This window comes from Xyrauchen texanus, chromosome 13 (assembly GCF_025860055.1).
Source record: "Xyrauchen texanus isolate HMW12.3.18 chromosome 13, RBS_HiC_50CHRs, whole genome shotgun sequence".
Lineage (NCBI taxonomy): Eukaryota > Metazoa > Chordata > Actinopteri > Cypriniformes > Catostomidae > Xyrauchen > Xyrauchen texanus.
In genome coordinates, this window is record NC_068288.1 from 23,929,236 (window position 1) to 24,001,324 (window position 72,089).

The 72,089-nt window shown below is 38.1% G+C and overlaps 2 protein-coding genes and 1 long non-coding RNA gene across 9 annotated transcripts in view; 2 read left to right on the forward strand and 1 right to left on the reverse strand.

Moving 5' to 3' along the window:
* Positions 1–21,267: 21,267 nt before the first annotated feature.
* LOC127654235 (uncharacterized) lies at positions 21,268–25,099 on the reverse strand. The gene is made up of 3 exons (XR_007971908.1): positions 24,983–25,099; positions 23,900–23,985; positions 21,268–23,759 (listed from the first exon to the last, which is right to left on the reverse strand). It is a non-coding gene; the product is annotated as an uncharacterized LOC127654235 (long non-coding RNA).
* A 1,312-nt stretch (positions 25,100–26,411) lies between these two features.
* LOC127654080 (prothymosin alpha-A-like) lies at positions 26,412–30,527 on the forward strand. The gene is made up of 5 exons (XM_052141058.1): positions 26,412–26,566; positions 28,849–28,917; positions 29,011–29,092; positions 29,274–29,359; positions 29,480–30,527. The coding sequence occupies exons 1-5, from the start codon at positions 26,522–26,524 to the stop codon at positions 29,516–29,518; spliced, it is 321 nt and encodes a 106-aa protein (XP_051997018.1). The 5' UTR covers positions 26,412–26,521; the 3' UTR covers positions 29,519–30,527.
* Positions 30,528–41,817: 11,290 nt separating this feature from the next.
* LOC127654412 (disks large homolog 1) overlaps positions 41,818–72,089 on the forward strand; it is a 217,157-nt gene continuing 186,885 nt past the window's right edge. For 3 of the 7 annotated variants that reach the window (XM_052141590.1, XM_052141588.1, XM_052141591.1), the window contains exons 1-3: positions 41,819–42,439; positions 42,559–42,690; positions 55,196–55,389. In XM_052141590.1, coding sequence (XP_051997550.1) covers positions 42,421–42,439; positions 42,559–42,690; positions 55,196–55,389 — 345 coding nt within the window. In that variant the 5' untranslated portion in view covers positions 41,819–42,420. Of the gene's footprint in view, positions 42,440–42,558; positions 42,691–55,195; positions 55,390–72,089 lie in introns of those variants that run through there. The other 4 variants (XM_052141586.1, XM_052141587.1, XM_052141593.1 and 1 more) reach the window with 3 other exon arrangements.

The window sequence follows — 72,089 nt, forward strand, 5'->3', positions numbered from 1 at the left end:
TTTCAAATTTAATTAATACACATTCTAACAGACAAAAGATTTTATTTTCAACTATGAATTTGACAATAAAGCCAAACTGTCATTATAATGTTGCTCGCTCTAAGGCGATCTGTGACAAATTCATGACATTTTTCCACGAGAAAATTAATACCATTTGCTCGTCTTTCACCAATACTCTATCAGGTATTGTTTTTAATTCGGTTACTGGTTCTGCTGTTTTCTCTGGTTTTCAGCATGTCTCTCTCTCTGATCTTAGTGGCCCACTACCTCTCCACATGATATTGTTCCATGTAATGTTTTAAAAAAGCTTTCGCAACTAATAATTAGAAATTCTTCCCTAGAAAATGGTATTGTCCCAGGATGTTTTAAACATGCAGCAGTGAAACCTCTACATAAGAAACCGGGCTTAGATCAAAATTGTTTAAATAACTATCGGCCTGTTTCCAAGCTGCCATTTCTGTCAAAGTTATTAGAGAAGGTGGTGCTATCCAAATTACTTCAATTTTTAAAGTCAACAGACATTTTTGAACCTCTACAATCAGGTTTTACAGTTTATCATAGCACAGAATCAGCTTTGCTGAAAGTATTTAATGATTTACTGTCTACGGTTGACTCTGGGAAAAGTGCTGTATTAATTCTGTTAGACCTTACTGCTGTTATGTCTGTTAGAAATAATTTTAGCTCAGGTGCAAGCGCCCTTACCGCTTCCTCTCCCGGACGGGCGCTTGACCACGCCCCCGCTGCCACATACCCCCACCGCCCAACTCAGGCAGGGGCGCCAACCGGCCTGCCTACCACTCCCCCCCCATTTCTGGAGAGGAAGTCAGTGACAGCCATCTGCACCCCCCGTCTGTGGACCACCTTGAATTTAAAGGGCTGGAGGGCCAGATACCAATGGGTGATCCGGGCGTTAGTATCCTTCATGTGGTGGAGCCAATGAAGTGGGGTGTGATCCGAGCAGAGAGTGAAGGCCCATCCCAGCAGGTAGTATCGGAGCGTGAGGACCGCCCACTTGATGGGCAGACACTCCTTCTCCACGGTGCTGTACTTCGTTTCCCTCAAGGAGAGCTTACGGCTGATGTACAGTACCGGGCGCTCCTCCCCCTCCACCACCTGCGAGAGTACGGCCGCCAGCCCTCTGTCTGAAGCGTCCGTCTGCAATAAGAAAGGCAGAGAGAAGTTAGGTGCATGTAAATGCGGCCCCCCACAAAGTGCGGCTTTAACCTGCGTAAACGCCTGTTGGCACTGCTCCGACCATTGGACCGGGTCTGGAGCCCCCTTTTTAGTGAGGTCAGTCAGCGGGCTGGTGACATCCGAATAATTAGGTACAAACCTCCTATAATAGCCAGCCAGCCCCAGGAACCGCCTCACCCCTTTTTTGTTCTTAGGTCTTGGGCAAGTCGCAATCGCCGCAGTCTTGTCAATTTGCGAATTCCCTGAGAACAGTAGGGACGGTAGCCCCACCCCTTCCCTCGTCATTCTGACTTGAAGCGGTCGAGGAAGGCCCCAGCTCCGCCTCCCCTGCAAAAGCATCGCACATCCCCTTATTTTAGTGCAGGACCCATCCGCGCAAATTCCCTCTAATACATTTATAAAACCCGGCCAATCGGTCCCCAAAATCAGCGGATGCGTGAGGCGGGAACTAACTGCTTCCTCCATTCTATGTTTTTCCCTGTGAAATTTGATCACCAAGGTCACCATAGGATACTTGTGAACATCCCCATGCACACACCTCACCCTCACCAGTTTAGCTGTGCCCAAAGCCTCGGGTTGAACCAAGTGTTGGTGGATGGTGGTCTGATTACAACCTGTATCCAGCAATGCTTGGTGAGTACCCCGGTATCCGGTATGCTCCGGCCCGATCGGGGGCAGCCTGCGGGATATCGGAGACCCGTACTTCCGTCCCCACCTCCATCAGTGGACACTGATTCCGGAAGTGGCCCGGATCTCTGCATCTCCAACATGCCGGCCCAGGCGCTACGCCCGTACCTGCGTCGGCGGGCGCCCCCACCTGAGGTAGAGAGTGGCTGAAGGTCGGGGAAGGGTAGTGTGTTGCTTCCCATGGCCGGGAAGCTGGACTCAGGAACCCTCCTCGCCTACGCGGGGCAGGAACAGGACCTGGAGCGAGAGTAGAGGGAGAAGGCAGAGGGGAAGGGGAGGGAACAGGGGAAGATACAGGGAGGGGGAAGAGAGAGAGAGAGAGAGAGAGAGAGCTCCTCCGCCCTCGGAATTGCCACCATGTGGTCCTCCGCGAGCCGGACGGCTGCCTCCAGCGACGCCGGGCGATGGCACTGGACCCACTCCGCCGTTCCTCTGGGCAAGCGTTGCACAAACTGCTCCAGCACCACCTGTCCCTCGATCAGTCCCTCGATGTTGCGGTCCCCCTCTAGCAGCCACCTCCGGCAGGCTTCCCGGAGCCGTTGGGCAAAGGCGAAACGTCAGTCGGACTTCTCAAACTTCATTCCCCGGAAGAGCTGGTGGTTCTCTTCTGGACTCCGACCAACCCGTTGCAAGATGGCTCTTTTCAAGTCCGCATAGGCCAGGAGGTTTGTCGCCGGCAGTTGTTGAGCCACGAGCTGGGCTTCCCCGGACAATAGAGGGACATGGTTCGACTCTTGGTTCGACTCTCTCTCTCTCGCTGGAGGTTATGTACCTGATTTTATGCCGCTCTCCCCATGCTCACTGAAATTAGAGACAGGTGTTAGACATAATTTTAGCTCAGGTGCAAGCGCCCTTACCGCTTCCTCTCCCGGACAGGCGCTTGACCACGCACCCGCTGCCACAGTGAGGCACTATCCACTGCCATTGTATTGACAAGACAGACCGAGATTTACTTTAAAACATCTTTTCTGTTCAGTGTAATACAGACAGTCTATCTGAGTAATTTATAACCTGATTTTCATACTGGAATCTAACTGACACTTTTAAAATAATTTGTTTTGCCTTACAAAATTACAGTATCTCTCCCTAGTGTTTCCCTTACATTAGTACATTATCCACTTATGGTGAGATACACATAACCATTCTTTGATGACTGCTTGGCTCTTACGCCACATCTGAAGTGCTTGTTTTATCTTGTAAATTACCTACTAGTGAGGGAACCACATAACCACAGTGTTATATGCTCCATTATGATTCATAAGCTTGGTGGATGATGTTTTTTCAGAAAATATCATCATCTCTGAGTAAATCCCAATGTTCCCAAGTCTTACCATAAAGTATGGAACTTAATGGACCATCGTAATCCTTAATATAAGCCTTAATACACTAAATGCTTCTCTATATCATCAAAATCAGTTCAGAAAGCCCCTTCTAGTGATGACCACTGCCAGTCTTCTAAGAACACTAATGCATTTGCTTGATTGATTTGATGTTAAATGACTATGGGAAATTGGTCCAACTTTAAATACTTTTAAGGACTAAGATTTGTATTGAACCTTGTGAAATGTCTTATTTTACACTGTTTAAGAGTGATGCAAGACATGAGAACACTAATACCTTTATAGAAATGATGATTCTGTGTTTCTAATCCCCTTACCCAAATGCAGACAGTAAAATGTTCTTTCTTCAAGTAATCCTAAATGCATTCCTTTTTCTTATTCTGTATATAAACTTGGATTTCTTATATATATATATATATATATATATATATTGTTTTTTATACTGTAATAAGTGGTTTCATGCAGTTGTTAAACTGCGATTTCTGTCTATTTTATTACTTTCGTTAATTTAACCTAATGCATATTTTTAGGCTACCTATTATAGTGTCGATTTGGCCAAAATGTGGAGCTTCAGCAACTGATCCCCGTTCATGAGAAGATGAGTAAGAATTCTTCAGATTCAGAAGAAGAATGTCTGGTATAAGGAAGTGCTCAAATAAGATAAACTCACTAGATGCTACCAAATTTACAGTCTGCACCACAGTGCAGGCATTCTTTGAGGTCTGAGCATCCCAAGAATTAACACAGAATTAACAATATAATGATTGCAATACGCTCCAAATAAGTGGAGACAGGTGCAATTAATAACTAATAACAATTTGACAGTTAAAATAACAAGGCAATGTGAAACAGGAGATGTTGAACAGGTGAGGCAATCGTGTCATAGTATATAAGGAGCAATTTGCAAACAGATGCTTCAGCAAATAATCCTGCATTTTGAGATCAATGTTTCCCAAAGACAAATTGGAAGGATTTGGCATTTCACCCTCTACAGTGCACAATATAGTTAAAAGATTCAAGGAATATGGTCAAATCTCGTGCATAAGATGAAAACCACTTCTGAATGCACGTGATCTCTGATCCCTCACACGTCTTGAAAACATCATTCATCTGCAGGGCTGGACTGGCAATCTGGCATACCGGGCATTTTCCCGGTGGATCGACGTACTTTGGGGCCAATAAGGGACAGACTGGCCAGCAGGAGAACCGAGCTGGCCAGTGGGTCGCCCGTGAAACGTGCCGAATGGGCCACGATAAGCAAAAATGAGCCGGCGCATTATGCAGAACGGAACACAAAATGGCACCGCGATATGCAGAAAAGGACAGCGAACCCAACCAATTTCATACTGTCACAACTTTTTCAGAACTGTGGTTGTAGAATTGTTTCAATTGGCCATTTTACAGTACATCTAATGTTTATTTATTTTGATTAAATTTTGTCCTGGTTCTTGGAAAATACTTTTTCCTCTTTCAAATGTGACTGTTAGGTCACATCCACAAAGGGCAGCTGAGTTTCTCTTTAAATGGGCAAATACTATAACAAAGAAACAATGTTCTAGTCATGTACCAGAGAGGAGGAAGTGAAGTAAACAAAGCACCTTTATCTGTTCCAAATGAGCAGCCCTCCCACTGAAACTGGCTCTAAGCTCACTGTGGTGCCTTACATCATCTGCGTGTGATGATGTCATATTGGATGCATGACCTCAGGCTAAAATGACTGACCTTTAAATCCACAGACACTAATACAGTCACAGATTCATATAATTCGTTTTCATTGTTAAATTTTATTAATTCAAAATTTAAAAGAGCAGACCATGATTTTTACATGCAAGATATTCTTTAGGAGTAGTTCACCTAAAAATAAAATTTATGTCATATATTACTCACACTCTTGTCGTTCCAACCAGTATGGCTTTCTTTCTTATGCAGAACCCAAAAGGAGATGTTTTAATTGATATCCTAATCCGTCTTTTCAATACACTGTCAGCTGATTATGACTTTAAAGAGGATCGAAAAGTACTTTCAAAAGAACCCAAAATCTTCAACATTGTCCATACTACTCATGCATCATATTTGAAGTCTTCTGAAGGCAGCTTTAGGTGTGGGGGGGTACCAGTATTTTAATTAAAACATTTACTTTTGTGCTGCACAGAGGAAAGAAAGTCATTTGGGTTTGGAACGGCATGAGAATCATCTAAAAATAACAACAGATACAGTAGCCTGTGTTGGTAAATACTAGTGTAACATTTACTTTGTTTATTATTAATTAGTAAATAATGTGTTCTATCTGTTTTGGTGTCACAGCTCTAACCTCATTTACTATACTGTAAGAAGTAAAGTATGCAGTGGGGTCCAAGCCTAGTTGGTGTGTGATTTAGGGGCACTGTATGAGTTTGAAACAACCTGTCAGTACGGCTGCAAACATAGTGATTTAGAGACTCCGTTGTCAGGCTGGAAATAAAATTTAACCATCTTGTTGTATGGCTCACAGGTGCTATATTTTTTCTACATAGAGAGCTCCAGCATTCTCACCTCTTATGCTTCTGTGTGTAGCAGTTGATATGCTGGAGTTTCATGTAATGTGTTGTGGATGAAGAGGATTATGGGCACTAAATTTTCCTCTGTCATGCCATTTTTAATTAATTTATTTATTTATTGTCAGAAATGTCTTTGGCTAATTCTGTCTTGCTTGAAATATGTCTAGGGGCCAGCAAGCTATGTTAGGAGCTATAGCTGCTGATATGGATAAGTTGTAATACAATCCACAGGCTTTAGCACTCCTATAGGGTCAGGTGCGAACCCCAACACCACAGATATTCATAGGCAGAGAACTGCCCTCTTATAACAGCACTGATGAGGTAACGGAGGATAAATTTAGAGCTGCATGAACTGCTGGGTGGAAGCTAAAGAGATGAGAGAAGATGTGTCTTTTGCCATGCCAGATGTGGTATGATAACCTAAATACACATTATACATCATATTGTTTATACATAAGTGATAACCAGTAGCTCAAAATAGACAGTTAGCTTAAGATACTACTTAACACACCCTATCGGCATTTAAAGCAAAAATACCAACTGGTCACATTTGCCTATTGTCAGTGACAGATTGTGCTGGGAGAGTTTACTGTTCTACATTGACAATACTGTGATGCAGCTGTTGGTACTGGTTACTGTGGCAGCAGTCAGCATAATTTCCCCAATGACCAATGAGTGTGTGCATGTACTGTGATTCTCCTGGGCTTTACTATACCATGATTAGTGCTACAAATGAAAGAGTTTCAAGCAATATGCACTAGTAGTGACTCAGAAAACCCAATGTATTGTTTTTATATTAAAGGTTGGTGTGCACAGAAAGGTGAGGGATTCATATTAAAATAGCATTTTCCAGAATTGGAAAATTAATAAAAATTATTAAAATCTTGCAAGTCGTGGTAATTAAAAATATCTAAATAATCTAAAATATTTCAGCGATACTGCTTTAAAACTTGCGGGCAGGCTATAGTGACGTCCAATTTGTTGACATTTTTAAATGAATGTGTTGAATCGATTCACAAATTGGTATAAACTGATCAAAATGCAGCTGTCAGAGTGCTGACTACTACCAAGAAATATGATCATATTAGCCCAATTTTATCATCGTTACATTGGCTACCTGTTAAATTTCGTATTCATTTTAAAATGTGGTTAACTACATACAATGCTTTGAATGGTCTAGCTCCACAGTATTTAAGTGACATTCTTTTATGCTATTTTCCATTACGTTCATTATGATCACAAAACTCTGGCTTGTTAATAATTCCAAAAATATCAAAATCAACAAAAGGAGGTAGATCCTTTTCATATGTGTCTCTTAAACTATGGAATTTTCTCCCTAGCACTGTTCGGAATGCAGACACACTCACTCAGTTTAAATATAGACTAAAGACTCATCTATTTAGCCAGGCATACACCTAATTTATCTATCAACTCACAATCAGGCTGCTTTAGTTAGGTCTGCCGGAACCAGAAACATCTATTCTGATCTTTAACTCTGCATAAATGATGCGCTTCCTGCCTCCTCCTCCATGTCACACGTGACCTTACCAACGAGCTTACATCGTCCCTCTCATGAGCGCACATATTAGAGATGTAAAGAAGTGAACATTTGTAGTTAAAAATTATATAAGTATTGTTTTGTTTCTAAAAATAATCAATCGTTTGGGTTCAGAAGAACTTTATTTGTCGACTGGAGTCATGTGGATTATTTTGATGCACAAATTCTGTTTTGATGATGAAAGAAACATCATAGTTACTATTGTAACCTCCGTTCCCTGATGGAGGGAACAAGATGTTGTGTCGATGCAATGACACTAGGGGTCGTTCTTGAGAGCCCCGAACACCTCCCATTCTTTGATAAAAGGCCAAAGAGAAATGGCGAGTGGAATTTGCATGCCACTCCCCCGGACATACGATTATAAAAGGAGCTCTCACTGACCTTTCCATTCAGAGCCGAGACAAGGTCCAGCTAGTACAGTGTTGTTGCAAGAGGGACACAATGTTCCATCAGGGAATGGAGGTCACAACAGGAACCATGACATTACTCTATAGAAAAATGGCACAACAGCTGAACCGTGTTACGTGAACTGCTAATGCAGGTGCAAGAAAGCTGCTGCGTGTGTAATAGCAGGAGCATCAGTCTGCATGTAACCTCCCCCAATGCCCCAAAAGCCGTCATGTAGTTCCCCCCATCCCTGAGGGCGTATTGAGGCTGCCCGGGATATGAGTGGCCTGCAGCGACTCCCAGAGACTCCTGTTCAAGGAGTCATAGGTTCATCGCCTTATGCACCTGATAGACCTCCGTATACACGTGGACCACCCCGCCGTCGAGATTAGTGAGAGCGGACGAACCCGGAAGTCTGTTCCGGGCAGCGAAAGGTGCCCTCCACGACCTCGTCAGTTCATCGTGCACCGAAGAAGAAAGGGACCGGGGAGGTGTGAGCGGCGCCCCGAACCCAGTAGCCAATCATCAAGTCGCGAGCGCTCAAGGGAGTGTGGAGGGTTCCAATCCAACCTGATGCTCGTGGTGGCCTGGGCAAGCATGGTGGTCAGCTCTGCATCAGCCTCAGACTTGGCGGGCAGACCCGAAGGTGGCAGCCCAGTCGAGTAATCCGCGTCCAACATCACCAGTGCACTCTCTGATGCAGTGATCAACTCATCCTGCTCACAGGCCCCGAAAGAGACGTCATGCTTGCCATGAAGTGGGCTGGACTCATTTCAGAACAGGATGGGAGCAAACAAGCGCGCTGGGGAATGGGAGGTCCGCAGGGAATTAGCCGGTGAGACCGCGTCCATTGAACTCCCAAAATTCCCTCCAGCGCCAGCCGGGTTGGCTTCATACCCATGGGTATACAGTAAGGCGTAGCACGGGGGGCAGCAGTAGTGGCTTTCCTCCAGAAGAAGGAAATCCGCGACCGCAACGTTGCCATGGTCATATTCTCGCAATGAGAACATGAACCATCCACAAACGCTGCCTCAGTGTGATCACTGCCCAGACACGTCAGGCAGTGCCAGTGGCCGTCGGAAGCGGAGAGATAACGACCGCATCCAGGAATCACACAAAGACAGAAAGGCATCTTTATAGATGTGTTATTAAAAAGACGTTCAACGTCCATGTGTTTGCTCTAATAGGGAAGCGCCCAAGGGCCCAGGAAATCTGCACTCGTCACGCAGAAGGAGAGTGTGGCATACAATGCCTTTCTCCATGCTTGGATGCACTTGGAAACGGATCCCGGGTTTCGGCACCAGTTTAAGACCCTCACGGGAAGGAGGACACAGAAAACGAGGTTGGGAACTAAGGTAAGGCTTTTAATGACGTATTCTCTCACAGAGATTCACAATAAACAAACAGTGTACAAGCGCACTGGGTTGGCTTGTGGGGCTCTCTCTCTCAACTGGAGGCTCTGTTTCTGCTTTTTATGCCGCTCTCCTCGTGCTCACTGGAATTAGAGACAGGTGTTAGGCATAATTTCGCTCAGGTGTAAGCACCCTTACCGCTTTCCTCTCCCGGACGGGCGCTTGACCACACCCCCGCTGCCACAGAGAGAAAGCCGCTGGAAATGATCTGTATATCCAACAACACACACTTCCTAAGAGGTGAATGGAACAGCAGTAGTATTCAGCTCGGTGATAGTACCACCGCTTGGCTCCTAAGAAAAAATATGAATAGAGTGGGCATTCCAGCTCCCTAAACCCATATATAAGTACAGTGGCATGCAAATTCCACTCGCCAATTCTCATTGGCCTTTTCTCAAAAGAAAGGGAGGTGTTCAGGGCTCTCAAGAGCGATCCCTAGTGTCACTACATCTACACAACATCGAGTGAGTTACAGAAGGGTAACTCAGATACACCTTGGATGGCCTGAGGGTGATTAAATTATCAGCAAATTTTCATTTTTGGGTGAACTATTACTTTGTTCAAGTTCATACAGTTCATAATTAATATAAACCATATTTAGTTTGGTTTTGGTTATCAAAAGTTAATGGAACATGTCCACAATTAATGTGATAAACTACACCTGTAGTTACACTGCTAAGACACCTGCATGAACTTGAACTTGTTTGCTTTGCAAATTTTTTTCACATTCCCAAGAAGGATATACATTTGATGGAGTGCCATACTTTCATTCTGTTTCATGTCCACAGTGTGGAGCCACAGGCAATATAATGATGAAAGAATAAAGCTGCCTGAATCACAAGATTTACATGGAAGTCTGGAGAGTGAAGTACTGTATGTGTGGGTGTGTAAGTAAAACTCAGGCTTGTTCCCAGCTTGACTATCATGACAGGAGTGAAAATGCATGGAAGTAAATAAGGAGGTATTTGGGAATTACAAATCTGTATAGCCTGTAAGGCCAATGGGTCATTTTGTATTTGTGTTTTTGCATTTCGGGAATTGATGACAAAAAAACGAACAAAGAGTGAACACATGGAATTTTGGTTTACAAAGAATTACAGAGATTGTCATACATGCATTTGTTCATATACTGAATATACCAAAGGAAGATTGCGGCTCAATAAGAATGTGCCATTCTAATGGTTCAGTGAAATTAGTGTGAATAAACAGTTCCATATATTTTAAATGGACTATATAAATAACATAAGTAAGCTTAGATGAAGATAATGTGCCAACAGCTATGTCTTATCTTGAATAAGCACATCATATTAATTCAGTATGCAGACCTATAATATACTGCTTACATATGCTTCACCCTGCATTGAAAACAAGAACTTGTTCTGTAAAACAATATTTTGCTAGATGCTCAGTGTTGGATATGGTGGGATATGGATATTTTTAAGTAATTGTTTATTTAGTATTTATTACTACCTGAGATGCGTTATAACATTGCACAAAATAAGCAATTGAAAAAATTCATTGTGCTGTTTATTGCAGCCTTCTCCATTAACATTTCAAACATATTTAGCATAGTAATTATAATAAAGTTGAAATGGTATTAAAAATAATGTGAAGCTTTTTTTTTTCAGATAAAACTACCATTAATGATATAACTTTTATTTATTCTCCTATAACAAGCTTAGTTGTCTTACAACAAGCAGATGTTTTAGATTCTTAGTGTTAATCAAGAGATATACTATACATTACAAAGGGTACAAATTATGTAAGCAGTTGCAGTCATATGCGTCTAATATCTCTTGTGATTTTTTTTAAATAATTTTTTTATGTCAGTGAACTAGTCCTTAAAAGTACATTAAAAATCCAGTACAATTCTTTAGATAGAATAACTGCAGCAAAAGACCACTTACCTTGACTCAAATTGCTGAAAACTGAAACTGAACAATAAAGACTCTTCATGTAAAGCCAGCATTTGAGGTTTGATCAGTGAGGTCTGCAGCTTTATAGGACTTGACTGCAGATCAGTGACACCTAGGCTTTAACAAAAGTAGATCTGGTTGGCACTTCCTGTGTGGGAGGGGCTCGGTATGTGATGGACCAAGTGAAAATGAATTAATTCAGCTGTACACAGTTTGTTTTTACATGCTCATATTAAACCATTTAAAAGCTTGTAGCTTTTAATCTAGATTAATGACATTGTTTGAATTATGCCGTGTGTTAACTTTGAGAAAAAAATTTCAAGATCATAAGCAGTAGAAATATTTCATAGATGTGGGTGACTATGTTGTTGGAACTGTAACAAGAACTAAAGCTGTAGAAAGCCCAGAAAGTCAAGTATAAATGCCTTCGAACTATCATAGAACCAATTTGAATGTAAAACTACAAAAGTCAGACGACAGGCTCTAACATAACAGACCAAATGCTTCGAGTAAAATCAGTCCAGAAGGTGCAAGCCATTCGCCAATCAGATTGTCAGGCTCCAGAAATCAGATAGGGAAAGTCTGCCAGCAAATGACATGCCTACTGTTGCTATTTTGCAGTCATGCAAAGCGTCATAAAGGAAGGAAGTAAAGCTGACAACACTGACAATATCAACCAAAGCACAGCGATTAAAGTTAAAAAATGTTAACTGTTCTCACATTGTAACCCAGTAACCTGCAGAGCTGTGATAATAGTGATTTTGCCCTTTGCCTTCAGAAACAACTTTCACCAAAAATTTAAATTCTCTCATCATTTACTCACCCCCATGCCATCCCAGATATGTATGACTGTCTTTCTTCAGCAGAACAGAAACAAAGATTTTTGAAAGAATATTTCAGCTCTGTAGGTTCTTACAATGCAAGTTAATGGGTGCCAACTTTTTGAAGCTCCAAAAAGCACATATTGCCATCATAAAATAAATCCATAGAATGTGGAAGAATTAATGTTTTCTGAAGCAAAATGCTGGGTGTATGTAAGGAATAGATCAATATTAAAACTTTTTTACTAAACTTTCACAAGATTAGAGAGGTAACGCAGTATCTCTCACAGTAAGTAAGGATACATCAACTGAGGCGCCATTTTGGAACAGTCAACAAGGAGAGCTGTTTGAATTGGTTTAAACTTAAATAATTGGAGTTGATGTCTCAGATAAACTGCTTTTGTGTGTGTGGTGAGCAGGGCAGAGCCGAGTGGCTTCTGTGCAGGGCGACAGAGCGCCACACAGGCCTCGTGTTCTAGCGATGGGAGGCGGGAGTATTTAAGGAGAAGAGATAGCGACAGACGGGAGAGAGATATACAAAGCTTGTCTGTGTGTCTGAGTGTGTTATGATTTGACACAGCTGGCTGAAAAGCAGTGTATGTTTTTGTTCCTTTGTACACTGAAAAGTGTCATCAAAGGTCAATGTGTTTGACAAGCCAGTCCCAGCTTCCTCCTTACCTTCTTAATTGTTCCACTGGTGCCAAAACCCAAGAAGGAGGAAGGACGTGCTGTCAGGAATTCCCCGCCGCTGACTGAGGATCGCAACGCAGAGGGAGTGCTCGATCTGGTGATGCTGGAGCTCTGCCTCAACCTGCAACCGGATGGGACGGCTGAGGGGGTCCAGTGCCATCTCCCGGCATCACAGACGGAAGCATGACAGCGAGCTGAGGGCCAGTCGGCAGCGTGTCAAGGGCCGGCGGGCCTGCATCTCTCTCCACTCTCTGCTTTCTCTCTGCCAAACGGCGTCTGGGCAGAGCGAGGCCAGGAAGATATGTGGCGAATGACTTCCACTTGAGCACCACACAGGCCTCAGCGTTCCAGCGAGGGGAGGCAGGAGTATTTAAGGAGAAGAGACAGAGACAGACGGGAGAGAGATGTACGAAGCTTGTCCGTATGTCTGAGTGTTTTTATGATTTGTCGCAGCTGGCTGAAAAGCAGTGCGTATTTTTGATTCTTTGTACACTGAAAAGTGTCATTAAAGGTCTATGTGTTTGGCAAGCCGGTCCCAGCTTCCTCCATACCTTCTTAATTGTTACAGTGTGGAAACAGTTTTGCGTTTCATAAGAACAGCTGCTAATAAGGTATCTAAGTATGAATATCTATGCAGAGGAGGCTTTCGCATTTACATCTTGCGAGAGGCAGTTTGGTCTCCACCCTCATCAAATATTGGTCTATTTCTTACACACACCTAGCATTTTGCTTCTGAAGACATTAATTAATACAATGGAGTCATGTGGATTACTTTTATGATGCAGTAAGTGCTTTTTGGTGCTTAGAAACTTTGGCACCCATTAACTTGCATTTTATGGACCCACAGAGCTCAAATATTCTTCCAAAAATCTTTGTTTGTGTTCTGATGAAGAAAGATAGTCATACAAATCTGGAATGGCAAGAGGCGAGTAAATTATGAGACAATTTTAATTTTTGGGTGAACTATTCCTTTAAGGAAAAAATTTGAAAATATATCAATTTCTTTTACATGCACATCAGTTATCATTTAAGAAAATATAATTTAGTTTAAGAATAATTCAGACTGTCACAACATACAATAGGAAGGTATTACCATGAATAAACAGTTGGAATAAGCTTTTAACATGTTCAGTTACACATAAAGCATACAGACACACTGCAGCATTGAGGGTCATGGGGTCACATGCTGAATACATCAGCAGCATAGATTTAAACTTCATCGACTGCTGTCTCCAGGACAGAATCACTGAGACCTAAAGTGGGCTGGTCTGAATTAAGGCACTGGCCCCATGGTTTATCCCAGCTGTGGGAAAACTGTGGGACCAGCTGCTACAAGAAGAGTGAAGGCTATATTTAAATAAAATGAAAAATGAGCGAGGGGAAGATGCTGCAAGCTGAGTCTCTGCATTCCTGACCCTGCTACATCAGGAAAGTGGAATATACATTTCCCTCAGTAAGCTCTTTGCAGTCTGCAAGGTTTTAGGGAAGCATTGCATGTGCACACAAAGGCCATATTTAATTCAATGTGAATATGTTAACATATGGAAATATTTTTTGCAGTTTTGTAACAGACAAACCACACATTGTGGATACTTCATATGAATGACTACAGTGTACTACATTACACCTGACCAACACCTTTTTCTGGATGTCTCTTTCTTTCATTCATCTGTGTCCCTAAACAGTAATGTTGAAAGGTCTAGAGGGACAATAAATGGATAAACTTTATGCACAGCTGAGTTAGATGATCATTTGACAGGTGACCTTCAGTTCAAAGGAATGTTCCAGGTTTAATTCTAGTTCAGTCATGACAACTCTCTGAAATATTTGGATGTGAATGTGAATGTTGGTATGACATATTGATAGGATATTGGTCTTGGCAGACTACAGTAGGTCTGCTACACTGTTGCTGCTGTTGCAGAGCAAGGACAGAGACTTGCTGCTAATAGAAAATGCATAGACATACTGAGTTAAGCATGTGGACATGCTGCTGCTACTGCACAATTAGACTAAATGTAAGACATGGTGAATTGAGCATGTATGACATGCTGCTGCACGAATAGACAATACAAACAACCCCCATGTAGCAGATCTAGACTGGTGCAGCTGGGGTGGAGGTTGGTTTCAGAGAAAAAAAACAGCTTATCTGCAAAACTGAGCAATTTAAATGTTAGACAAAGAGAGACACTAACAGTGTAGGCGGTAATGTGTTACCAGTAACGTGTGTAACATAATCAGAATACTTTTTCAAATAGCGAGTAATGTAATGCAATTTTTTTTATTTTAGACCATTATATCGAAGTAACTTTTGAAATAAAGTTAAGCGTTGCATTTGTACACTACTTTCCCTGTATTGTGAGAAATCAGGACTAAAAGTAAATGCAAATTTTGGGGAGGATGGACATTGTAGTTCTATAGAGTGTGAGGCCAGAGACTATTTAGCAGAGATGAGTCACTTCTATTTAAATGAATGGGAGAAATTGGAACATCCATCCAAGAAGCTCTAGGACCAAACAGTCAATGTAGAAAGGAAGTACTGTCTTGCAGGTAAAAGAGCCAATTACCTTTTAGATGCAGACATTACATTACATTACATTTATGCATTTGGCAGACGCTTTTATCCAAAGCAACTTACAGTGCACTTATTACAGGGACAATACCCCCAGAGCAACCTGGAGTTAAGTGCCTTGCTCAAGGACACAATGGTGGTGGCTGTGGGGATCGAACCAGCGATCTTCTGATTACCAGTTTACCAGTTATGTGGTTTAGACCACTACATCACCACCACTCCAGACATAGCCTGTAAATCAATTTGCAAACAGGCATGCGCATAAGCTTTACAAGCCAGGAAAATTGTGTTTTATCATACTAAGAGGTCAACATTTGGTTGAGTGAAACACGATTGATTCATGTGTTAATACACACTGCATTAACAAATCAGTAAACGCATTTAGGCAGAGGGATTATAACATGATACACAGTGTAAAATACTCGTTAAATTCACTGACTTCTCCACAGCCGAACTGCTCCGTAACTGGGAGAATGGGATGAGAAAAGATCCCTCTAGATCAGTGGCTACGAGTAACGTTCTACATCAATTGTGTATGCACATAAAATGTCTTGGTTTAATTTTGGTAACATTAAAGTTATATCAACATATGCCTTTTTGTATGCGATCAACCAGTGGCTTCTGTACACACCATGGATCCACTCAAAACAACTGTACACTGAACTGACTTAAGTGAAAAATATTATTTTATAATCAGATACATACCTTGAACATTTTAGGCAGGCATTCCCCACTGAATTTTATCCAGATTTTTTAAAAACATCTTAAGTTGACTCTGGCATTGTCGATGGGCACTGAATATGATTACATATATGATGCAGGTTCAAGAACTGGACTTTGTTGCTTTAGGTAAGACAGTGGTTATACTTCATTATTCATATTGGCTGCCATGTTGATGGAAAAACCAATCATACATATTGAGGTTATTGATTCTTTATTATAAACATGACGTAAAGACCTACTTTCTAAATATCTGTTTGTTTACTATGTTGTTTCAAGTGTTCAAGGAAGACATTGTATCTAGTATGACCTGTAATGTCTCTTGTACGCAATGCATGGCTTATTTGTATGAAATGCATAGCATAGCAGAAGAGAAAGTGGCTGTGAGAAAAAAGTAACGCAAAAGTAATGTAACGCTTTACTTTCCACAAAAATTTACTTTTTAATTAATTAAGTTAATCTTTAATTAGTAACGCAATATTCTAACGAGTTACTTTAAAAAGTAACTTTACCCAACACAGGACACTGTTCGTGAACTAATCGTTCTTTTGAACCAGTTCTTTTTAGTGAATGAGATGAACCAGTTCACCAAATTGGACTGAATCGTTTGAAGCGGTTTGTGTCTCGAGTAAACACTGATCCACAAGTTATTCTGTCTTAACATGTCTCTCAGATGTGCCTGACACTCCGACTCGAAATGAGCCGATAACCAGGAGTAATATGATCCTAGAACTGCTGATATCTGCTTTTCCTAAATCTTCTTTGCAATGAACCGCTCCAACTAGTTCACAAATTGGACTGAACGCTCCGGTCACAACAGTTCTCGAGTCAACAGTACACTCAACTGAGAATCGCCCCTTTCTGAGGTGTTCGGCGTACTGAGAACTGATGAGCTTCTAACAATGAGCATGCGTGTGATTAAAGGGGACCTATTTTGCTAAATTAACTTTTACATGGTGTTTGTGCATAAATGTGAGTCGGCAGTGTGTGTACACAACCACCCTACAATGTTAAAAGTCCACCCACTCCTCTTTCTTATATTTCTATTAATCAAAAACAGTGTGTCAAAATGAATGGTTTTCGCTTTTTGTTAGAGCAGGCTTCACAAACCACTGGTGACGGACTCCACCCTATTATCATAGATTCTCCCCTGAGTGATCTACACACAGTCCACCATTTTATTCCACGCTGGAGCACACAGAAAATGTCTCAGCTTCGTAAGCATCATAAGTGTTCTGTTGTTGGCTGTAAAAGTGAACATAAGAGTCTTCACGTACTTCCGGCATCACAGCCACTGAAGACATGTGCCCCAAAACACACAAAAATGTGTGTATGTTTGTGCAAATAATTTTACACCAGACTGATTTGTGAATGAGTGTCAATATAAAGCAGGATTTTCCTAATGCAGAAAAAGTTACCGTTGTCTCTGATTGTATTCACAGAGACCAGAGCTGTTGGGGGCGGGGAGCAGCAGCTCATTTGCATTTAAAAAGACAGACAAGAAAACAGCGTGTTTGTGGTTCCACCCAAAAAGAGGCATTTACAACATGGTATAATATATTATCCATGGGGTATTTTGAGATGAAACTTCACAGACACATTCTGGGGACACCTGAGACTTATTTTACATCTTGTAAAAAGGGTCATGATAGGCAAAATGTGTTTTTTTTGGTGTATTTTGTGTATGAAGATGATCTCGAGTCAACATTGCACTGATCCGTGGACAGCAGCTCGAGTTAACAGTATATTGAGTCGCTTGCAGCAGTTCTCAAGTGAACAGTACCCTGATTCCAGGACAGCAGCTCTCGAGCCAAGAGTACATGAATCCTGGGACAGCAGCTCTGGCGTCAACAGGATATCAAGTCATTTGCAGCAGTTCTTGGGTCACCAGTACACTGATCCCGGGACAGCAGCTCTCAAGTCAACATTGCATTGAGTTGTTGGCAGCAGTTTGCGAGACACCAGTACACTGAACTGAGAATTGCATTGGACATATTACTGAGAACTGCTGATCAGTGAGCAGCTGATGACCATGCGTGAACCGCGGACTTGAATGAGGGGGTGAAATGTTGCAGTCGAGAGATGTAAATAAATTTTAATATTGAGTATTGTGCAGATTATATTTGAATTTGTGATGAGCTGGATCATGGTTTCTGTAAAAAAGGGTGAATCGATTAAGACTAGTTAATTACTTTATACTGTATGCTTTAGACACGTAGAGCATCCACATTTGTATATCAGTGTCAATATTGGGTGCTTTAGGTGCAAAACTTTATTGTAGGATGTATGTAAGATCACTGAATGAAACACTGACAACTAAAAACAAAATGTATTAATCATCAATATGCCCTTATATATGGCTTTATTGAATGTGTTTGAGCATGTAATCTACGATGCCGGTGTATTAGCATTATGTACAGTGACGTCATTACACAATGACATAAAATAACTGGTGAATTGTTTTTTTTAACTGGTTCATTGAAACAAACTGTCCAAAAGAACTGATTCGCAGAAATGAATTGGGCTTCCCATCACTAAGAGATGCAAGTTGATTGGCTACTTTATTACATGTCAAAGGACCAATCAGCTCACACCATGTGAGCCTATTGGCTTAACATATCACATGTGAGTGAGCCAACTAGATAACAGATAACAAGTTCAAAGAACCTAACACCATGTGAGCCTATTGGCTTAACATATCACATGTGAGTGAGCCAACTAGATAACAGATAACAAGTTCAAAGAACCTACTTTGGTCATTGAAAGGGTGTCATGGTTCTGGTAAGCCCGCAGGTTTGTTTTGTCATTTTTTCTCCCTTGTGCTTCACAGGTGCACTTGACTGGCATGATCAGCATTTACAAGGAAACTTTCATTTTTCTCAGGGCGGCGCCGATCATGCCAAATTTCTTGTCGAGTAACACTGGTTCCAGCCTGATTGCACTCCCTACATATACCCTCATGTTTCTCTGTTTCTTTTCCAAATTATTATGCTAAATTGAGTATTAACCTCACTCTCCTTGTCTATCTGGTCCTGTCTTGTCACTCTGTTGATTTGCATGTGTTTGGGTTGTGATTTTCCTTCCAGTCTTTGCTGAGTTCAGCCTGGCAATCCACAAAGGAATTCCACTCTATGCCCGCATGCCAAGGATCTACACTTCTGCTGTCACTCGCATTGTCCGCTGGACATCTCACTCATCGCCAAGCTTCTACGGAGGATTCTGCCAAGCTCCTCCTGACTCCCATGATGCGCGCACCCACTCCACTGACGAACACACTACTCTCTATATGTGCGGTGACGCATTACTGACTTTATTAATAAATATTTTTGGAACTGTTAACTCCTGGGTCATTCTGTCTAGCACCTACACATTACAAAGGGATAGTTTACCCAAAAATTAAAGTTCTCTCATTTACTCCCCTTCGTGCCATCCCAGATATGCATGACTTTCTTTCATCTTCTGAACACACATGAAAATTATTAGAAAAAATTTTCAGCTCTGTAGGTCCACACAATGCAAGTGAATAGGTACCAAAATTCTGAAGAACCAAAAAGCACATAAAGACAGCATAAAAGTAATCTATATGAATCTATATGATTATGCAGTAAAATGCATATTTTCAGAAGCGATATGATGAGTGTGTTGTCTGTGATGTTTCAGTCCCAGGTCCATTGCAGATACTTAATACCAATAGGATTTTGTAAGTAAACAGGGCCATTTAAGACCAGGGCAAGTAGAGCTCTCCACAGGGACTGTGTAAGATCACGTGATCCACCATACCAGACGGAAGCAAAGCAGGGGGGATTTCCAGATTGGGTATTATAGTTGAAGACAGGAAAAGACACTACTTAGATGCCAGCGTTCACTGCTAAATCCCGCCCACGATTTGTCTTATGAGCTTTAAAGCAGAGGTAATGGAGCATTAGTGGTGGGAATCTCTAGACACCTCATGATTCGATTCGATTGCGATTCAGACAGCTGCGATTCAATTATAAAACGATTAACGATGGATCTTGATGCATATTTTTTTCAATACAGAATTTTTTTCTCACTGACTGCTTTGTACTTTTAAAGCAAAATATTTGTAATGATTCATAACGAATTTACTTCCAATAACTTTTATTAATACAACAATGGGAAGCAATGTGGCAAGTCAAATCAGACAAAAAAAAATAAACATTTTGCTGAGACAAAACTCATACAAAGCTTTCTGTACTAGCAGCTCTCATACATAAATTATGCTTGTGGCATATTCTGAATAACTTGTAAATTGCACTTAAATTAAAGAAATAATAGAAATTGCACATATACAATGATAAATAAGAGTCTTAAGCTTCTGAATTTAAACTAAATCCTGAAAATAAAAGAGTCCCTCAGATAAAAAAAAAACAAAAACATTTAGCTTTATACCACAATAAAAAGCAGAGGGGAGTCAAAATGTTGACTACCTTTTTATAAATGGCTGACACACTAAGTGGAGGGCAGTACAGTAAACTCTGTAGAACTTAGTAAGACTCTGGGTTTACTTCCAGGTCTGTTTACAGCATATATTGATATGAAATAAGTGACAGTGCGTGACGGTGCAAATGTGTTTAGCTAGTGATGTGCAAGTTCTGGTGTGAGAACAGGAGCTGGTCAACATGTTCAGGTGCAAGTCTGCTCCGCTGTGCAGTGACTATATCTCCTGCTGTAGAAAAAACTATTTTTGCAGAGACACTAGTGCCAGGAATACATAAGTATAATACATAAGTGTGGGGATCGCTGTGTCAGTGTAGTATTTACGAGATGGGATGTTGTATCTCGGCTCCAATATGCGCAACATACCCCGAAAGCCCTTGTTTTCAACAACCAAGTAAGAATGCAAATCCTTGGCAATATATATTGCAATCGAATTTGTAATTCTCTTAGCCTTTTCAGAGCTGGGTGGAAGCTTTGACATCGGTGCTCGATTGTCATCTGGTTCGCAGCTACAACCGGCAGTTTATTTTCTTCCTCCGAGTGGAAACGTGTAATATGGGTTTTCATGTTTGTCGTGTTTCCAAAATATTTTATTTTAATTTGACACAACTTGTGTACAATGTGGCTCTTGTCTAACTCACGTTTCCCTTCGTCTTCATATATCCAAAGTGCTTCCATACACTTGCTTTTAATCCCGAGGGTGCCGGTCGAATTTCCTGCTGAGCCATCTGTGTCTCGTGTTAAGTGCATGCCAAAAGACTGTCTGGGCGCTGTAGTTGCACACTTACGAGGTGCGTCTTTTGCGTTCCATCAACATTACGTTAGCAAGAAACATTCATAAAATCGATGCTTTACGTTTGTGAATCGATTCAGAATCATGCAAGTTCACAACATGATGCATCTAAGAATCGATTTTTCCCACCACCCCTATGGAGCATGATTTCAGAGTTTGTTTGTTTGTTATGTTAGCATGGGGGGTGTTTGTCACAAACATTTCTCAGATCTTGACATTGAAGGGCATTTTCTGACAGATGCTTCTCAATTTCTCCCTATAAGCTTGAGTAGTACAATAACCACTGATCGTAGCATCACAGGCAAACCTGTTATGTATTTCTATTACTTTTTAAGCACAATTTATTAAACTTTCATAAAAATTCAAGCTAATAATTCGAAAGTTTTGACTCTAATATGTTAATTATTTTCAAACACATTTTGAATAGACATGAATTGCCAATATATATATGTAAATGCATTGATCAGTCACAACATAAAAACCACTGACAGGTGAAGTGAATAATATATATTATGTCGTTACAATGGCACCTGTCAAGGGATATACTAGGCAGCAAGTGAACTGTCAGTTCTTGAATTACATTTGTTGGAAGCATGAAAAATTGTCAAGCATAAGGATCTGAGCGACTTTGACATGGGCCAAATTGTAATGGCTAGTCAACTGAGTCAGAGCATCACCAAAACAGCAGGTCTTTTGGGGTGTTCCATTTATGCAGTGGTTAGTACTAGAGATGCACCGATCGACCGGCCAGGGACCGGAATTAGACGATTTTCCGCATGCTCGGCCCGGATCGGTGACCATCCGGTCAGCCTCACATCTGTCCGATTCCAAGCCGGTCCGTTTCGTTGCCAGCACGCAGGCCATAACCTCACAGCCGCATGTAAACATGTCATTGGCGTGGAAGATCTTCACTGTGCGAGTGAAGAATACATAAAGTTCGCCAAAGTAAACCGTGGGGGAACCACAACAATAACTTTCAGATCAACAAACCTAATTAGACATTTATAACACCATCACCCAGCTGAAAATGCCCATTTTAAAAAAGAAGCTAAAACGTGAAAGCGGCTAAAGCTAGCCAGAGCTCAGAGCCAGTCACAAGTCAGCAGCCTCTCCTGTCATTCCTTGGTACGAGCAGCGAAAAGACCAAAGCAATTACGAGTAAAATTATGGAATTCATGGCCCTGGATGACCAGCTGTTCTCCATATTTGAGGACAGAGGGATCAGAAATCTGATAAATTTCCTCGATACAGAGTATGAGGTACTTTCCGACGTTGCGTTGCCCGAGTTGTTTAATCTCGTGTCATGTCACATGCAGCCTGTTATCTGTCAACATTTGGGTACACAAATCCGAGAGAGGGGAAGTGGGGTGCTGGATGGCAGAGGCAGGCTAAATACATACAAATTGTGCCGTTGTTGATTTAATGTGCTGAGTAACGTAATTTTTCCCACCGTGTCCGATATTAAAATCAGTGCGACACCCATTGCAAAAGGCGTGGGCATGGTCGATATGGCTTCGGGATATGAAATTCAATTATTCCATCCAGCTGTTGTTAAATTTACATGTATATTTTGCTTTTTTCACCGGAGCACCAGCTGAGTCTTCTCCTCCCATCTACCAGTGATGCTTGATTTAACATCCCGCGTCTACTGCCTGTGCAGATATCAACAGCGCAAATGGGTTGTAGGTTGCCAGATTGAGGTCATACATGATTTGTAATTTGTATGATGTGTCGATTGTGTGAGTAGGATGCGTTTCATTCAAGATCTGGCCCACCTTGGAAAAATATATTGATGTGATTATTCATATAACGTGGTTTGGGCCATACAAATTACGGGTGTTTTTTTTTGGGAGAAATAACAAAACGGGAGTGTTGACAGGTATGCAAGCCCTTCCCGAAGCGGTGCTCAGTTTTACAACTGATATTTGGACATCTAATGTAAGTTGAGCGTATTGGACACTTCTGTTTTTCAGATCTTTGGAATTGTTTTGTTAGACGAGTAATAAAGAGAAAACGGTTTATAAAAATAGTGGAAAATGACATCTGTTATATAAAGCAACTTATTTGCAGTTAATTGTTATTTCTTCCTCTTTCCAGTCACAGAGCACTTTATTTTGAGAGTTGTTTAAGTGAGAGAAGATCCTGTAACTTAGTGCAGTTTGGGGGAAATTGTAATGTTTAATAATTTATTTTATTATGAAAATAAAATTTAGCATTGAAGAAAGGTAGATTTTGTTTGTATATGTGGTCAATAATAGTTCTTAGAAAGAAAATTGGAATCGGAAAAAATCGGTATCAGCAGGTCACACTTCGCAAGAAAATTGCAATCGGTGCATCTCTAGTTAGTACGTACCAAAATTGGTCCAAGGCTCATTGATGCACATGGGGAGCGAAGGCTAGCCTGTCTGGTCCAACCCCACAGAAGAGTTACTGTAGCACAAACTGCTAAAAATATTAATGCTGGCCATGATAGAAAGGGGTCAGAACACAGTGCATCGCAGCTTGCAGCGTATGGGGTTGTGTAGCAGCTGACCCCTGTCCACCACCAAAAGTGCATACAATGGGCATGTGAGCAGAAGAACTGGAATCATGGTGCAATGGAAGAAGGTGGTCTAGTCTGATGATTCACGTTTTCTTTTAGATCATGTGGACAGCTGGGTATGTGCGCGTCGTTTACCTGGGGAAGAGATGGAAGCAGGATTCACTATGGAAAGAAGGCAGGCCAGCAGAAGCAGTGTGATGCTCTGGGCAATGTTCTGCTGGGAAACCTTGAATTCTGGCATTTATGTGGATGTTACTTTGACCCATACCACCTACCTAAAGATTGTTGCAGACCACGTACATGGCAACGGTATTCTCTGATGGCAGTGGCCTCTTTCAGCAGGATAATGCACCCTGCCACACTGCAAAAATTGTTCAGAGATGGTTTGAGGAACATGACAAAGAGTTCAAGGTGTTGACTTGGCCTCCGAAATTCCCCAGATCTCAGTCCGACTGAGCATCTACTGGATGTGCTAGACCAACAAGTCTGATCCACGGAGGCCCCACCTCACAACTTATATATATATATATATATATATATATATATATATATATATATATACAGTAAATATTATTTATAACAAAATTAATTAAGTTGATCTAGGGAGATAAGTTGCATACATGCATAATTAATTTACATAATTTGTACATTTAAGCAGAAGACATTAGTGCATGTGACTAGTGCATTCAGTGTGGAGGAGACTCTGGGACAATGAACTTGTGCTGCAGCATCCCAGATTACCTAGAACTGATCAACTCAAGCAATTTGACACACCATCAAACATTCATTCTTTCAATCATTTATTTTGGCACTCTGAATGCCTAACATTTGTGATTGCTGTATGCTAATGCATGAGATAAGTGATGGTGGCACAAGCCTTATGATTACGGTTTGCTACTACAAAGGTTGCACATATAATTTTAAGCAGCAATGAGCCAGGAACCGGAGAGTCAAAGAGATCACAATCCAGCTCCATCACCATTTTGCCCTTGTGTGAGGCACTTAACTCCAGTTTGCTCCAGGGGGACTTATATGCTATTAGTATAGCTACTGTAAATTGCTTAGGATGAAAAATGTTTGCATAAATGACAGACATTCAGGATCCAGGGTCTAAACTATATCATATAACTAAATTATATCATACAGCAGGAATTGTGACCTAAGGTCCTGTTACACTGTGGAAAATGTTGATTAAATAATCATTAATATAAAATTATTCATATAGAAATTTTTTTTTTTTGGTGACTGAACTAAAGATAAAAACGTATAACATGAATAGTAACTGTTCAGACTAATACATTGTTTATAATTATACATAATGTTTTTGACCAATAAGCGTATCTGCTTAAATGTCTTACCTTTAGAAATTATCTCGCATTATTACCAGAGCCGGCTAATACCCATATAAACCCCCGTGAAACTCCAATCCTGCACATGTATTTGCTAACACCTTTAATATGTCCATAATGTGGGAGGGAAGACATGAAAGAGAAAAGTGAATCCAGTTCCGTGTTTTCTTAAGACCCTTCAACGCGGTACCTCGGTTGATTGACACCACAGCATCCAACCAGCTCTCGCAAAGCGTCAAGTCTGTGTTCGTTCGGCCCAATCACCCAATCATCACCACTTAGAGAAGACTCTAAGACGCCATACGGTGTTTCAGTCGGCCATGTTGGTGAGGTACGGAAATTTCCACCATTACATTTTCTATCGCCGACGCTAAGTGTATATTTTAATTGCATGAATGATGGAAAAAATTATAATAACGTTCATGAAAACCTTAAATCGTTTTCAAGCAAATTCGGTATCCATCACTAGCTCCTCAAATCATCCGTGTATGGCATAATTGATACAGAAATGAGGAAACAAGATCTCGGGTAGGAAGAGAGAACTTAAGGAATCACGATTGTGGTTTTGTTTGACAAGAAAGTATTAGGCCTTTAACTGATTGCATATTATATTGTGTCATTCTCTCGAAGAATACGCCTAAATCGCTATTCGCATAAATCACTCTTGATGCTGTGTTTTACTTACTCATTCGAAATATTGGTAAAGGGGAGGGGTTTAAAACTGTCAATCAAGTGTTGAGCAGGTTTCACCAGTGGGGCGTCTACTTAATGCCGCAATATAATTTAATTGAACATGTGACTTTTCGTTTATCAGAGCAAAAGTTTATGCGTCACCTTAAATCAATAAGGTGACTTTTGTGTACACTTAACCCAAAAGTTATGGGGGAATCAAACACGTATATCAACGTGGACAGTTTACAAAAAAGGACAACCCTTTATGAAAAAAAATGCAAAACAAATTGTTTAAAAATTAGGTTATAATACACACGTGTAATTAAGTAGTCATGGCATATGTAATAACATTAAAACGTCATCATATTAACAAAAAAATTTATTAGGCAAGTAAAGTATGCATTAAAGCTGCATTCTTAATCGGTCGCCCTCTGTGAGTAGTACAATGGAACGTTTGAGGCAATATGGGCATTACAGATTTCAGGGCAGTATTAATGTCCTACGTATAAAGGCTTTTTACATATAGCAGCCCATATAGGCCATCTATCAAAGGGAGGTTGACCAGGATAGTGTGGATCGACAGTTATTCCGCACATAAATAAGTCAGAGGTTGGTTTGGAGGCGGGGTTTGACTTTGTAGAACTACTGTCTATTGTTTCATACAGGCCAATCATAGGAACAGGGTCTTTGCAACACTGACCAATCACTGAAATCCGCCCGCCTCTGAGCTCCGCCCAGGGCTGTATATTAACAGCGCTGCCGCCGTGAGAGCTCGTTACAGACGCTTAATAGTCCTTTTTTATTGTACTCTTCTCGTATTCCTCTTTATATAATTTTGTTCTGAGACCCCATTATAAACCTAACATTTAGGCAGAAATGGCTGACACAAAAGTCAATACCAGCTCGGAAGTCTCCGCCAAGGTAATGCAACTATTCATTTATGCACTTAATGTAGATACACTTACAGCTGCGTGATTTTTATACATTTAAATAAGTGAGCTTGGTAGCCTGTATGCGACACGGAAATCAGTATACTGCATGATTCGCTGCTGCTGGAATTCTGTTTGCAAATGTTGTCGGTGTTCTGACCGCTCACTGTCACTTTGAAGACTTCTTGTGGATGAGACAATGTTAGGTGCTCTGAAGTTATGGTTTGTTACGGAGACATTTGCAACTAGGGCTTTTTTCTTCTTCTTCTTATTTTGCGCGGGTTCTTTGTTTATACATGCGGGTTTTCGGTTCCTCTTTGAAAATGATTGTGAGTATTCTGTGAGAGAGATGATTATACGCATTATCTCAAGTCTGATTATATGGGTTGTTGTGTGAGTTTCGTTATTACTCCGTAATCTCAATTATTCATTATTACTCAACGTGCCTCACAGAGTCCTCCAGACGCGGCGATTCGTCAGCCCGCAGTCCGATCTGTCACACAAGTTTCTGCAGCCCTCACGATTCATGATGCGATTGTGAATAAACCATATTTCCCCGATGTTTGAAAGGTTATGACTACTTTGCGTTTGCCCATTGTGATCTGTAATTTTCCTAGTGTAAAAACACACATAATGTAATCGTACTAAGCTAATAGCTTGTTAACCCGAGGGCAACCGTGCACCAGATTTACGGGCTATTTAACGGGAGTGTAGCCTGCGAGGCTTTGGTTGCATGGCCTGTGGAGTTCTGTCAAGTGTGCTATAGGCCTATAGTTCATTTTTTAGTAGTGAAATTAATAGGTCACCGTACATTATTGATTAAACAACTGAAAATATGAGCTTTTTTGTACTATAGTCTACCTCCTCTCCGACACTTTTGAGGAGACGACAGGATGGGTGAAACGTTTACGTTATTTTAATTTTTTTCGGCCATAGAAAGTGTCTTCTTATGCAATTCTCATTCGCAGGAATGTAGTTGATGAAATCGATGTATGGATTTAAATCATATGCTGACGGAAGTTTCCTCGCAAATAAACTTATCCCGCGAAACCCTGCTGCGGATGCACCTCGCGCCGCTCTTCGCAGTATATGACTGAATGAGTTCTCGTTGTAGCGCGCGGCCAGCGCAGGATGTGAGCTCGAGACCTAAGTTACAGCGTGTCAATACATAAGCGAACATTTCCTACCAGTTTATCAAGCGTGTGGTTTCAGTCTGTGCGGATGTCGTAAAATAATCACTTCATTCGCATCTTAGTTGTGGGCAAACAACATTGCCGGTTTGTCCTTTGTTAGGCTGTATTGCTGCGCTCAGTTAATAAAATGTCTTAACAAGCTCGCGTCTCTGATTAAGTTTGCCTATGGAATAACGGAGATGGTTTCGTGAAAAAAATGCCAGTGCTGTTTATTTAACCCATATACAGGTCCGTTTTATCCTGTAGATGGTTAAATCTATGTGAGAGCTCTCACAGAGCATATGTTCAATATTCATGCATGGCTCACTAGATGCCCCGTGTCAGTACTAAGCGTTGGCATGTAATGGTGACGGTGTGAGAAGGCGTTGCAGGCGTAAACCGCTTAAAGGCTAAGGAATTATGACCTAGCCTAAATGTATTCATACGAGCGAGCGGCTGCACTGAAGGATATCGGTTGATATTCCGATCGAGGTAAAATCTGCATTTTAAACGCCGGGATTTAAAATGACTTGATGGATAAAATGTTATATTGTTTTCTCTTAAAATAATGATGATTCTTTAGTTAACAAAGTTGCGCTCATTAAACCAAATTCTTAAAAAAAGGGCATAAAAAGCTTCGCGCTATTGTTCTCTCTCTTTCTCTCTCGCTCTCTCTCTCGCTCTCTCTCTCTCTCTCTCGGGTTTATCTGGCCAGCCTCTCTTTGGTAGAATTCGTCGGAGCTTTCTTATTGGCTGAGTTGAAATATTCTCTAATTGTGATCTGGGAGTTGTAGTTTTTTAGCGGGCGTGTCTTTACCAGAAGCAATGATGTGGATGATATACTGAACTACACAGTTTATTGGCGGTAACGCGGTCGTCGTATCAAATTACAACACCTCAATATGGTCTTTTAAACCAGAGGGGATGGAAGAGAAAGACATCAAATGAATGTAAATCATGGAAGTGTCGCATTTCAAATATGAAAGGAAGTCACCATTCACGAATAAGAGAGGATGTGAATTCAGCATTGGTCTAATTGTTTCATTTTCAGATCAGATAAGTAACTAAAGCAATTACAGAGAATGTTTTTCTTCTTCATTAGGACCTTAAAGAAAAGAAACAGGTTGAGGAGACAGAAAATGGAAAGGATGTCCCAGCTAATGGAAAAGTGGTGAGTTTCCACAACTTTGTTCTTTTTCAATGCTTTCAATGGCTTCGAAATGATCTTGAACTGTATCCCATAACTTTATTTACTTTTGTTTAGGAAAATGAGGAAAATGGTGATCAAGAAAATGAAGTAGATGAGGAAGAAGATGTGGGTGAGGATGAGGAAGATGATGTAGAAGGTATGTTATGGAAGGAGTGTGCAGGTAAACAAATTAGATCAAAGATCCATTGGTCAGGATGCTGGTTTTAGAAGAGTATGGCAGCTGAAATGGTGGTCAAAGTCTTGACACAGCTCTATCTATGTATTGACAACTGAAGCAAATAAACAAAGATGTGTGACTAGAGTGAACTATATTACAGGTGATGATGATGATGATGAAGATGATGAGGTTGAGGGTGGCACAGGCAAAAGAGCAGCTGAGGATGATGAAGATGATGATGATGAGGTAAGTCTATGAGTTATGTTACAGAACTTCTCAGATAAAAATCAGAAAGATATTTCAAACAATTTTATAAATCTGACCCTGAAATTGCAGTGTTTTAATTCTGTTTGGCTGCATTTTCAGGATGATGTTGAAACGAAGAAGCAGAAAACCGACGCGTAAGAAGCTACTCTGCTGGAAATCTTCTCATCCCTTCTTTCCTCAATTTGCCCAATGGGGGAGGAAAAAAACATGGTCATTATCAAGTAGAGTCCAGCATCCGTGTATGCACACCTAACTGCAGATTTTGTAGAAACAACCAATACTTCAAAGTTCTCCCTTCTTACAAAATACTTTGAAAGGAAAAATTTGTTTGTATTTTTATTTACATTTTATATTTTTGTACATATTGTTAGAAGGTCAGACATTTTTGACCGTGATCTCTGGTTACCAAACGGTGCTTTGAAGTTGATAATTCTCTATGAAATAGATTTTACTAGTGGTTTGGCCATGTCATGATATCTCAAAAGAAACTTAAAAATTGAAAGAAAAACATGTATAAAAACTTTAATTCAAAGCATTCCAGTAACTTTGTGTATGTACATCAGTTGTATCATACGTAGTTGAATTGTATGAGAGGACAAGGCCAAAAGAAAATAATTTTCTTTTATTTCTTGTCTATTAAATTGCTATCTGTTTGTGGCCTGTTTGATGTATGTGTGAAATTTGTTGTGCGACAATAAACCGAAATTTATTTTGTGAGTTCTTAAATTTATTTTCTCTTTGTTTTCCATTTCAGTTTTTAATGTTGGAACTGTATGGTTGATATGGATAATTGAACCAGCATTACTTTCAGATGCAGTTCATATTTTTCATCAGCCTGTTTTAAAGTAAATGTACATCAATGTAAATTATTCAGGCCTTTGAGACTCCAAGAACTGGTATAAATTATATTGTGTAAAATAAAATTGACTGTCTTTCTTCCATTTATATGCATATTTCTTTAGGAAAAAGTGCTCTCATCAGTTGGTCTTTTGGGGTTTTTTATATACTGAATTGTACAAGTTGGAAAAAATGCCACTACTACCTTTTCAGCAAATTTGTAAGTCAAATGTAAGTTAGTGCTCAACATGTATAATTCATGATGAGGGTTTTTTAGAAAAATCTGTCAAAAATAAAATTATGAGCTTAAGAGATACTGACCTTTGAAGTTTAAATACTGGATGCTATTTTTAGCTGTTGACTGAATATAGTCACTTTATCTGTACCATTTCATGAAATGATCTGATTGCATAATAAGACATGAATATATTCCAAAAATGAATTGAATTTATTTGTGATAAAACATTTCAGTTCAGATATCATGTCAATATAGATATATTTTTACAGATTGCATAAATTGTGGTTAAGTAGCTGTTATAAGTCTGACAAAATTAAACATATATATATTGGAAAAGATGCCAACACCAAAAGCTATGGCAGAGCTAGAAATGGAAATAGTAAGTGTTTCCGTTTTGGTGGTTTTCCTCTTCCAACTATAAGAAACGAAGCACGAAACTGACAGTTGATATTGCACAATTGCTGTCAGGGCTTTGAGAAGGCTGTAGAACAGACAAATAGCACAAGAGAATGCTTTAAATGGAGAATTGAAATGTGGACTGCTTCGCAGACATACTTATCAGCAAGGGAATGGGCTTTCAGCCCCTTATCTGGCCTAAGGCAGAAAAAACTTGCTTCCTAAACTACATGAAAACAAACCAGGTTTAAAGGCTAGGCGGTAAATTAAAATTGGAGAGTTAGCAGGCAGTGCAACTATCAGATGGTACAAACTTGGACATGCTATAGGAATGCCAGGGAGATCCATTTGTAGACAGACAGGGTCCGGGCTCATTAAGCGATCAGAGCTGAGGTGAGTAAGTTGAAGAGGTGACTGTCTAAAAGGGTGGAATAAATGTCAGGGAATCCTCTAGGGAGATGGAACATTGACAGAGTTCTGGAAGCTGGAACAATTCCAGATAATTATTTTATTTCCTGCTAATCAATATAATACATTTCCAACCAGAATTAACCTGCACTGGTGGCAATACAGGTGGACAGTCTATGATGTGACAAGAAAGAAATCATGATGTTTTAGCAAATGCAAGATGACACTTGCCCAGTGAAGTTACAAAAGGCACAAATTGCAAATCATTAAAAATACTTACTGAAATATTTGAGAAAAGAAAGAGGAGAAAATAGACAGGCATAGGGGAATATGCATAGTTAAACTAACTAATCATGTTCATTCAAGCAAGAGCAAACATATACATAAAAATTAAATGGTATTCTAGAAGGCAGAATCATAAGAGAAATGGTTGGACTTGGTTAAGTGGCAGCAGTTATCAAATTTATCCAGAAAACACTGTTTTCCTAATTTTAAATTATGTTCTGACTTCCTTCTACCTCATGGCTGAATTAAACAGTCAACAATTAGTATTTTTTTTTTTTTTTTTTTTTTTTATGTTATTTGATTTGATTACTTTGAAGTTTTTCTGGTTGTAAGGATCCCAGCAAGAGTCTGTTCAAGCTTATGGTCTATACATAATTTTTTTTTTTTAAATGATCTAGAGTTAATAAAAAACAAGCCCCTACAGATGAAGGGCCTCTTTCATAAAACATGAGCAGAAAACATTTCTGTGAAAAGTGTTCGTTAAACCATTCTTAAGTAAATGGTCACATTTAATTGACTGTGAAATTTATGCAAGAATGGTTTAATTAAATATTTAGACGGAAATTAATTCTGCTTGTGTTTCATGAATGAGGCCCAAAGTCGTTAGGGAAGATTTTGTGTTTTTGTGCATTAGTAGTTGCTGCTATACTGAAATATTACTCCCATGTAATCCACACTGGATGCATTTAAACAAGGATGCAAATTTCGCGATGGGAGAAAGGTGCCTCAGATTGTTCCTGGCAGGGTACTAAGCCTTAAAGTCTCCATATGGTCAGGATTAGGGTGGGGGTGGGGGTGGGGGTGGGGGTGGAGTTAGGGCATCTGCTGCCTAAAAGGAACAAACAGAGGCACCTTTGAAAATGGGCACATACTTTCTTGTTCCCTTTTTCAAATCTTTGTTTTTGAGTGTCCATTAGGTGACATTTCTTTGCATATACTATGTGTGTTGCATGGACACACTCAGGATGCTTCAGCTGACTTTAAAGTGCTAGTCCAGTGCAATATTCCAGAATTATTTTACAAATAAGCCTGGAATTACCAGGTAAAGGTGTAACCATCACGGCCATTAAAGTACATAAACATCTAAACCATCAATAGCAAATGTGTTTTGCTTGTTTGTGCGTGTAAGCACACATTTGGAGCACATTGATTTTACAAGCAGGTCATCGTTGAGAGTATAGAGATCAATATTGTTCAAAAAGGCTCAATAAACTTGACCTTTTGCACACTGTATGTGTAATGGTAGCCAGCTGACAGGTAGCTGTACGGTGTGTAAACCTCACTCCCCTGGTCTCAAGAGGCGCACTAGCGACTGACACTAAGGAGCTGTAGCCTTTAGCCTCCTCGTTTGTGTGCCTGCCTCCCATGCCGGAGACGCCAGTTCGAACCCTATTCGGAGCAGTTTGCGCAGGGCCTGTGACAGTGGTGCCGTGACCTGGATGGGAGTGAGGATTAGGGAGGTGAGTGTAACGGTAACCAGCTATTAGGTAGCTGTGCAGTGTGTAAACCTCACTCCCCTGGCCTCAAGAGGCACACTAGCAAATCCCGTTCGGAGTGTGTTGAGCAGGACCAGTTACATTTACAGTGTGCATTCGCAAGCAGATATCAAGAGGCTATGACAAGGACACAAAATGATTATGTGTGCAGCATTAAAGCATTTTACTTGTAAGAAAATTCATCATATTATCGTTGTAGCCGATAGGATCGATTTTAAATCGGAATTACAGATGGCATAAAGTATGATTACTGTCTGGACACCTGGTAATCATCAGCAGTAAAGCTTTAAGAATAAAAATGTGTTTTATTTGTTTGCTTTGTGTTTACAAGCAGGCTTTAAATCATCTTAACATTAGAGGTTTTCTCAATTTGGATTGTCTTTGATCTCGTTAGAAAGCTTTATTCACTGTTTTCTAACACTTAACAACCTGTAAATATGGCTGTCAGTGGACTATATTGAGACTTTTAACCTTAATAAAACTACAACTTTACAGCCTTTGCAGGTGTACACATCCTCAGCTATGCACAATGTCTGACCTCAGGCTTATGTATGTGTGTAGGTATGTGTTTCTGTACATACATTACATAATTCCTAGCATAATTAATCTGAAATTTCTGGTTTCAATTTTAAACACTGAAGTAAGTACCTGCTGTATAGCCAATCATCAAAATTATTGCTTATAGCCAAAAGGGTTCAGGTTGCAATAAACTATCATTTTAAAAAAATACTGTGACCACTTTGGATAGCAATGCACTTGTCTTATTCAGTCCAGTAATTGTGTTTTGAAAAAGGAAATGCAGATTTTTATTTTTTTTTTTTTACATTGTATTATAATTATTTGATAAAATCGAGTATTAAAACAACAAAACGTTAATGTAGTATGTAGGTACTTTGGGATCTCTTAGTAATGTATTACATATATGGTTACTGATTTGTTCATCAGATGAATTATACCTTTTCCCTTCTTCATGTCAGAGTACTTACACATTTAAATGCAATATTCTAAAACAACTCACATATCTTCTCATTAAAGAGATATTGAAAGTCCTTCTGATACTTTCCCTGAAAATCCAGAATCCTTTAGTAAAGTAAAGCCCATGACAAGGACACAATTCAAGTGCTGCTCTAAATTTTTGTTGTATCCTTATGGTCCTATTCATGCAATGCATCATCCCAAGGCCAAGCATAGGCATCCAGGGAATTCATAATATTGCCATGGTGCAAATTTGTATTAGTCAGTCATTTTCGCCTCGCCTTTCAGCAATCCATGGAAGAAGAATAGTATAATGAGTGTGAAACACAACTGCTGTAGTGTGCTATATCCAGCTCTGAGTCTTCCTGTGTAAATTTCTCAGTCCAGTGATCAGATCTGGCTGCTTGTGGATAAACAGAGTATATGAATAACAGTAGTCAGAGGTTGGAGGTGGGAACGCCTGCTGAGTCTCTCATGCCACCTTGTGGTGTATTCTACAACTTAGTTTAATGTGATAGCAAATTTTGCAACTGCATGTATGCAGAATAATACAAATGTCTTTGAATGTATATATATTTTTGTGTTCATTTCGGTAGCTGTGTCTTATGTGGTTGAATATTCTCGTCTTGTGATGTATAATTGTAATATAAAAAAATAAAAATGTCATTGAATTTTCATATGGCAATTTATGTATCAGTTATAAATGCATGTTGTTGTAAGCCTTTAGCACTTCATTCTGAAACCAACCACTGTCTAGTCTTGAAATGCAAAGATTAAACTTCTGTTACACATGATCTGAACATCAATCATTCTTGATAAAGTTAAAGGGATCGTTCACCCAAAAATTTAAATTCTCTCATTATTTACTCACCCTCATGCCATCCCAGATATGTATAACTTTCTTTCTTCTTCAGAACACAAATGATTATTTTTACAAGATTATTTCAGCTCTGTTGGTCCATATAATGCAAGTGGATGGGGGCCAACATTTTTATGCCCCAAAAACCACATAAAGGCAGAGTAAAATTAATCCATAAGACACCAGTGTTTTATTCCATATCTTCAGATGTGATATGATAGGTGTGGGTGTAAAACAGATAAGTCCTTTTTTGCTAGAAATTCTTCTCCCTGCCCAGTAGGGGGCAATATGCATGAAGACTGTGAATCACCAAAAACACAAGAAGAAGAATGTGAAAGTGGAGATTGACTGAGCAGGGAGGAGAATTTATATTAAAAATGACTTCAATATTTATCTGTTTCACACCCACACCTATCCTATCATATCACTTCTGAAGACATTGATTTATCCACTGGAGTCTTATGGATTATTTTAATGCTGACTTATGTGATTTTTGGAACTTCAAAATCTTGGCACCCATTCACTTGCATCACCAGCAGAGCTGAAATATTCAGTAATCTTCATTTGTGTTCAGCAGTTGATAGAAAGCCATACATATCTGGGATGGCATAAGGTTGAGTAAATGATGAGAGAATTTTCATTTTTGGATGAACTATTCCTTTAAATTATATAGTTCTTCTCTAACATGACCCCTTATCATTATTTTATCAGAAACCTTTTGTCTTACACCTGTTGTCTGGTTTTAAGAGGCTTTACACAGTTACATATAATTTACTTTACCTTCTTTATAGTAACAAGGCAACTGGTCATAAAAATGTGCCTGTTTTTGATGTGATTAAATATATAAACAGTCAATCGGGTTGTCACACATTTTACTCAAAATTGTAATCTGAGGGTGAAATTATTTTTGAAAGTCTATTGATATCTTGACAAAAATCGATTGAACATTCCCACAGTTGTTTGTTGCAGGAAAACAATACAGATCACACATTAGAATCCTGTGACAATGTCATCAGCACACTATAAGACATATTTACTATACTACAGTATACAGGTAAATTATAAAAATGGGAAGCTTCTTTTAATAGAGACAGATTTGAGAAGAATATTTTTGTTTTAAAAATAAAATGATTTCTAAAGTAAAAAAACAAAAAAACAAAAAAAAAAAACAAGAACAATTTATGAGTAAGATGTGGAATTTTGGCCAATAGAAACGGTAATCAATGAATTGTTTAAAATTACAACATATAAACGACAACTTGCCTTTGACCTTCTATAGGATGAAAATTCAATTTTGTTCCTTCATTTCTTAAGGAAGTATTTGATGCTTATTATATAGGATTATAAAGGGTTGACAGAAAAAGTAAACCTTCTCGAACCTTCCCTGATGAGCTTCACACAATTAGAGCCTATTATCTCCATCTAGTGGTGAATCATGAATCTGTGACTGATTTTCAGACTGCAATAATTGCTGAACAATTTAACTTGAGAGTCATCTACAAGCTTTTAGTCCCAAACATTGTCCACAGGACAACCTGGCATTTCAGAGTGAAAAACATTTCTCACATAGACATCAAAAACTTCTTAGCACTAAAATAACACAATAATTGGAAATACTACAGTATGACAGCATGGTTAAAAATAATGAATATGGTGTGATAAACGTACAAGCCTTAAAAAATATTTTAGCCTACATAAATTTAGATAAAGTAAGATTTCAATTTCACAATTTCATTTCAATTTCACAAACTTCCATCACACTGAACCGTGTAATTTTTAACAAAATGTAATTAATACAACTTTGTTTTTATTTTACAGTATTTTGTTAAAGATACAATTTTATGGAATTTTGTAAAGAAATTGAAATGCATAAATATTGAAATAATAATTGTATAGGTATATATATACATATATATATATATATAAAAAATAATTTTTATTGTTAGGTACGGAATGTCCCAATTTCAACAATATATAGCCATGAATATATCACAATATAATTTTCATTTACATCCAACCATCACAATTGTAACAATAGGCCATTCACAGTGGTATTTGAACACTAACTAGGGACATAATCCCATGCTGCCTGATAAAGAGATTTCCTTGAAAGCCACTTGAAAGCCATATGAAGGATGATGTGCAAAAAGCACTAGAGTTATAAGTAGATTTACATTGATAGGGCATTTAATGGTAAAAATAATAATTATATATATATATATATATATATATATATATTTTTTTTTTTTTTAAATGTAGATGTATTCATTAAACTTAGGCCTATAACCCAAAGAACTACAATACAACAATAAAATATATTTTCTTAAAGTAGAATTTTAATTGTCAATGTGGTCCTTTATTTTAATTCTTTTTTTTTTTTTCTTTTCTTTTTTTTTTTTTTTGTCTGGTCTGAAGTGCATCTTAGAATTTTAATTTTCAATGTGGTCCTTTGTTTTAATTTTTAATTTTTCTATTGTCTGGTCTGAAGTGCATCTTATTATTTGTTACTTGTTATTGCTGGGGGCCTCCAACCTAGGATTTTGCTTAGGGTCTCCATATGCTTCGAAACGGCCTGACCACACAGTTCTGACAAACTCTAATGGGCAGGTGCAGAACAAACTTGGTATACTTCATTGAGTTATTACTTTGTAGTACAATTAATTTTAAGCATGTAAGTTGACAAACTTTTATTTATATTTTTTAGAATATTTTGGAATCAATCTTACCTAAAGCTGTGATTTCAGATGATTCTTGCCGTTTTAAGAACAGGTAAAATATCTGCTCACATTTTGACACTGGGTTTGGAAAGATTTCGCCACTGGGTGTCAGCATAGACAGAGTAATAAAAAAAAAAAAAAAAAGTGAAGCACCTTTACATTGAGTAACACTGTAAAGGTATTAACATGGTATTAGCTCCATAAAGCTTTCTCATGACATTTTTGGTTTCTCTTTTCCAAAGAAAGTGGCCTGGCGAGAAGAATTAAATATTCCCAGTTAGATTTTGTTCTGAAACATCAATGAAATTTGGATATACATTTTATATCACCTTGATACAGCTATTATTATTCAACATGAGAAAATGATCAGCATCATAGCCTACCAGGTTCTGCAGTTTTTACATCTGATGCAAATCTCCACCTAAGCTGAAACCAATTAATCTTGACTCATTCAACTTTCGATAATAAAAACAGATAACAGGTGCAGACATGATGCTTTTATGGGTCAGTGCTGCAGCTGATCTGGAGCTTAACTGTTGCATTTCGGCTTTCTCCCTAATGAGATCTGTTCTGAGCAATGCACTGTTGTAGAGAGGCACTACTGCTTAAGAAAATTAAACACAGAAGTTACAGGGTTATTATTCCTGGGTCACCTGTGAAGAAATCAAAAATTCCCAAATTCAGACATGCCATAGAAATAAATAACAAATAAAAATAACAAATTTTTAAATAGCCATGCGGTTTTTTTCTAGTAAAAACCCCCCCGAATTATTACCAATTATTGCTTGAAAAATAAGAAATGTACACATTCTCACTGGAAATGACAACATATGATAATTTATGCAGGCATGCACAGACAATAATATATAAAGTAATGGGTTGTAGACAAGGGCGTAGCAGCCACGGGGGACTTGAGGGACACCCCGCTCTCTTTAAAAAGGTGATTTTGGTGATAACGAGTCCAAATGGTGAATTTGTATACAGTATTCTTTGCGTTTTGTTACTTTGGGCTGATTGAGCGACCATCCAGCCAATCACAGGTGAGTTTCATGAGCCGAAACCACCCTTATGCAATAGGCCATCTGACAGACAGTTTTATCAATGTAGCTCCATTCATTTCTACAAAGTTGCTTTCAACAATGCTCATTTAGCCATGGTTTTATCAGCATTGATGTTGATCTAAATTAATAATCTAGAGATGAGGAACACACAAATGAGAGATATTTATCGGCATATCGTTCTTGATTGGCAGCATTACGTGAAATGCACTGCAGAAAAAAAAACAAAGAACAATCATTCTTTTAAGCACACATTGTAAGTGGAGTTTATATCAGTGCCAGAGTCTTCATTAAGTTATACTTTTTACATTATTTTTGTGAGGTAATAGTTTGATAGGTTGTTTTTGCCAATTTAAGCAGATTTCTTGCTAGATCTGTGTTAAATATGTAAAGCTATTTTTAATATCGGCTTCTGTTTTTTACCTCTCTGCTGGTGTGCAGTCGACGTACTGTAGAGGAAAAAAGATAGATCTGCTATATTCTTAGAACACTTATGCATTTTACTGAAGTCAATAGATATGTAGACATGCTTTTTTATATATTGAAACTCATCATAATTATTATATGACTATTATTATTGTTGTCTTTTGATAAAAGTCATGCTGAGCAACTCAAAAACTATAGGGAAATGATAGATTTGTTTTGCACATGCACAATTGCCATTATTGTAATTGATTAAATATTTTTTTAAGGACCAGCTTGTGCTCAGTCTTTTATTGTCATGTGTGAAAAAGATGCAAGTGCTCCACAAGATGCCCTTAATATTTGCAGCTAATTTTGCATTTATTTTGCAATACTTGAATCTTTAATATAATACAAATATTAAAAGTAAATAATATGTATATATTAATATAATACTTATATATTAATATATGCTATAATATATTAATACTGTACTGTAAGTGTTGGGTCTGTGTGAGCAACCTACTGACCCTGGTTGTAGAAGCCACATTAAATAGGAATCTGAAGTTGTCTATTATAATAATTGATTGCAGGACATTGCTGGCTTTGACTGTGCGCTGACTTCACATTATTATATTTGATAATAATTTGCCAGTGAAAAGTGATGAGAAATTAGATGACAATACTTTCTTGGCAGTCTTTGACTAGGGTCATTAGTGCAATGTAATTAATTGCTTCCCTGATGCCAAGAATTTATTTTATTTTTTTACATATTGTAATGTTTACTATAATATTACTGCTCCACTCCACTTAGTTATCTGAAAAGTACAGTTTTGCTTGACAATAAAGGCATCAATTTGCAATAGATCATTGGGATCCCTTTAAGTACACTAACACAGCAGAATATACCATTTGTAAGGGCTGGTCTTACAGTTAGGTTAAATTTTAGCAATAATAATAGCCAGTAGGTGTCTTCCCCTTTTATCATGCATACCTATGAGCGTGCATACAAAATAACTTGCCATGGCAAACAAGCAAATGACAGCAGAGATGAGTGCAGTGACTTAACATGACTCACTCTTTGAGGGGATCGAACCAGCAAAATTCTGATTACCAAACTTATGCTTTAAGCAAAGCAAACTATTATTAGACAATGCATAAAATGTGTGTATTGTTTAAAGACCCCGTATTCAGTAGGAAGGGATAGATGTGTTTATCGCAGGCTTCACTATATGAAGTTTAAAATGTTTTCTGTTCAGATTGCAGGCATGCATTCTGTGTCAAGTCTCTTCACTTGTATGCTTCCAAAGAAAGCAGAGGGAAATGCAAAATCGAGAGGGAACTTTCCTTAAATCATTAAGGATTTGTAAGGAAATTCTGCACATACTACATGCACATTAGGTGACTTTTGACTTGCATGATAATTAATAATACAGTCTGCTTCATTGAGCATATACAAACTAGGCTGTGGGAATCAGACTCAGGATTGTACAATCAGAATTTACATACTTAGAATATATTCATAAGGCCTAACCTCACACTACAACAAACTGTTTGTGATCTGTCTGTCAAATTGTGGAAATGCTCCTCAGACATTGTATTCAATTGGCTTTCTATACACTTGTTTCCATACACATACTCATCTGTGAATATTGTCTGCTCGTACAATCATTCATGACATATTGTGGTTCTTTGTGTCTGAAACATCTGCTCTAAAAAATAAATTCTGAACATAATGGGCGTTTATAGAAAAAAAGACACCACTGTTTTCTGTGCATGGCAGGCTTCACCCCCACCCATACTGTGGCAATGTGACAGGACCCTGTGACTTGACATCCAACCCCCCACAAGATTCAAATGACAAAAGGCATTTCAAAGATCAAAACAACGAACAAAAGCTCAGACTTTGTCTTTGCCAGTAACAGTGCGCCTTTGATAGCTCACCACAACACAAAATACAATGACAAGTTGCTTCAGACCTAAAAGTTTCAACCCTCCTGTAGGCCTATGTGTTAATCATTTGCACTAACCTGAATAAATAAATATCAATCCAGATTGTTAATCAGGGGTTTCAATCTTTTAGCAGACCCAGGAACCCTCAACCAGATTCACAGACAACCTAGGATTTTAGTTTGATAATAAATGTAATAATAATAAAAAGAAAACATTAATCATTATTACATCATGCTTAACAGATCATTAGTAAACGTTCACTCACATAATTAGAAATGTCATGAAAGTGTTTTCATGGGCGAACATTGGGCGAAAGGCGGGGGACATCATTAAAATATGTGTATTGTAAATAAAATAATGATATATTCTTAAAATAATTGTTTAAGAAATAAAATGATACAAATGCAAATGGGGCAACAACAAAAAACCCCTTGGTGTCCCCTTCAAAAATTGCTCTTGAGAATTGTTGTTTCTTGTCCCCCCCATCATTTTGATGAATTTTCGCCCCTGTTTGTTCCATCCATCCATCCTTGTTCTATTAAAGCATCTACGTGAATATATCGTTCACATATTATGCTGGGGTCCCTGAGTTATGATAAGTCTTATGAAATGACAAAGAATCCCTTTATGCAACATTTTTTATGAAAATTAAGATTTCCTGACGTATAGAATAAATCTTGAAATGAAGTTGTCTTTGAGTGGTGACTTTGATTTTCTCACAGCAGCTGAGAGAAGAAACTTGAGCGCTGATTCCACTGAGCGCAGAGGGAAGGCAGCAGTAGCTCAGAAGATCATGTGATCGCTTTGCATATCAAGGTCGCCATTTTGCAGGAAAGTTTGGGAATTTCGGATAGTCTACAAGAAAGAGGAAGCTTTGTACTAAATAAGTTTCAGTTACGGACGTGTACGGATCCGGGACACCTCGCAGGAGGGAACTGGAGTATAGACAGAAACCCCTCCGAGAGTGCACGAAGAAACTTTGCAGTTTCACTTCCACAGGGATTATTATTATTATTATTTCGACCACTTCCAGTGCAACAGTTCGGGAACAGTTTTTTCCAGAGGTTTCAGCATTTGTTATGCACACCGAGACATGGTTTGGCATTACAGATCGACTTCATTCATTCGTCTTCAGAAAGTTTATCAAAGTCTAAAGTTATATGAAAGAGAGCTATCGCCTCTGAAAGGATATGAGCGGTGACAGCAAGTAATTGTTTATAGTTCTGATTAAGTTGGTTGATTGTTGACACTGACCCTTCACTCAGATCAATCGCAATCAATCTGACCCGTCAGCATCATTTGTGATCGTGCGGATAAATCAAACTGAGTGGCTGAAATCAGTCATTCATTCTAATGCTTTACACCAGTTGCCCCTTTATCCAGTGTGGGACTTTTGAAAATATTTGAATCTTGATCATGCCAGTCAGAAAGAAAGGTGAGATTACTTTAATTAATTTTAGCTGATTATGTGTACATGAGTGACTGATGGTAAATTTGTCTCGTTTTGTTTTGCCCGTGTTTCACTGCACTTTTTTTGGTTGTTGCACTTTTCAGATGCTCAGAGAGCGCTGCAACTTCTTGAAGAATACAGAGCTAAACTCAATCAAACTGAGGACCGTCATCTCAGACTCTCCATTGAGAGAGTCATCAACATATTTGAGAGTACACTCTTCCAGGCTCTAATAGGTAAATGTAACCTGCAACATATAACAACAACCAATGTTTTCCCACTAAAGCTTCCTATCATTTGTCTAACACTTGCTGTGTTGTTTGACTTTACCAATACATGTTTCACAGGTTCAACAGTGTATGCTTCAGTGTTGCTTTAATAATAATAATAAAAATAATTATTATTATTATTAATTAACTGCAAAGAAAGGTGTTTGCTCACAGTATTTCCAACTTATAGGGATGTATTCTTTATGGAGGCTGTCACTTGGACACTTATTTATACATTTTAATTAAAAGTAATTTGTATTTGCTGGGAGTGTTGTCTAAACTGTGTTTATGTTCAGTCTCTCCAAATTGGAAAAAGCTTTGGGTTTTCTTTTAGAGCTGGCTCTTTTGAGAGTTTAAGCAATTAAGATACTGTGAATTGGATAGGGAAATTAGTGATGATTAGCATTTCAATGAGAGAGAGAAAAACATATATGACTCCAAAGAAACACATGGCGTCCAAATGGTTTTTGACTTACTGACTTTTCTTTTTGCGTCATTTTCACGGATCCGTTTTGCTTCCCTCTGTTTTGCTTGCAGTGTAGACCAGGGGCAATTGAAAGACACTATAAGATTGCATTGATGTGTTTTGTTTTTTACACCGTGTTAACAGTATTCAAGATAGCTTGTAAAGTTCTAAAAATAATTTAAACTGCTTTAAAAAATATTTATAGAACCATTATTTTATTCTCCATTGATTAACAAAATTTTTAGAACATGAATCAATAATTTCTTAACTTCTCGAGTCTTTTAAATTCGTTCAAAAGAAAAAGAAATCACTTTGAAAATACATTTTAATTTCAAGAGTCTATCTTAGTAAAATAAAGGTGTGTGTGTATATATATATATAAAGAGGATAAGTTAATATTTGTTTTCTTATTTGATCAGTTATTTTTGTAAATCACACTTAAATATACGTATTTTGTGTTTCAGAATTAGAATCAGCTTTATTGCCAAGTATGCTTACACATACAAGGAATTTGTCTTGGTGACAGGAGCTTCCAGTGCACAACAATACAAAAACAGCAGCAAGACATAGATAATTAAAAAAAAAAGAAAAAATAGAAAAGAATAATAAAAATAAATAATTGTACATATATGTACATGCACTCAGACACACACCTACATACATACACACACGTAGTGCAAATCAAATACAAATCTGTTATATAAAGAACAAAAATACAGTATTTTATGTACAGTGCAATGTATGTAATGGCAGAAGTGGATATGTTGGATAATATAAATAGACTTTGAGTCATTAATTCAGTCATTGATAAAGCACCGACCCGTTTATGACCAAAACAAGTTTATTTACACTTTATTAAAATCTCTGTGTCTATTTAGAGACTTCAGTGAAGTGTTTCAGAATCATAAGCCATTCACCAATGACTACAAAGCATATTTTTAATTCTGTAATCAATCAAATCAAATCACTTTATTGCCACTCAACCATATACACAAGTGCAACAGTGGGGGAAAGCCTTTGGTGCAGTTCCAAGCAACATAGAAGTCATGACGGAGATAGGCATTTACCAGTTTACAATAAACATCAGATTTACACAACACAATTTACATATCTAATATACACATAAATACACACAGCACAATATACAAATAATAATATACAATATAATAATGTACAGTATACAATACACACACACACACACACACACACACACACACACACACACACACACACACACACACACACAATGTAGAATACACAGTATACAATAAAAAAATAGTATACATAAAAGTAGGTTGTATTGTGCTGTATTGACATTCAAGCTGTCAGTTGATAGTTGCCAATGTGTTGTTAAGAGAGAATATAATTTATGGCAGTCCAGTGTGAGATTAATTAAGTGCATTGCTGATGTATATTGATCTTGAGAGATCAAGAGTTCAAAAGTCTGATTGCTTAAATGAAGAAGCTGTCATGAAGTCGCTGGTGCAGGTCCTGATGCTGCGATACCGCCTGCCTGATGGTAGCAGTGAGAGCAGCCCATGGCCCTATCTGTGAACTGCTGTGCATGACTATCAAGCTGTACAAAAAAAAGACAACATTAGCCTCAAAGTAATTACAAAATAATTAATTTCAATTGCGTCCTGATGTCATTATAATATCATTAGTCACTTTTATTCTTAATTCATCCAGCCCCTTTCTCTCTTTGTTAAACAAGATTACCAAACTAAATGAATGACATAACTCCTCTCCTTCAGTCGGTCAACTGAACTGATCTGTTATCCTCACTTCCAATAGGGGTGACTGGGACCTCTGTGAAGTTGGTACCCCATATAATTAAATCATTACCAAATCTATAGCATATGTTTGTGCTGATTTGTGCTGCAAAAATTTACGTTTGTGCTGGTTCGGTGTTTGAGATATTGGACATGATTGAGTGACAACACTTTTCACCACATGTGGTTCAAATCACTCCAAATTGGTTTATTGGTTTGTGCTTGATTTATGCCAGTTTGTGCTGTTAAAAGAAATATTGTAACTATTTATCTTTTCCACTGCCTGGTACAACTTGACTAGACCCTGCTTGGTTTTTGGGGGTTTTCCACTGTGGATAGTATCTGGTACCTGGTAAATTTTGGTAACCCCTTGGTCGAGGTTCCAAGTGAGCCAAGCCGATACTAAATGTGCAGATTGCTGATTGGTCAGAGCGAATCGTCACTACCAGCATCACTGGACTTTCGACACTGACATCAACCCGCTAGATTTAAAGTTTGCTACAGTGATAGCAGTATCATTTGTTCACGTGATTTTCAAATTGTAAAAAGAAACGGCTGTGCGCAATTCATGCTATGGTCAATAAACAAGGTGCAGACGTTCGTCTCGTTAGCGACGAATGAAACGAAAAGGTCTTTCAGGAAGCGTCTCGGCTGTTGGCCGCACAGCTGAGACACTGCTACCACCGGACCTACCAACAGTGTAGGGAAAAGTAAAAAAACTGAAAAGTGACTACACCTACAATGTCATCAAGGAGAAGTGGAAGTGGTTTGACCAAATGGATGCTATCTAGACAGGCAAGCAATGGGAGAGTGAGTGCCCTGGACTCAGCCACGGCTGGAGTCCACGATGGAGGATGGTATGTTAAAACTATACTCTGCTTGAAAGCTTCACTTTATTTAGTTGACCAGCTACTGGAAAGCTTTCTTCTAAAACAACCAGGCAAATTTAACTGTTACACTTATGTAAAATCACCATGCAACAACTGCTTTATGCAGCACAATGAGCTAGTAGCTAACAGCTAGCGGTCGTGTTATTGTTTTGTGTCACGTTTAAGATGATGTCACAGCTGTAGAGGCGGCACAACTATGACGATCAGCCTATAATCCCACCCATGTTGAGGCGGCACTAAACAGCAGTGGAAAAGCAAGCTCAGAAAAGTAAAGCGAGTAGAGTCGAGTGTAGTCGAACCGTAACATGAAGTGGAAAATTGCCATTAGATATAACATGAAACTTTTCGGGAGCAGTGACGTCACTCCAAATCGCTCCCATCCGGTGTCGTTCAATTGTGCTCTATTTGTGCCGTTAAAATATTCCTTTCTTCGTATTTAACAAGATAGCTTTTGGGAAATCACACAGGCTAAACCCCATGTAAATAACTCTCACCTGTCTCTATCGTTTGCGCTCTCTTATGGTTTGTGCCGTGTTTGGTATCGTTAAAGCATACATTTTTTTGGCAAAGATTTGGCGTATATTCTTAGCAGGTAAACATTTTCAAAAACATGTGGCTTTAAAGTGCCGATACTTAACAGAGTCAAGATGACTGTTTTTTCTGTAGATGTCATGAAGTGATGGTTCAAGGTTTGTTATGTTGATATCATTAACTAAGTTGTTATGACAGCCAACAACTGCTCGTTTCGGTTGTTTTTACATTGTTTCTTGAGACCAGAAACACATTATTCAATTAGAATCATCATGGTGCCGCCCAGTGGTTGCTCAGGAAAACTGGATAAGAATGTAACATTCTTTTACATGATTTAAAAGCAGAATCTCAGCATCACACTGCACACAACTACTTTATGTGTTTGCATGCATGGCAGCTGTTATGTGCGTGTGGGTAGACATGGTGTCCATTGCAGCATACTCCACTTTTTACAAAAATGTATAGATAAATGCAATAATTTTGTATTTCAAATGCATTCTGTCTATACTGCTATGGTGAAGGATGTATAATAAATTATGGATTAAATTGTGACACAAATAAAGAGCCAACATCTGCAATGATAGAAACATGATGCAATAAAGTAACATCATTTTGCTGCCTGTCTCCTAGAGATAGACTCATTATTGTTGCTGGTAAGGCTTGCAACAGTACAAAATTGAATAGAGTGATTGGATTTGATGAGAAAGTTCACTGTCACTTTCCATGAAGCAAGGAGCTGCACACCATAAGATCCAGGAGAAAAGCTGCCTGGAAAATCTTACCAGGGATTGTAGAAAAAAATCTAGAATTTTTTTATGGGGTGGCATGCAGACTATGAGGGGTGGCAACACCAAAGCAAGTGCCCATGCTTTGTTTTAATGGATAAGGTACCAAACCTCATTGAAACAAGTACTAGTTCATTAACTGGAGTCACTATCAAATTACAAATGCCCATGAATTTTCGAAACAACTGCATTTTCACAGGAACCACTAATATCCATTTTGCTACTGATTTGCCAACATTAAAAAAAAATATATATTTTTTTGTATAATAAAAAAGTCTCCAGAACACTGACATTGTCTATTAAACACATCAACAAATTCTAAATGTTTCTTAGCTTGACATAAAACTGGCATTCCAGACTAACTCTCACTACCTTATGCAGGCCAATGTTTTTTGTGTTGTGTACCCATGGATTGAGAGCACATGCATATCCCATGTTATTCTACTTATAAAGTCCTGTAGGCCTATCACCTTTGTAACACTTGGAATAAGCCACTTGAAAGCAAACATTATCACAGAGTTAGGTCTAATTAAAAATAAACTGTACAGAAAATTCTACTGTTGTGGGCAGTGCTGCGAAACTCATGAATATTAATTATGTTATGCACTGTAAAATATTCTTTTAAATTATCTGTTTTGATAAACGGTCATTCTAAATATTCGTAATGACCGATTCAAGCAGTCAAATAAATATTTAACATAATATGGTAATTTCATCTCTACATCTGCCACTATTGGTCTTGGTATTTTGTTAGTCAGTAGATTGATTCATAGACGAGTACTTTGATTAAGTACATCGTTTTTAGAGGTTCAGTGTTCTAATTTTCACAAATACAACTTTTTATTTTAATAAACCAAGATTGCATCTGTATGTCAGTAGATGGGTTTTACACTTTAAAAATAAAATGCAATAAAATGTGGGGAGACGAGAGTAGCAGAAACACAGACACATTTATTGACAGTTCTGTATATGAAAAAACGGCGAACCCTGAAGCTCAGGAAAAAAGTCTGTGTGAACGAGATGACACCGCTCACGAACCCCCGTCTGCCATCGCACAACCCAGCCATGGAACACTCAGGAAGGAGGAAACGCACTGTGCACAGTGCGCCAATGTGCCCTATCAACAATCACCTTGTTACCCAACACCTGAGAGCGATTAAGAGAGAGGGAGAGAAAGATAAATATACGACACACTCTGCATACACACAAACAATGCGGCCAAGAAGGCCATTACAATGCGGGACACGGAAAAGAGCGTGAGAGTTTGAAATACTGCTAACACTAACTACACTGATAAAATCCGCAAAAAACACATCATAACATTCAAAATAACGCATTCCAGTGCCGGATTGCCAGTCAAAACAGACACGCAGATGAAATAAAAACTCCTATTCCAGAACTGGATGCTATTTTAAAAAGTGGTGAGGACACATCTCGCCCATCTCAACCCTTAGCTGACAACGATATATCTAATAATCATTCAGTGAAAACTTGGAAACTACTGAGAAATTAATATTTTACCTTTTTTCCATTTGTTTCTCCATGTAGTCACTGTTGTAGTTGTTGAGGAAAAACAAACTCAACCGACGAAAGTCCAAACACCGTACATGCGCTGCAATAGCAAGTACATGATTGGTCCAATGCTGTGACTGGCTGCTGCTGTAGTCAATCATGCGATTGGCCACTGCTGTAATTTGAGTCCGGTATGGGTCTGTGTAGTCATTTATATGTTCTGTGATAGTTGAGGCAGTTTGACAAGTAAAACCCTACACAATGTCAACATCAACTAATAATATACTTCCATTTATATTTAAAACATTTGGATACTTATGCTGGGGAGGCAGATTGGGTGGCAATTCTTTTTCTGCCACCCCGGTAGATCTGCCCCTGCTTATTACTTGAATCAAAGTAGCCATTATTTCTTTATCAAACTCACCTGAATTAGATGATGGAAAAACATCACTTGAACATACTGCCAGTGCCACCAGTATCTACATACTGTAGTGCATACGTTTATATTGTGGTATACGATGAGTTGTCCCACTTGAATTTTTATTTTGAATTATTTATTTTTTTTGCACTGATGACCAAGACAAATTTCAATGCAATACGTCTGTAAGTAAAATATCTGGTTTTTAATGTAAATATTGTCTGTATCAGATCACAGATCTTCACTCTATGTACCAAGTGCACATATATTTGTTTTAATTACACAAGAATAACTTTTGTCCATACTGACCACCATATTGATCTTCCACATTTTAGTCACCCTTCCTTCAAACTTTGAGTTTCACAGGAACACAAAACAATTGACACATTTTTAGTGATTATGGATATTGAATCTTTGTATAGTAACATTGCACACATCTTGTAAATGCACAGTCTTTGAAACTCTTAAATATTACCTTGACCTAGATTGGAAGGAAACATTACCCTCACTGATTTCCTGTTGGAATTGGCTGAATGGATACTTAACAATAATGTTTTTTCTATTCCAAGATCAATATTATAGACAAGTTAAAGGGACTGCCATGGGAGCCTGTTTTGCTCCTATGCAAAACTTTTCCTGGGTCTATGGAAGGAACAATATGTTCTTAATCCTGTTAATCCTGTTAATTTTTTTTTTTTTTTTTTATGTGGTATGCCAGGTACATTTGATATAATTGTAATTTTTGACTCAAATGAACAAGACTTGTTGCTTTTTAATCAGTATATTAACTCCATAAATACAAATTTGAAACTTACTATGGCATGTAGTCAAACAGAAATAATTTTGGATCTAAAAATTATTGAGACAAGATGAGCAACTTCATACCACAATTTTCCAAAAAAGTTCAGATCACAATACTATTTTAAGAGCAGATAGTTTCCATAAAGGTTGCCTAATAGGTAATATCCCATTTGGGCAGTTCCAATGATTATATCGTATTTGCGTTTACCATAAAATCTTCGTTCTGATTACAGAGGAAATTATGGAAAGGTTTAAACAAAGAGGGTATAAATTGTGATCCCTTAATCAACTTTAATAAACCTTTTCTGTCCACAAGTCTCGTTTTTTTAAGAAAACTCACAGACTTTTTAAAACATCAATTTTATTTGGCATACAAAATAAAAAACATTAAAAAAATTGGGATATAGTACAAAGTGATCCTATGTTAAGGTAAGTGTTTCCTGAGCCACCAACAATCACAAGCACCTAACATTAGGGACCACTTAGTACATAGTTATTTTCCTTTGTCGCAAAACTGGCTCACACAACCTATAGGTACATACACATGCGGACATTGTAATCATTGTCCTAACGTATTAAATTAAAGAAACTTCCCTAATGTACATAAGGGTACTACTTATGATATGAGACATTTTGCAAATTGCAAAACTTTTTATGTAGTGTAGCCTTGGACTTCGAGCTGCTAGTCCAAAATCACTCTGCTTTCCCATCATGGGGCCAAAATGTCTAAAACAATATTTTTAAATAGCTTAAAAAGATACAATGCCAATAGTGTCAGAAATGAATAAGGACTCTTGGCAAAAATGCCACAGAAATGGACAAATATCCCCAAAATTAAATATATGGGTGCAAAAAATGTCCATGCAATGAGTTCCGGTGTTTTATTAATACTATCTGATATGGTTACATAAATTTCGATCTTCTATGAAGATAATTTGTTTTCCCACCGTCCGTTTCCTCGCACTGTCTTTTGCACAGATGGGCTCTTTGCTTCTATCATTTCGGGATTGTGCTCTCGCGTTAAAATCTGTAAACATTTGTCCCTCTTATTTAAAATAAACTGTCCTAGCGGCTAACACTCTTGCTCATGGTGCTGTACTTTGCTTCCCTGTCCTGTGCTGCTGTTTATCTGTCTGAAAGGCCTCACCCACTAGAGGCCAAAAGTGTGCAATGAATGGATGTTAGAAGGTGTGAAAAATCACAAAACATAATTAAACCAAATTTTACAATATACTTAATATTATCTCAATATGTTAAATAACCATAATGTTAATTCAGACTTTATTATTACAACTGTAGTACAATAATACATATACAGAACAACCACTTATTTGTATGAATCAATCATCTCTCTCACATAACACTGTGTGAAATTGTTATTTTTGCTTTATTTTTTTCAGTAGGAGTTGATAACAGTTTGCTTAATAATCTCATTCCACATCTGGATAATTCCTGCAATATCATAGAGGATACATTTCCTCCTCTATATCGCATTATATTAGTTTTGTGTAGTATGTTAACTTATTAGCCAAAATACTTAACTAAATAAATAAACCTGATATAGGAATGTGTTTCTGTCATAATGCACATTATGTAGTTTAGAGATGTGTAGAATGGTACAAATTGTTATTTCTATTTAAATAAATATTGTATGCTTAAAATATTCTGTTTGTCCAGAATCCTCTTGCAGCAGTGCAGGTCTTTGGCATTTAGAAGTTACTAGTTTATGAGCTGTGAGGAGCCTGCTTCTCAAACTTCTCTAGACAAAACAGTAATAGATTATGGAATAGCCTTCATCTCTCTAAAACAATAGACTTAGGAGTAAATAGAATTTCAGGAGAAATGGGTTTCATTTTGCCAATTTTAAAACCCAGATTTGACTTGCAAGTGTAAAGCAACTTGTAAGAACTCAATACCTCTGCAAATGGGGAAAAATTCCACTGTATTGTGATTTTCTCATGTAACGCAACCATTTTCAGTTGTTCTAATAATAAGAACATTCTCTTGAGTAATTAGCACTTAAGAATGCTTTTGTAAGGAATAGTTGACACATTATATGTTTGCTATCACGGGTAAAGAAGAAATTGAATAAATAGCACTTAAATCAATTATTTCAAACTGTAATAATAATTTGCAAATAATGTTTTTGGCAGTATTTTTGATAAATTGAATCCATCCTTGGTGAAAATGTCTTTGTGTTCTAAAAATGGAATTGTGTGTGTGTGTGTGTGTGTGTGTGTGTGTATGTATATGTATATGTATATGTATAGATATATATATATATATATATATATATATATATATATATATATATATATATATATATATATATAATTTCATAAAGTAACTTGTAAGATAATTACTTTTTAGTTACTTAATTCGTTTTTCAGCCAACTACTTATTTACTCTTACTTGAGTATAATATTTCTCAGTACTTATGCTTGTATTAAGGTGAATTATTTATTCAGTAGCAGTACTTAAGTTAAAAAAAAAAAAAAATCTGTACTCTTTCCATCACTGCCATTGACAATTTTAACTGTCATGGTGTCCCAACACAACGTCCATAATCCCGAACCACGGAAAGTTTCTTCCTTTTGGGTACCGCTTTTGCCATTGTGCATCTTAACGGATTTGTAATGTGTCTGCAATTGTTTACGCTGATATGCAGGTGTGTGATGTCACACAAACGTGTCGGCACCCAGACAGGTAGTGATACATTCACTTTTATTAAATGATATCGATTAATGAGTCAAAGTTCCTACATTACAAGATATTAAAGCTTGTTTAAACTTAAACTCTTTTGATGATCGTACACCTGTTGCACAAATACTAGCATTGCAGCATTGTTTATCAGTTTGGTTGACAAGCAAACCCCTGTTAAGCTAATGGGATCATTGCAGTTTTGATTGTTTAAATGTCTTTTTCCAAGCATCTGGCAATGAAATTCCTTTGTGGTTGGAGATTGGAGAATTCAAGTTAGAAAATCCCACATACTCCTTCAATGAAACACAGCATGAGTATCTCGCTAAACTGTGCCTTTGACGTTGACCCCGCCTCAATCCTCAGTTGGCCTTCTTTGGCCAAAATGTAAATGGTGGGCCACAGGCCATTGGCACAGAATAAGCCCAGAGGAGGCAAATGAAGTGACCGTAGCAACGCAACTGACCCTGGCATGCACTAGCAAAAATATGGCTAGTGACCACTGCTGACCTGTGGTTAATTGTCTTCAAAGGGACAGCAAGACTGAAACTGATCTTTGCCCTTCACATATCCTTTTTTCATGGTGAACTTGAGCAGAATCTTTTTATATCACCATCAAACAGAAGCTTATACCTGACCACCAATCTTGACAATCTTTTGCCTTTGAACAGGATTTTGAGATTCTTAGGTGAAATAAACAAGACTAACACTTTTCGTTGGAAACATCTTTAAAACTCAACACATTTTGGATCTGCTCTGCTTTCAAGCTTTAGGTAATATAATGCTTCTGCTTCTCAAATCCAACTAAAAAATGTAATCATTAAATTCATCCTTCAGCACTTCATACTGGATTCCTCAAAGTCAAGTTTGGTCAAAATAAAAGATGGCTAGCATAATGTAGCAAAGAAAAATCTGTATTTTCATAAAAATCTCATAGTAGTTTTATGTTGGGATTATAGATGTATTGGTGGCTTGATAATCTAGTGGCAGCACCGTGACTCAGTGGTTAGCACTGTCATCTCACAGCAAGAAGGTCCTGGGTTTGAGTCCTGGCTCAACTAGGGCCTTTCTTTGTGGCATTTGCATGTTCTCCCCGTGTTTGCATGGGTTTCCTCCTGGTGCTCCGGTTTCCCCCACAAGTCCAAAAACATGCAGTTTAAAGGGGGCCTATTATGCAAAATTCACTTTTACATGGTTTTTGTACATAAATGTGAGTCAGCAGTGTGTGTACACAACCACCCTACAGTGTTAAAAGTTCACCCACTCCTCTTTCTTATATTTCTATTAATCAAAAACAGTGTGTCAAAATGAATGGTTTCGTTTCTGCTCTAAAGTGATGTTACATTAGAGCAGGCCTCACCCACGACTGGTGACTGACTCCATCCCCTGAGTGATCTACACACAGTCCACCATTTTTTTCCACACTGGAGCAGATACAGTGAGAAGAATAATGTCTCAGCTTCGTAAGCGTCATAAGTGTGCTGTTGTTGGCTGTAAAAGTGAACATAAGAGTCTTCATGTACTTCCGGCATCAGAGCCGAAAGTAAATGTGCCCCAAAACATACAAAAATGTGTTTATGTTTGTGCAAATCATTTTACACCGGACTGCTTTGTGAAAGAGTGTCAATATAAAGCAGGATTTTCAAAAAATCAGTACCAACTGTTCGTATTCCAGCTTTATAACCTGAAGATGCAAGGATCGCACGTTATATTTTGTGAATGTTTTCAAATCACCTTTCCGAATGTGCTTGTTAGCTGATTCCACGTCTAATGCAGCTTAAGTTACCATTGTCTCTGATTGTATTCACGGAGGCCAGAGCTATGTTGTTATTTTTAATTTTTAACCCGAAAACGGTTACTGTCAGTTACCATTGTCTCTGATTGTATTCAAGGAGACCAGATATACATATATCTATTTATACATATATGGCTGAACTCCGCTATTTATGCTGTCAGTCATATTGGTTCTGATTTGTTGTTGCTGTAGTATCCGAAGCATGAGCTGTAAAGGCACAGCCCACTTCTGGAAAGGGGGCGGAGAGCAGCAGCTCATTTCCATTTATAAAGACACACACAAAATCAGCATGTTTTTGATTCCACCAAAAAAGAGGAGTTTATAACATGGTATAATAAATGATCCGTGTGGTATTTTAAGCTGAAACTTCAAAGACACATTCAATGGACACCTGAGACTTCTATTACATCTTGTAAAAAGGGCCATAATAGGTGTCCTTTAAGTGAATTGGAGACTCTAAATTGCCTGTATGTGTGTGAGTGAGAGTTCCCCACTGGGGGTTGCGTCAGGAAGGGCATCTGGTTTTAAAACTTGAGCCAAATCTATATCTATATCTATATCTATATATATATATATATATATATATATATATATATATATATATATATATATATATATATATATATATATATATATATATATATATATATATATATATATATAATGTGTGAACCCCTGCAATATCAGGAAGCGGACCCTGCACCTACGCGGGACAAACACTAGGAAAGAGAGAGAGGGTGGCTTGATAATCTCATGTTTTTTTGTTGTTGTTTTTTATAATGCAACCTGTAAAAATTTTCAGATATCCAGGAATTTTATGAAGTGAGCCTGCAGGATAATGAGGATAAGCCCAGAGAGCCTTCAAACCTTAAAACGGGACAACCCTTTCCTCCTGTTAATGAATGGAATCTCACTGGCCCTACCAGCACCACATTACTTTCAGAACCTGTGCCCAGCAGCCATACTCGTGTGCCCAGCAGCCATACTCGTGAAGAGGTAAGCAGAATGCGGATTATTTGATGTACAGTATTACATTTTTGCTAATCAGATTTACAGCAAATTGTACCTAGTTCTTGAATTTTGTTGGCAGTTTTCGGTCTTCTAATGAATTGTTGGCTTTTATCATCATTGATACATCAACAAACTTTCTAAAAGGTATACTTCCTTGTTTCATAATATTGAGAAGAATATTTTTTTGAATGTATACAAGCACTAGCTTGATGGTATGCATTATCACTGGATTACCCCACAATTACATTGGAATACCCCTTATCCTTGAGGAAGCAGTAGTATTCCTTAAAGACTTTGCTTATTATAGGGTTTCATTCCCCAAAAATCATCCGTGCTGTGCTCTTGAAGTCACACCCCTTTTGATGTTATTTTTGCAAAGAAGCATGTGAAAAACTAGCACTGTCAGTCAATTTAAATTCTTGATCGTGTTTAATCGCATAACGTTTTGGGTTTGTTTTGTATAACAAATAGCATTAAGAGGTCTTATCCCCATCTCTTGATCATTGATGCGTATGGGTGTGAATCTTTGTGTTGAAAGCGAATCAATTCGATTCACGATTTTACAGGTTTTCAATTAAAAAAAAATATTTTCAAAACGATAAAAGGTTATTCTATTCACAATGAAATTCGATTCAATTAGCTATTTAAATTCCGCATTTTTTTAAAATGCATTTATATTATTTTTTTTAAATACTTTCCCTAATGTTCAAGAAAAAGACTAACTACTTAAGACTGTTTATTCCACCAAAAGTAACTTGAAAGAAAACACATTAAGTACAGTTAATGTACTCAATTAAATTTACAGTACTTTGCAAAAGTATTTACAGAAATTCACTAAAATAGCACCAATTCAAGTAAATATTTACCAAAGTTTAAGTGGGATGTTTACTGATTGATAGAACTACTATTCATTGCAATGCACATTAAATCTCTAAACTCTCATCCTCCGCATTATTTATATTCATCAGGCAGTCTTTTCACTTTGAATATGGAATACACATGATTTGTTTCATGGCAGCAAGTGTCATGTTCAACTCAATATGAAAAGCAAGTCTTGATCTGCTTTTAGCGCTGGCACTACCGATGAAAATATAATTCATCCGAATTGTCTGGTAATCATTAAGCCTGGTTAATACGTTGGAAGAAGATACATTTTTTTTTTCTGGACAAACCAAAGCACCCTAGGTGAACGAAGCTGCCGTTTATACTACGTGTGGCGTCGTTTTAAAGATGTGTTAATTTAGGGTGATGTCACATTGTTAAACATACTGTTCCAGCCACAAGTAAAGCCAATAATGCAGGTTTTTCTCTCAGAGGGCCACCGCATTTAGCACTGTGCAGCTTCTTTGCTTTAATAAACTTGTCACAGCCCCTTTCACTTTTAAAAACTAAAATCTTTCTCCACTCATTTGTCGTGGCCATGCTGTCTTTGTAGAGTTTGTTGCAAATCATGTAAAAAAAGTGTACTTAAACACAGTCTCTGAGAGCAGGGCTTCAAAGTTATCCATTTTAATTGAAGATCCTCCCATATGTATATGTAAAGGGATCAATGGAAAGGAGGAGGCGACAACCAGCTTGACAATATAAATAATTGTTTTAATGATAAACTTAAAAGACAAACACACATATGATGGACATGTCCGTAAACGATCTCTCTCTCCCGCACGATCCTCTGCAGTCAACCTTTATCCCTCTCGGAGGCTTAATTAGCCTAATACGGAACGGGGTGTGTAGGATCACGACCCGGCCCCGCCCTCCGCCCTGCCACAGTATACCTTGCCAAACCTCTATGACCATCAAGCACGTTTGACTGAACTGTAAAACTTTTGGAACTATTAGACAACACTTTCAGAGACTTGTTTAATATATATTTAAAACAAATTGCCATCTGAACAGATTTTACAGTTCTTATAAATTTAAGTGTCTTATTTAATATTGTAAATATTTATTGACAAACATTTGTTTGCCATGTGCATAGCCTGATTGCTGACCATGACGTTAAAACTAAGTAATAATAATAATATCCATTTTAATGACATTAACCTAGGTAACAACTCCTCAGCTGGCATGTACGATTGTAAATAAAAAGCATCATGTCCAAACCACACCCATGAATTGTTTTAACCAATCATCAGCGCTCTTCGATCAGCCTAGTTCTCTTGGGTTCAGAATTTCAGATATGTACGTGAACAGGAGAAATCTCATCAAACGAGCAGGCTTGTAAGAATTTACATGCTTATGTGGTAAAATGCTGACTTACAAAAGATGAAAATAACTTACATTTAGTCACATTTGTTTTTATAAGATTCTTTCTCCAACACGGACTCACTGTTGTGTGTTTGTTTGTAGTGTGTAACCGAGTGTAATGTCCCCGCTGGACACATCACAAGGGTTCCGCCCTCTAACGAGTGTTCAGAACTCACACAGAGCTGAATAAAATGTCAAATCTGTACATGCCTTAATCGTGATTTAAGAAAATGTTTTACTTGTTATACATTTTAAGTTAATAGCATGCATTAATGCTGACAGCACTAAATGTATTCTGCACACCAAGTTCCAAACTAAACTATGATACCAGTAAAATAGCACTGTTTTATCTTTATAAGTTTCCTCAAAATTAAATCACTTGAAGTTGTGACCCAGTGTCTGAAATGTACTTTTATATTTAGGGTCAGTACTTGCCTCCTTGCAGTACTTGTATTTGATTTTTAGGGGCATTTTTCAAGACATAATTTTTTCTAACAATTTAAAACATAAACGGTGTCTTATCTGTTTATGTCAAAATGTTTTATAATTTAAAGCAATTAATTAATATAAATTCTTGAGTCTGAGAATATCTCACCCTAAAAATTACATCAACATCAACTATATCATAAAAAAAATTGAATACTTCATTACGAGGGCATTTTTGCCTCCACATTTTACATTTTGGGAGCATATTTATTATTTTTTATGCAATTTTTGCCCCAAGCTTCCCTTAATTTCTAACCATGTGGTAGTCATGCAGCGAGTTGGCAGCTGTATCAAATGGCTTGAACTAGGGATGGGCATTTTGGTCATTTTGTCTACTCGAGTACTCTGACTACAAGTGTAAATATAATAACATGGCTGCTGCATTGCGTCTTGTTGTTCCAGTGTATCGTCTATTCATTATTATAGGCAGTTAAAAAATAGTATGTTACAAAATGTACAAAAGATTGCATAATCAAAATATAATGCATCATATCATTGTCATTATTTTAAGATTCGCTGCCCAATTCTGAAAGAAGGTGCACAACGCGTGTCTAGGTTACCGTTGTTATCATAGTAAGTGCGCACCAGTTTTTTTCAATGATCTGTATTTTCAAAATAACATTTGGTGCCATAACCATTGTGTTTTAATATGCGTGTTAAGTTAAAGTTCAGTTTTGAAGATGCTGCATTGTGTTCCATTTAACTGTCTAGCTGTTTGAAACACTCGCCTGCTGTACACTGCCACACGCGCCTGGTGTGTGTGTATGTATGTATGCATGTATGCATGTATGTATGTGTGTGTGTGTGTGTGTGTGTCCAAATGTTCGCTCTTATGAGGAAACCTGCGATGATCTGTATTGTTGTTGCTGTGATTCATGAAGCGTTCCCTTCAACTCGGAGAGTCTGAATTTCCACCTTTCAACTGGGGAAAGTGCAACGGCGCTTTTTTTGTGGGTGAAAATAAATACAAAGCAGTACCAAAAAGCATGTTGACTACTTGAACATAAATTTTGCTCTCATTTCTTTCTGGCCAGCACTTTTCTCAATGACTCTCTGATTAAAGTCAGTCATCTCAGTAACAAGTCTCTTTTCCATGGAGAGCAATGCCAGTGCATTCAGCCTCTCCTGGGTCATGGTGTTTCTGAGAAAAGTTTTTGTTCCTTTCAAGGTTGAGAAGCACCTCTCAGCTTCAGCCGTGGTCATGGGTGTGGTAACGATAACTTTTAGGAGAGTCACAGTTTAGGAAAAGACTTCTTCGAGATTATTCTCCATAAACAGCTGGAATAGGTCCACAGCACCACAGCAGGCTTCGAATTCTTCCTTGCTGTAGATGAGACTGAGCTCTGTCTTCAGCTTGCTTCCACTGAGCATCGGGTATGCTTTCATGGTGCTGCTCAATGCATCTTCAGGAAAGGTATCCTTGTACTCATCAAACCTGTCCCCCTGCAACAAGGTGGCACAGACAAGGTGGTCTGTGAAGGAGAAACGCTCCCTAGTGTGTCCCAGGATCACAGACCTATAGAGATAATTAAATATATATATGTAAATGTAAGGTAGTAACCTGGAGTAGGCCACTAGTTGTCACACTTGCAATGAATTTCATGTCCCATACAAGACAGAAGTTTTTGGTGGCTTCATATTTCATTTGATCAATTATTTTTATGTTGCCAATGTATTATTTTTGGGATGCTGTTGTATAATATAAAAATTATGATTTTTGTAAGGATTTATACCAAACAAAAAATGTTTTCTTGAGTCTGTAGAATATGATATGTGGGCAGGACATCTCTGCAGCACAACAATAATGTAAAATGGTATTATGACTAATTTCTATAACAAACTCACCTCTGCTGCAGTCCTTTCACGCTCTTCTGGTCTGAGCGCCCGGCGCCTCTTTATTGGCCGAGAACCACTGCTTTGCTCACCAATGGTATGGCGAGAGTTTCCTTTTTTTTTTTCTTCCAGCGAACGCCTTTTGAAAAGGTTTATTTGTAAACCAATGACAGAGTTTGGTTTAACTGCTGCCATTATCTCTGCGAAAGTGATCAGCCAAGCAAAGTTTTGGCGGAGTCGCCTGCGCACTCGCAGTAGTGGCCAAGAGCGTAAAGTTGAATGACAGGTGACGAGAACCAATCAGATTGGATAAAATAACATGTATCCAATTCTGATTCGCCAGGGAAGCAGCGACCTGTGCCCGGAGGAGAATCATTAAGAAACCAATTAGAGACCAGCTCCAGGTCACATGGTGCCCGAAAATTTAAGGACTCAGATAGACATCCATTTGTCCGGCGTCCCTCGCCCAATTTTTATTAAATGCCGGGGCTCTTACTACCAGCCTGCACATCGTATGAGTAAACTATTTTATTTTTTTATTTTTTATTTCATTTTTATATCATTTTTGTATTCATGTATATTTCTGGAATTTTGATGGGGGCGGCGCCCCAGCGCCCTCTATTGACAAGCCGCCACTGTTGGAAACTCAAGCGGAAATCGTCATGCATTTAATCGAGATGCAGGTGTGTTTTACGTCACGCAGGGCAGGGAGGTTTAGTCAGTGACAATCCATCCATCCATCCATCCATCCATCCATCGTCAACCGCTTATCCTGTGTACAGGGTCGCGGGGGGCTGGAGCCTATCCCAGCTAACGTTGGGCGAAAGGCGGGGGACACCCTGGACAGGTCGCCAGTCCATCGCAGGGCCACACATAGACAGACATACACTCACACTCACCTCCACATCTCAGTGACAATCATTCACTTTTATTAAATAATATCCATTAACGAGTCCAAGTTCAGCATTAAATGATAATAAAGTGTGTTTACTAAATGTTTTACAGAGACAGGTTTTCAAAACACGGTTAATTATACTCTCTTTGTTTTGATTATTGTATTGATAGTATTGCAGCATCGTATCAGTTTGTTTGCCTTGATGTCTCTGATAATCAATGTACCCCTCAAAGTCACAACGCAATCAATCTCAAAATTAAAAATAAGCTTCCTCTTTGACAAGTTTGTGTTTAGTAGTCAGGTAATTGTCAATGGATTTCGAATTAATTAAAAAGTCACATCATGCGTGATCACAATCGATCATCGCTTTCATGATGAGGATTTCAAATCTGCACTCTAAAGCTGCGTTCACACTGCCAGTGACATGCACAGACAAAACGACCTCATATCATTCATTTTCAATGAGGGCTAGCGATGGCAACTGTTGTTGAACGGATGTGGGCGTGTCCAGCAATGCGACAAAGTTTAGAAACGTTTAACTTTATGCAAATGAAGAGCAACTTTTGGGAGTGACAGCCAATACGAGAGAAGATAGTAGAGCTCACGTGATCCTAATATTTTAATAATGATATTAATTGTAAAGAAACAGTGTTTTTTAGACTCTCCATACACACCACTAGCGACCTAACCGCCAGCCACTGGCGACATGCAGCGACAAAGTAGCTGGCAGTGTGAACGCAGCCTTTCAATGTTCACCACTTTTCTCAATTTCCTCATTATTGTGGGTAATCTATTGTTATTTTAAAGATTTTGTTACCTATATACATTTTTTATTGAACAGCAGTTATAAAAACTAATATAATTATTTTGTAATTTGCGTTTTTACTAAAACATGCCATTTGCATGTACAAATTAATGTTCAATTGACAAGCAATATACTTCAGACTTACATTTTCAAGAAAATGTATCTCATTTTAATTGTCTACATTTGCAACAGACAAACACACAAATGAACAGACAACATTTTCAACCCCACCTCATAAAACAACTTATAGGTATTAGTTAAAATCTAAATATTATCATCAGTAACTATTCTGGATACAAGAACATAACATTTTCAGTGCATTAATAAAGAACATTTCAGCACCACAACATACACGCACGGACCGAACAGTCCCGTGCATCAGAGAACATTCTTTCTATTCGCAAGACTTTTCAACAATCAGTCAGGCATCTCAATCGCGCATTTATTCAAAGTTTCTCCCTCTTATAACCACTTTTTTGTTTTTCACAAGCACCAGTGAAACAGCAGTAGATGTCTTTGGTGATTCCCGCATGGATCCGTCACGGATTTCGTAAAAACCTTTTACCCTTGTAGTTTACTTACCCTTTACATCTGTGAGGAGAGCAGCTCTGGTGTATGTATCTCTCATACTGTATGCCTCTTTGATCAATGGTGTATTTGCGAATCAAATTGAAATCTTTAATGACAGATTTTGTATCCAGGCAAATAAAAAACATGGGTTTCACCTGTGTACATTAACAATAGCGCGCACCAGGTCTCTGACAAGCTGAGGTAAAACTTTGCTCAATTTACCTTATAAATGATGAGCAAGTGGAAGGTGTTGCATGCTAGAATCCTCGAGTGATCAGCAGGTCCTCTTCTAGTCAATAGTTGTAATAACATCATAAACTGAATGCAATCTTTACATAATCTCTTTTGCAAAGAATAATATCAATCCTCAGTCTTGTCCAATGGGCCGACGTGCTGCCAGTTGCACACCGCACTAGAAAACGAAGCCGTGCATATCTCATTTAAATCGCACATGTTACTAATTTAATATTTATATATTCTAAAATATTGTGTGCTTATTTGCTGAATTGAGATACATTTTATGTTTAACAGTTTAAACAGATTATTGACCAACACTAATGATTCTTGAGTCAAAAATCATATTTCATGATCGATGCAAAGAAATGACCAGGTTTTTAAGGTAAAAATTTGATCTCCATTCACCAATTTCTAACAAGATCAGTTTGGATAATTCAGATCTTGTTAAACCCCCCCCCCCAACAACAAAAAATCTAAATAAGGAAGATAATTTTTTATTTATTGCTTTACCACTATTTAATAATGTTAATTAACATTTAATTTGGATAAGGGTTGGTCATGTGTTTTTCATTTAAATTGTTGCTCACATTCTAGAGAGCGAGTAGATATATATTTTTTTTTTTGTATTTTGGGAATAAAAGTATTCTACACAGTGTAGTGTTTTAACAATGCATGCATGCCGGTCTCTTTCATGTGAGGTCTTAAATTATTCAAATCATGTTTGAATGTAGGCTAGATGAATTTCATGTGTCCCTGGCATACCTTCTGAAATTCTACTCTGTCTTGGTATACTCATTAAGTACCTGTCTAACTGATTTTTTTTTTCTTAACAAAGTTTGTTTGTAATTGCATGTAATAATTATATCAGAATGTTTAAAACCATTTCTCAATTTTCCTAAAAGTGCTCAAATGATGTAGGCTACTACATAATGGAAAGCTTTTTAAATGTCAGCAATTGTTTTCTAAGAACTTTTCTTAATATAACAATATTAATTCTCGTTGATAGGAATGATCTGTACTTCGAAAAGGAGTTCACCTGTTTTACTGAGCTATTTGGTGTAGAATCAAAAGGGCAGAGGCGTCAGAGCGCACGCGGTCGACTCTTCCGTTACCCACACATTGACGCGCAATAGAGCACGCGCGCCCAGAGGTGATGGGAGCGCGAGGAGCACATTATGTTGGTCGGTCTCCCTGCTGTTCTACCAGCTCCGGACGCACGTCAGTATGAGTGCGGGCGTCCTCTTCTTCCTCAACATCCCAAACATTCTACTACCTAACGAGAACATTAGATTATGCTCTGAGTGCACTAATTCGAAGACGGTGTGGATACGCTCATTGTTTGCTCAACTGAGAGTAAGTTTATGTCGCGCGCTCAATGCATTCACGCGCATATTTTAGTGGCAGGATTACAGCAGCTGTGATGAGATGCTGAGGTCGCCCGCTGAAGAATGGACTGTTTATGCATCGTTAGCACAAAGGTAAGAGGATATATCCGTAAAGAGTTTGCAACGCCCTCCGTGGTGTCTGAGTATATGTAAACAGTTGATTATAATTAAACGCTGTGTGTAAGCAGATGTGCAATTCAACCAGTCATCATTGGCAATAAGCCCCAAACACAAAGTTTGAGATTTAGTCATTCATAATATGAGAATATGTTAAGGAAAAATTCAGAACACATTGCTGCATGTGTTTTGTTTATGTTAAAGAGAATGTGTGTTCTCAGGATATTAAATAACTGCAAGAAACACCAGATGACTGTTATACCTTTAACATGCTAATGTTCACTTTAAAACCCATGATAAAAACAATGGTGTCCAGTAATATAAGGTGGAGCAAAAGGTGATTACACTTGTCAGTGCTGGTTAGGCTGTTTTAGGCAGAATTTGAAAGGGAGGGAGCAATGAACTTCATATTGTGTTTATAATGTTTTAGAATTTTAGTTGTTGAGCTTTATTTCAAGACATGTTTCTTAGGGTTTTGACATAAAATGTGGATTGCTGTAATAATTCTCTCTTTTTCTGAAGACAAAGATGTGTATCTATATGCCTCACATTTTATATATTTATTATATTAGTTACCTATAGTTCAGAACTGAATGTAATCAGATGAGTGAAAAAGTTGTTTAAAAGGTAGATGCTGTTTTCTTCATCCAATGTAAACCACTTATCACCATAACAGAATATTAAAGTGATTTAAGACATAGACATATGCAAGGTTTAAATAAATTAGCATAATGAGACCATGATTTACACGGTGTACTGTCAGAATTAGTTTTAATGTAGGTTATGTGCTTTTAGTGCACACCTGCACCAAAAAGTCCTCTAGAATTCAACAGTTAAGACAGGTTATGTTTGCAAGTGAAAGCCATCTGTGACTTTTAAAGAGCACATTCAGTGAACACAATGTTGGTACACCTACAGGCATGCGCTTTAAATATGTAACATTTAATTTCTCGTTATATAATCTATGCTGCTTCAGAGTTGCTTTTTCTACTTGAAGTGAGTTATATTTGTCTGGAGTGGACAACATCTGTCCCCTTCCCGTGGGCAAATCACCTAGGGTCTCTTTTAAAGTCTGTGCTTGAGTTACAGTACAGACCTTCCTACGTCCTCATACAGGAAAATGGTGGTGACAGATTTTCAGCACTTGTTCCAGCAGAAATAATCTTTATTACCATGGGAATTTTAAAGAAGTATTACAATTTAACATTTCATAATTTTGCTTCCTCTTGATCAAAGTGAGAGTTCCTTTCAAGATAAATCATGACATTTAAAATCCAGTGTTAGGTTTTGCACATGCAAGTGTTGTCAGTATGTCTCCCCCTTCACTGGTTTGCCTTTTACTGAGTGGTTTGCCCTTTTCAAGAGCTTCTTTTTGAACAACATAAGCATTGTTTGCGGAGAGTGGCATGCTGTCAGTTTTTTGTGACTAGTGGATTTGACTAAACTTAAAATATGATTTTGAAGTGCTCCTGATGTCATCCTTAGAAGGATACAGTACATTAGCTTTTCTTCTACATTGCTGTGAAGGAGTATTTGCCCCATCCTGATTTCATTTTAGTGTACACTAAATTGTTTAAATTGTTAAAATTCAAACTAAATCTAACATAAAACAAAGCATTTTGAGTAAACACAAAATACAGTTTTAAAATTATAATGTTATTTATTGAAGCAAAAATATCCAATACCAACTGGGCCTGTCTGAAAAATTATTTGCCCCCTTAGATACTAAAGCCCCAAATCTATGAAACTTCATTCATAATGGGTTTCAGCTGGACAAGACACAGCCAGGCCTGATTACTGCCAGTCCTGTTCAATAAAATCAACACCTAAATAGAACTTTTTCAGCAACTTAATGGTTTCACCCACTAGCACATTATGCCCAGGTCGAAAGAAATTACAGAAATGATGAGAAAAGTGATCGAAATACATCAGTCTGAAGGGTTACAAAGCTATTTCAAAGGCCCAGGGACTCCAAAGAATCACAATGAGAGCCATTATCTCCAAATGGTGAAAACTTGCCACAGTAGTGAACCTTCCCAGAAGTGGCCGACCTTCCAAAATTCCTCCAAGAGCACAGTGACGACTCATACAGGAAGTCACAAAAAACCCATGGACAACATCCAAAGAACTGCGGGCCTCTCTCGCAGCAATAAAGGTCACTGTTCATGACTCCACTATCAGAAAGACACTGGCCAAAAATGCCTTTCATGGAAGAGTAAGTACATTTTATTTATAAAGCACATTTATATTCAGCTTACACTGACCAAAGTTGTCTACATAAAACAATTATAAAATAAAATAAAAGATAACAATTACTAATCAAGTTAATAGCCAGGGAAGGCCAAAGAGTATAAATGTGTCTTAAGTCTAGATTTAATGATTGAGATTGAAGGTGTACACTTAATGTCAGGTGGCAATTGAGTCCATAAGCGTGGAGTAGCAACAGCAAAGGCTCTGTAACCTTTTCATTTAAGACTTGACCGTGGGACATAAAGGAGAGCTTTATTGGTAGACTTGAGAGATTTATGAGATGAATGGAAATAAATAAGTTCAGAAATATAAGATGGGGCTTGTCCCAAAACAATCAGCACAATCTTGAAATGAATACTAAAAAAGACCGGAAGTCAATGAAGTGAAGCTAGGATTGGAGTGATATGATCCCGTTTTTTTGCACTCGTTAACAGTCCATCCTCTGCGTTCTGTACATCTGTAGATGTGCCAATGAAGATTGGGGAAGACCAAGGTATAAAGAATTACAATGGTCCAGGTGTGATGTAAAAAAATGCATGAATTACTTTTTCCAGATCTTGAATGGAAAGTGACGATTTAAGTCTGGAGATGACTCTTAACTGGAGAAGAGTGCCGAGGCAAAAAGCACTGCTAACCCAGAATAACAAAGACTCACCTGAATTTTTCAAAAACACACCTTGATGAATCTCAAACCTTTTGGGAGAATGTTCTGTTGACTGATGAGTCCATAGTGGAACTGTTGGTGTAAATCAAACACAGAATTCCACAAAAAGATAATCATACCTACGGTCAAGCATGGTGGTTATAGTGTGATGGTGTGGGGATGCTTTACTGCTTCAGGGCCAGGGCAATTTGCAATAAATGAGGGAAAAATGAATTCTGCTCTCTACCAGAAAATCCTAAATGAGGACGTCCAGTCATCAATCTGTGAGTTGAAGCTCAAGCTCCACTGATTTATGTAGCAAAAGAAGCTAAATTAAAGTTTTGGAGTAGCCTAGTCAAAGTTCTGACTTTAACCCGATTGAGATGCTCTGGCAGGACCTTAACCATGCAGTCCATGCTCGAAAACCCTCCAATGTGGCTGAACTAAAGCAGTTCTGCAAAGAAGAGTGTGACAAAATTCCACCACATCGTTGTGAAAGACTGATCTCCAGTTATCTTAAGTGTTTGGTTGCAGTTGTTGCTGCTAAAGGTGGCACAACCAGCTATTAATTTTAAAGGGTGGTAAGTTTTTCACATGGGTGATTTATAGGTGTTGAATAAAAATAAATAAATATATATATATGTGTGTGTGTGTGTGTGTTTGAAAACGATATGGTATTTACTTGGGTTGCTTTTGTTTAATTCACTGTATATTCCATATACCAGAATTAAATATTTTTCATTTTATAAGAAATAAAATAATTTTGACAAATATCACATATCTTTCTTAGCTAGAAGCGCTGCACCCATGCACATTTGTAGAGTAGAATTTGGGTTTGAGACTTTTAAACCGCACTTGCTCAAAGACCTCTTATTTGAAAAGAGCTAGGATTAATTTGTTGTCCGTGATATGTTCCCTTTAATGTGTAGTGGGTAATTCAACCTGTTTTTACAAACTACTGCTTCTATTCTATTTTTAGCTAATGTGTTCACTGAACAAATTCCTGCACCACTTGTGGACCTGCACAAGTATATTCATTATGAATAGCCTAAATATCAGAGCTTACATTGCCCTGGTCTTGAAAGCCTGTCTTGTAGATTTTGAGAGGTTATCTATTAGGGGTTTGGCTGAGATGATTTGTGTTCTTTTGCTTTGCTTGGCATGTTCAACATTTTTCTGTAAGTGTTTTGCCACTACCACCATATATAGCGCTAGATAAATGACAAAAAGATTTGAATTGAGCAAATTTGAATTTTAGACTAAATGTTGCATTTAACAAAATTGAATTTTCCATGGCGTATTTTTAGAGTTTTCAATTTGAATTTTGTAAATTTGAATGTGACTTTTTTAATCAAAATGTAATTGTTTTTGTTGCTTATTTTATAGATTTGTGTTTTTAAATGACAGATTTTGTATTATGAATTTTTTAGAGGTGAAATTAGTTGTAAATATTCAGATTATAAAATTACAGCTGAAGAAGAAATTCTGCATTTTAAAATTCAATATAGAATTCAATATTCTAATATTCAAAATTCAGATCTTAAAGAAAGTAGACCAGAGGACAAGCATCCGGGTTCCACAGGGAGATGTAGAGGGTTACAGAGAAGTTGAACAGAGCATTTGGCCAATCACAGAGATACAATGGCATTTCCAGCATTTGCAGTGAAAACGTAAAATGTAACATCAAGTACCCATGACAAGTATATATCGAACCATTTCAATGAATTATCATAGACACATGCAGATAGAGTCTAGACATCCTAAAATATTCAGTCTAAATAAGTTTTCGTCCACTTTAGATTCGGAAATGAACTTGTGAATCAGACGTGACTACAGTAGACATGAGTAAAAATTTTGTGAATTGAAATGCACAATCCAGATATATACATACATGCATACATACACACACACACACACACACACACACACACACACACACACACACAGTGCATCCGGAAAGTATTCACAGCGCTTCACTTTTTCCACATTTTGTTATGTTACAGCCTTATTCCAAAATTGATTATATTCATTATTTTCCTCAAAATTCTATAAACAATACTCCATAATGACAATGTGAAAGAAGTTTGTTTGAAATTGTTGCAAATTTATTAAAAATAAAAAACAAAACAATCACACGTACATAAGTATTCACAGCCTTTTCCATGACACTCAAAATTTAGCTCAGGTGCATCATGTTTCCACTGATCATACTTGAGATGTTTCTACAACTTGATTGGAGTCCACCTGTGGTAAATTCAGTTGATTGGACATAATTTGGAAAGGCACACACCTGTCTATATAAGGTCCCACAGTAACCGTGCATGTCAGAGCACAAACCAAGCCATGAAGTCCAAGGAAGTGTCTGTAGACCTCCAACAGATCTGGGGAAAGGTACAGAAAATGAGCACAGTGGCCTCTATCATCCGTAAATGGAAGAAGTTTGGAACCACCAGGACTCTTCCAATAAGCTGGCCATCCGGCCAAAATGAGCGTTCGGGGGAGAAGGGCCTTAGTCAGGGAGACCATTTCTCTGTGGGGAGAGGAGAAACTTTCAGTAGAACAATCTCTGCAGCACTCCACCAATCAGGCCTGTATGGTAGAGTGGCCAGACTGAAGCCACTTTTCAGTAAAAGGCACATGACAGCCCGCCTGGAGTTTGCCAAAAGGCAACTGAAGGACTCTCCGACATGAGAAACAAAATTCTCCGGTCTGATGAAACAAAGATTGATCTCTTTGGCTTGAATGGCAAGTGTAATGTCTGGAGGAAACCAGTCACCGCTTATCACCTGGCCAATACCATCCCTACAGTGAAGCATGGTGGTGGCAGCATCATGCTGTGGGGATATTTTTCAGCGGCAGGAACTGGGAGACTATTCAGGATCGAGGGAAAGATGAATGCAGCAATGTACAGAGACATCCTTTATGAAAACCTGCTCCAGAGCGCTCTGGACCTCAGACTGAGGCGAAGGTTCATCTTCCAATAGGACAACGACCCTAAGCACACAGCCAAAATAACAAAGGAGTAGCTACGGGAAAACTCTGTGAATGTCCTTGAGTGGCCCAGCCAGAACCCAGATTTGAACCCCATTGAACATCTCTGGAGAGATCAGAAAATGGCTGTGCACCGACACTCCCCATCCAACCTGATGGAGTTTGAGAGGTCCTGCAAAGAAGAATGGGAGAAACTGCCCAAAAAATAGGTGTGCCAAGCTTGTAGCATCATACACAAAAAGCCGTGAGGCTGTAATTGGTGCCAAAGGTGCTTCAACAAAGCATTGAGCAAAGGATGTGAATACTTATGTGCATGTGTTTTTTTTCTTTTTTCTTTGTTTATTTTTTAAATAAATTTGCAAAGATTTCAAACAAACTTCTTTCATGTTGTCATTATGGGGTATTATTTGTAGGATTTTGAGGAAAATAATGAATTTAGTCCATTTTGGAATAAGGCCGTAACATAACAAAATGTGGAAAAAGTGAAGCGTTCTTTTAGCGTTCTCTGTAGTAATTCTTTTTTATTAACTGATGTTTTATATAAATGAGGAAACCCTGTCGTTATGGATGTGACAGTTTGAAAGCAGCACTTACTTGATGAGAGGGAAATCAAAACGCTAAAACTTGTATCTTTGAACTCTGAGACATCTGTATGATATAACCATCAAGGCTGCATGATGAAGATATATAAGATTCAAATTGCGATAAGACCTTGCACAAATACAAAGCTGCTGTGGGATTCATTTTTAAATATATTGTCTGAATTGACCCTTTCAGAAAGCGCTGCGTGAGTGAGTAGTGCCCTGATGGGAGTAAAAGTGGAACATGCAGAGATACGCAGCAATTATCATATTACAGTTCAAAGTTTGTCAAAATGGTCCCTTCTCTAGCTTGAAACAAGTAACAGACCAAAGCAATAGTCAGTCATCTATCTGGCTGGATGTGATTCTCTTGTTGACATACAGTACATATGAATTGATATGAAGCATCCCAGTGTTTCCCATGCATATGCATTTTGTAGCAGCACTATGTCACTGCTGAAGTATGAGATTTTACCTGGTTAATTTAGTATTCTTGATGTAACATAACGTTTGCCAGCCCCCATCAGCTGTGTGGTTTATACACTGTGAGTGCCCCACAACACACACACAAAAATATACGCACTTACTCAGTGACGTCACCACATAACAACACGTGTCAAAGCTTCATTTCAAGTGGCCCACAAGCTCATTTCTGAAATGTAGGATGGTAGAGGGTCGCAACGATTCACTGAACAATCAGTTAGCGCTTTCCTCGTGAATATAAATGAGCCTTCCCCTGTCATCTGTTTATTTTGGAGTGCATTTATCTCACTTCAAAAGCGAGAAAAAAATATAACTTTATTTTTATTGTACATTTTTCAAGAAACTGTTTTATACATCAACAAAAAGAGGAACAAGAAAAGAGAAACACAACAACAATAAAAAAAGGGCTAACAATGGAACACAGGGGTATAGTAAATTTCGTTTCAAAGTATGTATAGGTTTGCTTATACAAAGTCACTTATTATCGGTTACATTACAGTACTCCATCCATTTCTTCCAGTAGGTTAGAAATAGATCCTTTATAAATCTCAAAATAAAAGTCGGTTCTTCCATGTTAAATATTTCCTTAACAATCTCTACCCATTCTCTAAGTAAGGGGATGTCCCGCTTATACCAATGTCTATTGATACTCTTATTACATGCTACACTGAATATATTCACAAGATATAGATCACTTCTCAACACAGTGTGTGTAGTGTTTCTAAGATACAATGTTGAGAAATCTCTCTATATTTCATATCCGAAAATCTTTTTCATCTCTAACGAAACCCTGTTCAAAAAAGGAAATATATTTGAGCAACTCCAGAATACATGAAGATGGTCAACATCAACATGCCCACACATCTTCCAGCATGGTTGTGGTGTGAAAAAGTACTTTGTACTTTTAATTTTGGGTGTAAGGAAATAAACGCACCAAGATTTTCCATGCAAACTCCCTCCATCTCCGTGAACAGGTAATTGTATGTTGTATCATACACACAGAATACCATTCTCGTTTGAAATTCCTGTCACTAGCTCGCTTTTCCATTTAGACTTAATATAGCTAGAGGTGTTTTTTTTCTATTCTCCATCATGACCTGAGAAATTATTCTGGGAATATTCTTAGTATGAGTCAATTATCAGCTCTACTAGTTTATTCAAT

What these genes read in the sequence shown, in the direction of transcription:
- LOC127654080 (XM_052141058.1), top strand. Translation starts at nt 26,522, where the DNA reads ATGGCTGACACAAAAGTCAATACCAGCTCGGAAGTCTCCGCCAAG. An exon ending in GCTCGGAAGTCTCCGCCAAG is followed by an intron (nt 26,567 to 28,848) that starts GTAATGCAACTA and finishes CTTCTTCATTAG; the next exon opens with GACCTTAAAGAAAAGAAACA. An exon ending in TCCCAGCTAATGGAAAAGTG is followed by an intron (nt 28,918 to 29,010) that starts GTGAGTTTCCAC and finishes ACTTTTGTTTAG; the next exon opens with GAAAATGAGGAAAATGGTGA.